Consider the following 72,089-nt stretch of genomic DNA (forward strand, 5'->3'; position numbering starts at 1 on the left):
GCATGAATTAAGTTTGACCTGACTGTGGAATGTGGTTGGATCCGAAACTCTATGCCTGGAGTATGTAGGAATTTGGTTTGACAGCCAGGACAGGTGTATTGGTGAGACATTGGATTGTAGGTAGATTGTGCCAACCTGACTATTAGTATTACACCAGTTGGCCCTGTGATGGTGGGATAGTGTCTGCACCAGGTAGGTAGGGGTTGGGGGTAGTGCTTGCTGTCAATAGGGGGGTCAGGGCAGGTGTATAGGATGAGAGATAGATTGTGCCACCCTGACTATTACACCAGTTGGCCCTGTGATGGTGGGGATAGTGTCTGCACCAGGTAGGTAGGGGTTGGGGGTAGTGCTTGCTGTCAATAGGGGGGTCAGGGCAGGTGTAACGGGTGAGAGATAGATTGTGCCACCCTGACTATTACACCAGCTGGCCATGTGATGGTGGGGATAGCGTCTGCACCAGGTAGGTAGGGGTTGGGGGTAGTGCTTGCTGTCAAAAGGGGGGTCAGGGCAGGTGTATCGGGTGAGAGATAGACTGTGCCACCCTGAGTTTACCTGATAGTGGGACTGAAGGGTAAGGGCGTGGGGTGTGTACTGGCTGCCAAATCTAGACATTGGACCTGGCAGCATATATTGTTGAAGCAAGGTAGAATATCTTTAACACTATCGGCGTTGTCTCTATCCAAATTGATCTATTGATCTAGATGTTCTAGGTTTAGCAGATATTTGCCGAAATGCTTTTTTTTGTGTTTGTGGTTAAATTACTCTCTGAACATAAGAATTAATAGTTCATAAGCTGGTATGAGTCAGATGTTTTATAATGTTTGTCTTTGACTTAAATGGAATTGAATGCCATTGCCATGTTTCTTTTTCCCAAGGGCACCATCTTTGCAATCATGGTTTAGGTTACCGTTACAGCGTGGGACTGACCACTTGATATTCTTGGGAGGGGGGCAGGGAGTTTTGTATAGAGACTTGATATGTTTCCAGCTTCAGCTAACTATGATTATTTTTAAAAGAACACATCTTGCAACAATGTATTTTTGTGGCTGACAATTTTTTTTGTTTAATCAACAGTCTAAAGTATTTATTTTTTCAAGCATTCCTGGGACATTTGTTTTTTTCACTAAAAAAGTAAAAATCACCCCAGCCCACCCCACCCCTTGATCAACCAAATGAAGCACATAACCATGATAAGAATACACATATGTAATAAAACCCATAATTTTTTGTTAATTTTATTTATTGCCTGATCCATACCTTTAGCAAATAAATAATCATGATAATGTTACTTTGAAATGTTAATTGTGTACATTTGACTGAATGACATACAATATGGTATAACCATGAACACATTCTATATTCCATTCATGTCAAGATTTGTTTGTAACAGTATAGTAGAGCATTGTGGTGATACTTGATGATTTTGGAATCTTAACAGCCCTTCTAAGAAATACAAGGTTCACTCTAGGACTTTTCTGAAATGGGCCCTTTATATGAAAATTTCAAATATTCCAGAGGTACGCCCATACAGCACAATGTTTAACTGGCCCATTGTATTTGATGAATATGTTGGCCTTATTTCAAGCTTAGGGGCTAAAAGGACAAGGCCCCACCCTAGAAATATCCCTGGAAATAGATATAACCAACTATGACAAGTTCATATTACCACTGATTACTTGTATTACCTTTAAAACATTGTCCAGTAGATCATGTGGATAATCTATTCAGCTTATTATTCCAACAGTATACTCATCTCTACCTACTGTTATTCAGCTTTGATGGTATTGTAAGGTGTATATATTCCTTGTTTTACAATGGGTCCACAACAATAGCCTGTATCATATTCCAGTGTTATCTTGTATTGACTGCAGGTGCCCCCTACTGCAGTGCTTGAGATGTGTGGACACAGTCAAGCGTTGGAGGCAGCCTTACTTCAACACCTCCCCGTCTGTTGATTAGTCATGCCTGGTTGCCTGATGGTATCAAATATTCACAGGATGAGAGATTAGTGAACCAGAAGTTGTGACCCCTGGCAGGTGGCTGGCAGTGATATCAGTGGCTGGTGGTGATATCGGTGCTGGCGAGTGTATTGGTGGCTAGACATCTATTGATTCCAAGAAGCAGGAATCGAAGCTAGTCAATGATTTATGTGATTCTGTGAAGGAGCACCTTGTTGAGGGTGTTCATCATGGAGTGTGGGACTTGTGTACTGTGTACTGTGTACTGTGATACGGGAAGACTTTCTTTGAGTAATTTGCTATACATTCATTTGACTGAATAGATGAAATGTCTTGAAACTTGGCGCTATAATGCAGTACACATATGAAAAGGAAAAGTTGTGGAAGTCTGTCCCGGCCAAGAAGAAATTGGGAAGCAGGCGAGCCAATGCTGCGTTCAGGGAGGTGGAAGATGTGAAACGAAGGTTGGATTTTCATAATGACGATGAAGCATTGAGGTCTGAATTCGTCTCGAAGATCACTGACCTGAGAGGTCTGATTAGTCCCAGAAAATCAGCACGCTTTAATTCAAAGCCTAATTCTGGCCAGAGTAACAGAGCAAGAGCTGCTGAGGTTGTTTGCTGGTCTGCCTCAGTGAACGAGTTTGATGACTTACGGCATAATGACTACTATTCTGGGAGTAATGAGGACCTTGAGTCTAGAAAGGATTCTGGGCAAACACGAAGAGAGCGGAACTACTGTGTTGTGAACTACAGTAGTGATCCGGCCGATTTCGGTGTCGTCAGGATTGATGATGGTGATGATGATGATGATGAAGATGGGAAGGGAATGGTGGAAGAAATGTTCCAGAGACACTCACAATCAAGACACAGAAATAAGGACAGTGAGGCAGAATCTATGCATGTCCGCCATCAGGAAAATCTGAATCTCAACAATGAATTCCAGAATGACTATCTTTTCAAAAGACCTAAATCAATTTTGGTGTCTCAGAAAATCTCAGAAAGAGACTTTGTTGATGAGGCTGATAAAAAGGTTTTGTTACACAGGCTCGAGACCCGAGTCCGAGAGAAGCGTTTAAAGAAGCAGATTGCTGACATCAAGAACACATTGCAAGACCGAGTTTTGGACGACAGCTCAGTGTCCGCTGATTCCTATTCGTCACACGTGTCTGTTGATCAGGCTGTTAGAACTCTTGAAATACTTTCCGATGCCTTGAGGAAGTCGGACAGTTCACTGGGTCGGAAGTCAACAAGTCGTTATGGTAACAGAACAGGCAGTTTAGGAGTTGGTGGTGGAGTGCGCAAGGAGTACAGACAAGAATTTAAGTCTGACCTCAGCCTTGAAGATACTGAAGAACTTCAGGAACAGAGAAGTGCTGGGAAGTCTTCAGGGAGTAAGAAACTGTCCAGTTCATTGCTGAGCAGCTCCTCCTCAGGTCGGCCAGTGCAGACAAATGTGGAGTTGCAGGAGGATGTGTCAGGAAGTGATGGACTCATCAGTGGGGGTGTTAAGTCAGTGTCTAATGGTCACAACATACAGGACAGAGTCAGCGATTTTCTTCAGGACAGACGGTCACTTAGGAGTTCTAAGTATTCTGACAGAGTAGTGGTGAGGAAAGATGTAGATGGGATCAGTTCTCGTTCCTCTGTCAAACAATCTAGAAAGACGTTTGATTCTACAGGCAGTATTAATGACTTGCATCACCATGATGTGGAAGACTACTTCTCCAAGTCTGAAAGTCAGAGGTGTAGAAATGGCAATCAATTTAAACGTGACAGACGAACATCACTTGATAATGGTAAACAGCAGACATCAAAGGAATACAATGATAACGCTGGTTCAGAGTTTTGTGAAAACTCACAGAAAGATGGAGTGAGAGATTCATATGATGATTCTGGTCCTGAAATTGGACCTCTTCATCTGGAAATGTCTCCTGACTCTGATGAAGGCCCTTTGACTCTGACTGAACTGGACTCTGATGCCAACTCTGATTGGATTCTGGAGAGCGGGACAGATTCCGGTCACAGATCTCGCCCACGTTCGTCTCATGGCCAGCGTATTTCAGGAAGAGTAACGTCTACAATTGAAGGAGCAAGGAGGCATCAACCAGTGCCAAATCATCATTCTGAAAGACACCTTTCTCGGGAACGTAGTCAGACAGGCACTATAGCCAGGGAACAGAAAGGAGGGTCTTTTAAGGTACATTCAGATAAACATAGGGAACATCATGCAAGAAACGGACATGAGGAACACACAAATTCCAGGTCAGGTAATGGAATGGTTTCGCTTTCAAAGAGGGATAAAACATATTTTAATCCGAGGAAAGGTGACAGAAAGATGATGAAAGACCCTTGTGTGGGTGATGCGGAGACTCTGACGTTAGCTGATGTGCAGCAGTTTCACAGAGAGGTGGAGAAGAGACTCCAGGGATGTGAAGATAATTTAGGTGTTGATGGTGGTGGTGGTGGAGGGAAAGACCGAAAGGGAAGTAAGTCTTCACAAGGAAAGGGAGCTCAAAGGATTGTGCTTGGGGAGAAGAAAACACTCATTCAGAATAAAAATTACAAGATGTTACCACCAAAACTATCCAGGACGTCCTCAAGACCGAATTCACCATCCAAGCAGAAGGGGGTGTTGATTCCTGGGAAAATCAGCAGCCATGCTTCATCTCGAGTCCAGCCTCGGGACCGAACAGGCAACGGACAGACCAACATGAAGGGTTCTTCTCATGGGCAAGGTGTGTCAGACCAAGCAAGTAGAAATGGAGTTACTTCATCAGTGCCCAACGCAATCCAAGTGTCAGCTGATATCACAATCCCTGACCTCCTCGGTGTGCGTATCACCAAAACCATCACTCGACAGAAGGAAGGTCATCGGAAACTGGATGAGAGGGATTTTCCAGAGAAACGTAGACTAAACTTGTCCTTTGAAGATTCACTTGATGCAGGACACAATGTCCAGTGTGAAATTCAAGGTTATGAGCTTGACTTGAGAAAGGCGATCAAAGGTCAAGGGTCACCAAGGACAGATAACTCCAGAGACAGGTCAAATAATAGATATAATCAAAATTCAGAACATGTTGGGAATGGGATTGTTGGGAATGAGTCTGCCAATGAAGGAAAGGGATTCATGGAACCAAATGTGGATGACAGGCCTTCCTCACCAGGTCTTGGTTATTCTGGACAGATCAAGAGGAGCGGCATTCATGGCAAGGGGGAAGGTAATACAAGAAAAGGTTTTGCAATGCTAAACAACGAGTCAGTGAAAGAATCTTTTTTGTCCAACTGTGTGAACAAACTCGGAAGGATGAATGGAAACAGGATTGACGATTTTGAGCTGTCCGGGAAGAAGAAGGATCTGAGAGATGACCGCGGACCTGCATCAGTGTTTGAGCCTCCAGAGAGAGATACATCAACACCCATAAAAGTGAGTTGGTCTGTAGTCAGATTAGACATCTCAAGTCATTAAGGGAATTTGTTGTCAGACCTTATTTACCCAGAACTGCTAATTCAGTCTGCAAACATTAGCCACAAATCTGAATCCTGAGCCGGTCTGTTAATAACTAGCTTCTCATGGATTGTTGCCCATGCTTTCAGTCACTGGTTTGCCTCGTCCAGACTTGATTGTATACAGGTCACACATAGCTGGAATAGAGCTGTCTGAACGTTTGACAATATTAACTGTAACCACACTCACTCAAATTCAACATGATTTCAGTAGATGTTTCAGTAGATGTTTCAGTAGATGTTTCAGTCGATGTTTCAGTAGATATCACTGAACATATATGTATGACATAAGCTAGCATGAATAATCTGAGCTGGTTTTGAGACCAACCATTTTGTATTTTGTAAGGGGTGCCAGTGATTTTATACGAATAATAATTTGTTCCACAAAATCCTTGAACAATTAATTTAGTTTGCACACCCAAAAATCAATGTTCAAGGGATGTCCTCAGAAATAATATGTTTTGGGTAAAATCAATAATTGTTTGGCTCTTTTCAAGGAAAAATTGTCTTGAAAATGTTGAAGCCTGTTCTGTTGTCTATAAACACAATCCTGCTTTAGACATGTTAAAGATTACATCATTGGGTTACCTCACACCTCTGTACATACTGTGTGGGACCCGTGGAGATCCGGAGTAGAATAGGTCTTCAGCAACCCATGCTTGCCGTAAAAGGCGACTGCTTATCATAAGAGGGGACTAACCGGATCGGGTGGTCAAGCTTGCTGACTTGGTTGATGCATGTCATCGTATCCCAATTGCGTGGATTGATGCTCATGATGTCAAACACTGCATTGTCTGGTCCAGACTAGATTATTTACAGACCGCCGTCATATAGCTGGAATATTGCTGAGTGCTGCATCAAACAACAAACAAACAAAACTTACTGTTTTGAGCTGATGTGTGGTTAGTGTCTAGACCTTGACTTTTCTTTCTTCAAGAAACGAGAGCCGTACCAGGGAAACCCACTTCTCCCCAACAGTCAGACCAACTGCCTACAGTAAGTCCTTGTCTTCATCTTAGTCCTGTAGGGAGTCCAGGCTGCCAAACAGCACAGCAGGCATGCCTTGCAACATTAACATTGGGGGGAAATATGTACAATATCATCAACCAAAATATGAAAATAACATATGTTGCATATTTTGTCAAAAAGAAATATTGAACAACATTGTCTTAGGTAGGTTTACTGATAGGTATTTAAATATTGATAGAAAAGTTAGGTGTTGTGAATTTTGTAACGCAAACGGGATATCAGTAATTGAAGATGAGTATCATTTTGTGTGTATTTGTCCACAACGTGTAAGGTGACTAACGGGATCGGGTGGTCCCCAGACTCCCAGACTTGGTTGGTGCATGTCATCGATCCCAATTGCGTGGATCGATGTTCATGATATTAATCACTGGATTGTCTGGGCCAGACTCTATTATTTACAGACTGCCGTCATATAGCTGGAATATTGCTTAGAGTTAAATATTTTTTATTGATTGTATTGGAAATGTTCGTTTGATTACAAATTTGTCCAGCTGTTACAGTCTAAATTAAAGATAACTTTAATTTATTTGTTGAGATATAATAATGTTCATCGCAATAACGTGTTACCTGTTACAGTCCAGCCTCTTTGCTCTGGAGGGGTTTAATGAGTCCAAGTCTTTTCCTTGAATGAACTTCTGTTCTGTAATAGTCATTAATCCCGCAACACACATGTTCTCATGTATGACCAATTATGATCAGTTAATTATACTAAATAATCCCTTTAGGACGCTCCACGTGTCCCTATGAAAAGTTTAGCAGTATAGGTGAACATTCCTGTGGTTGTGCAGGTCTTGTGGAAGTGCTGCCGACACCATCATGGCGCACATCCACAACCCCGACACACTGCGTCTGCTGACCAACCTGTACCAGGCAGACGACACCAGCAGGAAGCAGCTCATCATTCTGGTAAGTCTCAGTTGAAGTGATTGGACAGAATTTGTGTTTAGAATGTTGTTTTGTAGAGAAATTATCCATGTTTGTGATGTGTATATCATGTACCTCCACGACTGCAGATGTAAAGTGGCTGAATCAGCTGTATAATGGGTACCTGGTAGGAGAAAGTAAGTTACAATATTATGTTGCACCAGCAAAATATTCTTCCAATTGATGAGCAAATCTGAATAACAAAACCCTGTCAACATGCACGGTTTATATGGAAAATGAAAAATTACCCAGATGAGACATTAAAGAAAGGTTTATGTTCTTTAGTGTCCTTCATAGTCCTTGATTGCATGACTTGCCTGTTCATTTGTGCCATTACACAGTGTTGAGTTAGTAGAATGATTACCACTGGGTCCGAATTGGTCCCCAGCCACCCCTACTTGTCAAACGACCTATAAGTTACCTACTACAGCTATTGTATGCAATGAAGAATATTGACTATTTCTTTTTGTAGATACCACAGGGTATTCGGGTTGGAATTTGGGCGGTCGGGTAGCCTAGTGGTTAAAGTGTTCGCTCGTCATGCCGAAGATCCGGGTTCGATTCCCGACATGGGTACAATGTGTGAAGCCCTTTTCATGATGTTCCCCGCCGTGATATTGCTGGAATATTGCTAAAAGCGGCGTAAAACCATACTCACTCACTCGGGTTGGAATTGGTCCGACGCAATCTATGATGGTTGTAAGAGTTGACTTAATCATGTTTTTCGATCAGGTTGTCAGCCTCTGTGACTTTGTTGATTGCGTGACTGTCGTCGTACCACGACAGTGTGGATCGTTGCTCAATCAATGGATTGTTTAGTCCAGACTTGATTATTCACAGGCTGCCATCATATAGCTGGAATATAGCCGAGTGTGGCAGTAAAGGCCAACGAAATAAAATAATGGAATGATTATCATTTTCAATTATCCTAGACCCAGCACTTCAAAACTTGGCAAATGAATGCCCTGCGACAGAAGCAGCACCGCCAGAACCGAGACATCTTTATGAACAGGTAAAAAGTGGAGGTCCAAGGCTGGTGTAAATACATCTTTTAAACTTTAATGATGAATCATGATGAATAGAGTTATGTCCCTTTGTCATGTCAGGTTCTCATGGTCGCTCTTATTCCAGACTTGCCCTGATTTTGGGCCTTGTTAAGATCTGCATTATGCCTGGAAAGAGGAAAGTTGGTGGTTCAGTCTCATGTATACCAAGACACATTAAAAGATGGGTCTATTTGTTGCCATGCCTTAAGAGGGGGGGCACAGGTGCCCCAGTCGTCTAAGGCACCGCGATTCGCTGTGCAGAGTTGCGTCCCTTGGGCACGCCAGAAACCGATGATTGTGGGTTCGAATCCAAGTTCGCCCCGATTATGTTTCTAGGTTTGTCAGCACCATACCCGTGCTCGTGGGTTTCACCGAAGTGGTAAATGTCTGAGACCTGCATGACTTCGGGCTTTCCTCCCACATTAAGCTGACATGCCATGATATAACTGGAATACTGTTAAAAGCGTCATTAAACCCAACTCACTCACTCACCATGCCTTTACGGGTCGTTTTAATCACACTCTCTGCGGTCGTACTTGAATGGGCGTGTCACAGGGATTGATTTATTTAGTGTCCAGCGCTTTACTGAATCCCGTGGATGGTAGCCATTACGTCATTATTAAAGATATAAAACTAGCCAACTTGAATACAGTATACTATGTCTGATTAAGGTATCCATTTTAAACTGCGGCTTGGTAGTTCAGTTGGCTTGCCCAAGAAATCTGGCATTAGTTTGGACTAGTACAAGCTGAGCCACCTGACCTGTGTATAATCCTTCTGTGTCTAGGGCCCAGAAGTTCCTGGTGAACCACCTCCTGGTGCGATACTTCTACACCTGGCATGCCCTGGCTCAGGACCATCGACAGAACAGGGTGGCCACTGATCTCTTCAGACACCACATGCTGAAGAAGGGTCTGGATGCCTTCCGCTGGGCCATCAGTCGATCTATGCACAGACAGGACATGCTGATTCACAGAGTCAACACCATCCAGGTGGCAGCAGCATTCAACAAGGTGAGTCAACACCATCCAGGTGGCAGCAGCATTCAACAAGGTGAGTCAACACCATCCAGGTGGCAGCAGCATTCAACAAGGTGAGTCAACACCATCCAGGTGGCAGCAGCATTCAACAAGATGAGTCAACACCATCCAGGTGGCAGCAGCATTCAACAAGGTGAGTCAACACCATCCAGGTGGCAGCAGCATTCAACAAGATGAGTCAACACCATTCAGGTGGCAGCAGCATTCAACAAGATGAGTCAACACCATTCAGGTGGCAGCAGCATTCAACAAGATGAGTCAACACCATCCAGGTGGCAGCAGCATTCAACAAGGTGAGTCAACACCATCCAGGTGGCAGCAGCATTCAACAAGATGAGTCAACACCATTCAGGTGGCAGCAGCATTCAACAAGATGAGTCAACACCATCCAGGTGGCAGCAGCATTCAACAAGGTGAGTCAACACCATCCAGGTGGCAGCAGCATTCAACAAGGTGAGTCAACACCATTCAGGTGGCAGCAGCATTCAACAAGATGAGTCAACACCATCCAGGTGGCAGCAGCATTCAACAAGGTGAGTCAACACCATTCATTTGGCAGCAGCATTCAACAAGGTCAGTCAACACCATCCAGGTGGCAGCAGCATTCAACAAGGTCAGTCAACACCATCCAAGTGGCAGCAGCATTCAACAAGGTGAGTCAACACCATCCAGGTAGCAGCAACATTCAACAAGGTGAGTCAACACCATCCAGGTGGCAGCAGCATTCAACAAGGTGAGTCAACACCATCCAGGTGGCAGCAGCATTCAACAAGGTGAGTCAACACCATCCAGGTGGCAGTAGCATTCAACAAGGTGAGCCAACACCATCCAGGTGGCAGCAGCATTCAACAAGGTGAGTCAACACCATCCAGGTAGCCGTAGCATTCAACATTTTCCTGTAACCTTGGTAACTCAGATGGTTGTGGGGCAGTTGATTCAACATAAACATGTGGGGTATTTTACCTAAAACATGCAAATAGTATTCTTATTGGATTTATTTATATGTCCCATGAAGACTAACCTTGTGTATGTTTCCATCAGTGGCGTGACAGGGCGGACACCAGGCGACAGACCAGACTGGAGATGTCATTTCAGACCTGGCGAGACTTCTCCCTGGAGGCACAGAGGTAGTCACTTTATATAGTTGTAGAAAAGACAGTTGGCCTGTACCTTTACCCCAGTGTAAGGCTTTAAAGATAACAAGAGTTTGCCACTAACATGGCTATATCCCCCACCACTGTTGCAGAATTTATGACTTAATTAAATCTAAACAAACCCAAACCTTTTTTGACCGAGGTGGACCTTGTCATGGCAATTTGGAACCTAAGTCCATCTTGTTGCGATGGAAACGTAAAAAATAAAAATTTCTAAATAGCAAAAGGCACCAGTTCAGCATGTACCTGACAGACCTGCAAAGGTTGATGAAAAAATATTGAACGGTTTATGAGTTATGCTCGGGAAACGAACCCTACCCTCACAGAACCTAAGTCCATCTTGTTGCCATGGAAACATAAAAAATAAAAATTTCTAAAATTTCTAAATAGCAAAAGGCACCCATTCAGCATGTATCTGACAGACCTGCAAAGTTTGATGAAAAAATATTGAACGGTTTCTGAGGTATGCTCCGGAAACGAAACGGGACAGACGGACGGAGCCGTTTCTATATCCACGCCAACTTTGTTGGGCGGGGGATAATAAGAATAAGAAGAACCTCCACGCAACAAAGCATGCTCAAAGTGCTGACAAAATATGTAAACAAGAGTGAAATGGCTGAGTTATCAAACAATAATGTTTTATGATCTTGACTTGAAAATATGAAGTGATGTGGCTGTTCTGAGGGCAACTGGATGTAGGGGGTCCCTAGATTCAAATACTATTGCAGCAGCAGGACCCAGGACCCCCCTTCCTTGCGAACACTGTCCTGTATATAGTGAAGAGGGTACTAGTGTACCCCAGGTACCCTAACCAAAATACACAGATGTACCTCAGCTTGGCAATGTGTGCTTTGCATGAGAGGATAGTCTAGGGCTGTAACGATTCACCGAAACCTACAATATCATTGATACTTAGGTATACACGATACTTGAGTCGTCAGTTTGTGAGATTGTGATATGCTATAAATAGGACAGGAACTAATAGAGTTACCTCCCAAAATGGCAGAAGTAGGACGGCGCCACCTGTAAGCATGGAAGAACACAAGGACGTGGTAGCTGAAGACGTTCTGACTAACTGATACATTTAATAACCATCCCTTCATTTAAACTCATTCACCCCATGAAACGACTCAAAAACTGTCGTCAGCTTAAAATCAGTTCACTCAGTGAGATTATTACTGCCAATTGACTAAAGGCCCTGTGTAGATGAACATCCATTCTGTCAGCACCATTGGTGTTAGCTGTGTCCAATCTCACCTGGTTGAAGCATACATTTGTCATGCTGAAGGGCCAGGTTCAATTCCCAACATTGGGACAATGTGTGAAGCCAATTTCTCCTGCCACCATATTAAGGAATGCAATGGTAAATCATCATGTCTAGTGATGTTTTATATCAAATTTCAAACTTTTATTGACCAAGTTTGTTATAGACCTGCTTATTCACCTGAAGGGATACGATGTGTTTGGTTTTTTTAGCGCATATGATACTCGATAAATCTTTTTTTACACTATGAATCATAAATAACTTCTATTCTAATCTTTCCTGAAACTCTGAAATGTGCAACGTAGATCGTGTTAGGTAGGCAGAGCATGTACTGTTTTGTTGGTCTTCTACCACCTACAACTCAACCTTCGTTAAACCGCTGATCATCTATAACGCTCATCAATTATTTGGACCTCAAAGGTAGCGTTGTAGCGAGGGATCACTGTATTTCCAACTGCTATGTTAAATCATACTCACTCACTCATTCACTCACACACTCACTGACAGAGCTCGGATGCTGCGGAGGAGCCTGGACCAGAAGCTGATGTCGGCGATGTTGAAGAAGTGGGTGGAGAGGCACGCGCTGAGGGTGAAGCAGCACAAGGCCGACTACTACCGCAGGTGAGGGGTGCATGCTGGGATACCGACTCTCTAACAAGCATCAAACTAACCAATACATACCAACACAAATAGGAGTAATGTGAGGATTATTATTATTAAAGTGAAAAGTGTTTTGAACATGTAAAGCGCTGTTTTGCATTCCCTACAGATTTGTGATATTACATGATAGTGCTTGACAGCACAGATATTTCTGTCAGTGATCATGTGAATAATATTTCATGTTGAATGGGTATAATATTTATATGGGTAGAGTGAATTTTGTTGAATTTAGTATTATATTTATTCTTTTTTAGTTAATTGAACAATTTAAAAGTCAACTCCCATGTTCTCTCCCTCTCCCCTCCCTGTTCTCTCCCTCCCATCTCCTCTCCCCTCCCTCTCCCCGTCATATTCAACATGCTCAAACTCCCACTGGTTTTCTGCCACTCAAATGTCAGCGTGTATGTCAATCTGGCAGTTGCCCTCTCCCTCCCTCTCCCTCTCCCTCTCCCCTCCCATCTCCCTGTCCCCTCCCTCTCTTCTCCCTCTACCCTCTCCCTCCCCTCTTTCTCGCTCCCTCCCTCCCATCTACCCACCTCTATCCCCTCCCTCTCTCCTTTCTCCTCTCCCTCCCCTCTTTCTACGCCCTCTCCCTCCCATCTACCCACCTCTCTCCCTCTGCCCTCCCTCTTCTCCACCCACCCACCTCTATCCCCTCCCTCTCTCCTCTCCCTCCCCTCTTTCTAAGCCCTCTCCCTATCATCTACCCACCTCTCTCCCTCTCCCCTCCCTCTTCTCCCTCTTCTCCACCCTACCACCTCTATCCCCTCCCTCTCTCCTCTACTTCCCCTCTTTCTACACCTCTCCCTCCCATCTACCCACCTCTCTCCCTCTGCCCTCCCTCTTCTCCCTCTTCTCCACCCACCCACCTCTAACCCCACCCTCTCTCCTCCTCTCCTCTCCCTCCCCTCTTTCTACGCCCTCTCCCTCCCATCTACCCACCTCTCTCCCTCTCCCCTCCCTCTTCTCCACCCACCCACCTCTATCCCTTCCCGCTCTCCTCTCTCCTCTCCCTCCCCTCTTTCTATGCCCTCTCACTTCCATCTACCCACATCTATCCCTCTGCCCTCCCTCTTCTCCACCCACCCACCTCTAACCCCACCCTCTCTCCTCCTCTCCTCTCCCTCCCCTCTTTCTACGCCCTCTCCCTCCCATCTACCCACCTCTCTCCCTCTCCCCTCCCTCTTCTCCACCCACCCACCTCTATCCCTTCCCGCTCTCCTCTCTCCTCTCCCTCCCCTCTTTCTACACCCTCTCCCTCCCATCTACCCACCTCTCTCCCTCTGCCCTCCCTCTTCTCCACCCTTCCCCTTCTTATTCCCCCATCCCTCCTCCTCCGCCCCCTCTCTCCTCCTACTCCCCCCCCCCCCCGTCCCCAAATCATATTCAAATGCCCAAACACCACTGGTTGTCTGCCACTCAAATGTTATCATGGATGTCAATCAGGCAGGTACAGATTCCCTATATACACACAGACATTGTCTCACTTTCACCCAACTGTAGTCTCCCTTAAAGCATCAATCATAAATCTACATGTTCGGCCTTGTGGTTAGTGGTTTAGATTAAAGTAATTTGCAATCTCACGAAGTTTAAAAAATATTCCCATGGTAAACTTTGTCCATCGTTCTAATGTTTGGTTTATTAAAACTCGCCAGTCACTGATGGAAAGGAAGTTTGATTTAAATCCTCTGAAGCATGTGGTATTACCATCTGTTATCTTCCCTACGTCATCCTACAGCAGTGTGACTAGGACCCAGGTAGGACATATGTGTTGTATCACATGCATGGAACTATGTGTTCTATATCAGGGACAAAAGGTTCAATACTGTTGGCAAAACTGTTTTCATGTTCGTTCAATGTATTACTCTGTATTATTATTGACACAAATTTCTACATCTAACTCACTCACTCACTCTCTCACTGTGTGGCCACCACTGTGTGACTAACCTTGCTGTTTTTCTCTGATCAGTGTGTGTTTGTATCAATCAGGGTCTTCACCTCAACACAAACATGTCACCTTTGTTGTGCCCATTGTATGTTTTCCCCGGGGTCTTTACAAAAGTTATATTTAAGAAATAAAAGTTGTTTATCGAACAATAAAACACTTCAGGGAGAATAAACCACTTGAGGGCACGGGTGGCCCAGTCGTCTAAGGCGCTGCGATTCGCTGTGCAGAGTTGCGTCCCTTTGGCACGCCAGAAACCTATGATTGTGGGTTCGAATCCAGGTTCGCCCCGATTATGTTTCTAGGTTTGCCAGCACCATACCCGTGCTCGTGGGTTTCACCGAGGTGGGAAACGTCTGAGACCTGCATCACTTCGGGCTTTTCTCCCACATTAAGCTGACACGCCACGATATAACTGGAATATTGTTAAAAGCAGCGTTAAACCCAACTCACTCACTCATTTAATTCTTATATGAGATATCAATATTATGTACAGCCTCTTTAAGGGTGTCAATAAAATGTACAAGCTTTAAATTTTTTTACCCGTATTTCAATAATGATGACTCCGTGAATAGAATCCGACCTCAGCAATGTCGGACAAGGGGGATTAATTTGGTCTTTCCTCATATTCTCACGATTACCTGTACCTTTTCTCCAAATACCGATTGTTATATCTGTCCTACTTTTGGATGTGATCGTTCGGCCACAGCGGTCGTCTACGATGTCCAGCTAAATCTACGGGGACCAACTCACTAGACACTTCCCTGTTAAAAATAACGTCATACAGTTTAAGTCATTGAGTTGTGAGCGCATGTTCGAATCTCCAGAAATGACGTCACGATAGAGCAATTTTATATCATGAAATAAACCATGCTTCGCTCTTCATTGTTCTTTGCGATTTATCGCTTAGCTATCTATATAGCTATGAGTCTTGTATATGTCATCATACAAACTATATTTGAACAGTCTGATAAGCTTGAGTGTATACTGAGGCCTCTACAGCACTGGTCACCTGTGTGTCGTTGTACAAAGTGATCTTAGCGCTAAGGTGATTGTTAGTCCCATACCATAACATAGACTTATGACAGTCGTAGCGCTAAGTTTTTTTTGTACAATGACACCCTCGTCCTTTGAGGCACATCATGTTACTGTGCATAGTTATATCCATTATGCATGCCAGGCTCCGCTGGGCATAGGTTTAAGTTCCAGATTCACATCGATTTGTCTGTCAACACTAAACCCATGGTGCATTTTTCACTTAAAGATTGATCACGCTGTTATTTAAGAATTTATATGTACAGTCAAACCAGCTATCTCGAACCTGGGGGGACGTCGGTGTAACTTTGAGATATCCGGACATTCTAGATAACAAGGCATGGCCGACATCCATACAGAGATGTTAAGTTGTTAGATGTGTGAGGAGAGATACTAGATATTCTTTATCTAGGAGAATTCGAGATAAAGGTGCAAGATTCTATAGAAAAGTCCAAGCTGGGACTGAGTCCCAGTTTCAAGATAGCGTTTTTGTCTTTTTATTTCAAATTCTAGATAAGCGGGCAAAGTTTTGTTTAGGTATGCATATAGTGCGGTGATCGGCGCCAGAGAATAGTTGTGAGATGTCGGTACATTTGAGATAACAGATTTCGAGGTAACGGGCAAAGTTATATGTATTTATACAGTGAAGCGGTTGGCACAAGAGAATAGGTGTGCAATGTCGGGACCTTTGAGATAACGGATTTCAACATAACAGGGTTTAAGTGCAATCGAAATGTACAGTTCTCTTTCTGGGTTCTCAGCCTTCAAAATGCATGCTTGTCCACTAGCCAGTGACTACTGAAGTGTGTGAGGACAGAGTATAAATACACTGATGGTAGGCCTCATTGACCAGTAGCATTTGAGCATTATTATCATGATTATTCTGAACCAGTTCTCAACACTTCGGGTTTGCTACAAATTGGAACTACTGTATTTCCTCTATTAGACAGGGGGCGGTCGGGTAGCCTAGTGGTTAAAGCGTTTGCTCATCACGGAAGACCCGGGTTTGATTCCCGACATGGGTACAATGTGTGAAGCCCATTTCTGGTGTCCCCCGCCGTGATATTGCTGGAATATTGCTAAAAGCGGCTTTAAACCATACTCACTCACTCACTATTAGACGCTGGGCCTCTAATAGAAGCCGGGTCAATTGTTCAGTGCAAAAAATAGAAGCCGGGCCTCAAATAGAAGCTGGGTCGATCAATATCTTACGGATATCTACGAACACGAAATATTTCCATTTCGTGAAGATTCGGGACATTTGTGGTCATAGTGAAATGGGGGTATTAATAGAAGCCGGGCCTCTAATTGACGCCAGGTCAAAGGCTTGTCCGAAATAAATAGAAGCCCGGGCGACTAATACAGGAAATACGGTAAATGTAACTGTGAGAAATTCTAAAAACATAGCTCACATTTGTGTGTTCTTCAATCAGGACTAGCTACACAATCCGAGGAATAGTCTTATTATAACATATTTTCTGCCTGGGTTCTCCCTCTTGGCATGTTTAACCTAACTTGAATAAAGCTCTTGTGGCTAGATTAATGTATTTGAGAGCTTGTCTTACTGATTCTGGGATGTAGGTAGTGAGTGTTACTACTAACCCTGTTGACGGTGAGTGTTTGTGTACATCATGTCACTTCCTGTTCAGTCTGTGCGTCCTGTGTGGTGTGTGTCACTCGTGTCGTGGGATGTTTCAGGTGCACAATGTTGTCGCACATGTGGTTGTCGTGGCAACACTTCACAGCACTGTCCATACAGAAGAGGTCCCGGAGGCAGCAGGCAATGTGAGTCAGTAACCATGGTAACACCATGCCAAGGTGGAAAATATGGCAATGAATGGAGGGAACATGTTTTTCCGTAGCCAATAAGATTGATTGTTAAGTCAGCAAGGATTGGACCATCTGCCATTATGTCCTTGACCTTTTTGTCAGTCAGATCATGTCAGTGTTATGTGGTAGTGTTAATCAATTATGTTGTGTTTTTTGTGCTTTATAACCGTTTTTTGAATGTTCGACATTTCAGATAGATAGTATGTATATCTGACATGGTGACCCGTGTTCGACAGTAGGCAAGGAGGTGAAAAGGTCCTTGTCATAACCATATTGTTAAAATTTGGACGTTTTCTAGACTCAAATACTACAGGTGCAAAACTTCAATACTTCAGATCTTTCACTCTGATACGATCCCTCTCTGCATGAAATCTGACAAGCACTTCATAGGAGGTCTTAAAAAAAAGTCTTAATTCTTGGTATAAGCCAGTGAAGCATTCAGAGCAGCATATTTAATTTCTGTATCTTGAAATCCAACTTAAAGGGCAGTTCCATATGGAAATAATAAAGATTACTCGTTTGTGCTCTGTTTCATACACCCTATCGTTACTGAGTGCCATTTACACCCTAAGGAATGTTTGTATTTTGTTTGGGTTTTCTTTTGTGATAGTTGAAAGTTCAGAATCATTTTAGAAAGCTGACATATGATTGGCTTAGGAACCCAGGCAACCTTCATTTTGATTGGGCGATAACAGTTCACTCAGGGTTCACCTGACAGCAACTCCTGTGGACATGATGGAGGGTTGTCAGGTGTTCATGCGAGAGAAGTAAAGTAGCAATCTCATTAAAATCAGATCTGAGTTCTCGCTGCCGCTTAAAAAAAGATCTAAGGACATCCCATTACGGGTCACGTCAGTACGACCTTTCATCCAACCAATCAAAGCGTCGCTTACCAGATCGTAAAAGTGACAGTCAGAATGTGTTGTCTCTTCATGCAACTTCGAAAACGTTAACACGGGGCATTCCGAACGACAGTTAAGGCTCGTACAACTGATTCCGTCAAAATTATCATCTATCTCTCGCTTCTGTGGGATAAACATTTGAACGGGGGAGGCGTTGCACAGTACGTGGGAAGCACTGCCATACAATCTCAACCATATATCAGACATTCCGGAATGTTCGTTTGTTCAGTTTTCAAAACTTTAGTCGATAACTGTGTCAACATACTTTTCAAGCGTAGTCTAAAATGAAAGTCGCCAGGTTGAAAAGAGTGCCATAAAGCTCAAGAGAGCTGCTTTCTAATTGGCTGATGTCGACTTCTTGTTAGTCATTTCAATGGTCGGTCAAAGTTCACGAAAGGTGGTTCTGTGGTGACCCGTAAAGGGATGTCCTCAGATCTTTGTTTAGCGATAGCAAGAACTATGATCTGATCTGAGATTGAGTAAAGTATCTGATTGTTGTGAGATGGAAACATCCACTGTGGAGGCTCATATAGCATGTATATCTTGTTTGTACCCACAAAGGAGGTTCATATGGGCTTGTTGACTTGGTTGCATGTCATATCCCAATTGCATGGATTGATGCTCATGATGGCAATCACTGGATTGTCTGGTCCAGACTCGATTATTTACAAACTGCCGTCATACAGCTGGAATATTGCTTAGTGCGGCGTTAAACAAACAAACAAAAACAACATGTATATCTCGTATGTACCCACTATTGACTGTATAAGCTTAAGATTCTGACTGGTCAGCAATTTGTGTAAGATGTCAATCCAGAAAATGATGAGTAAAATTAGATATAATGTTTTCACTCTTTTGAGAGTTTGTCACTAATTCATTCTGTGCCAAAATGTTCTGACTACTGGACCAAACATGTCTCTTGACAGCATTTCAAGTATATTTAGTAGTAATATATCCGGAAATGATTTTTCATTCTCACCAGAAAAGCAGGGAATATGCTGCGACACTTTGTGTTACTGAGATACAAGAAACATAGGGACACACGACACAGAGATATGAATCCTGAAACGGTGTTGTGACCTCTGACCTTGTGTGTTTCAGTGCGGTGTACCGGGAACATCTCCAGCGACGGATGTTGGAGGAGATGCAGCAGACGCACCTGAAACACCAGCGTGCCCGCAGACACTACAGGTAGACACAGACATCACAGGCTGCACTGGACGACCTGCACAAATAGAACATATCTATTAGGGATGTCACGATTCACCAATACGTCAGTTCTTCAATAATATTCTCAGACAATACAATACATGATACACACTTACCTGTATTGAAACATATTTTAATCCTCTATCGTTTCACACATGGAATGTCTTTGTTGGCAAAATGGGTCCTACCTACATTTTAATGAACAATATATTTATTCTTATTAATTTAAACTGCCTCTGTGGTCAAGTGGTAGAGTGTCCGCCCGGAGAGCGGAAGGTCAGGGGTTCGATCCCCGGCCGCGTCATACCAAAAGACATTAAAAGATGGTACTTGTTGTTACCCTGTCTGGAACTAGGCATTAAGGGGTTAAAACAAGGACTGGTCGGCTCGGAGTCAGTATACTGTGTGTGAGTGGGGTATTCATGTCAAACTGCAGCATGGTATCTCAGTAAGCTAGCGCTATAAATTGGCATCAGTCCGAACTAGTACAAGCAGCCACACAAACACACACACGTACATGCACGTTGCTATATAAGTGCAATAATCTTGGATGCGATGTTAAACCCCATTTCACCTCACCATTATTAATCTATGCTATATCTACATTGTACAATGTGCATAATTTTAAGACTTCAATTCTGTTCTGGTCTTTTTCTGACTGGTGTTGTCAAATTTGAATGCAATTGATTGAGATGAAACATATTTATTTTTAAATATCAGTCCAGATATTCAGGAAGTTTATAGCCCTTCTAATAGTGTTTATACCCTATGAAAAATATAAATCAGCTGAAAATTGCCGCAAATTAAGTAAAACATATGGTATCGTGAACAAAGTATTGTGGTACGTATCGTATCATGACATCTCTAATATTTATATGTAGCAACAATTTGGTGTCGGACTTTCCTACGTTCCAGAATCAAAATATGCCTAGATTACCACAAGTACTTAATCTGCTGAACAGTATATACAAAGATATATAACAAGCTGATAAATAAGAAAAGTGTTGTGTTACTTGATAAGTTGAACTGCCATATCATTGATATTTTCATATTTATAATTTTTATCTAGTATTTTTCAACCCTCAACTTTTCGTTTTGTCCTGATTTCTCTGATTTCTGAGCAGGTCAGGTTAGACAACAGTAGACTGGATGATTGTCTGCCACTGGTCCTGTCAGAGTGTTTATGTGTGTTTCAGACTGAGGACTCTAGCTCAGATATTCCTGGGTTGGCGCCAGTCGTCCCAGGTCTGTAAAGTGGAACGCCAGCGTGACCTGAGCCGAAGTCGGGATCACTGGCACTCCACCAACCTCCGCCACTTCTTCCTCCACTGGCGCGAGACACTCTGGAATCTCCGTGCCAAACGAATGGCTGAGAGGAATATTGGACTGTAAGTTGGATTGTCATTACCATCATAAAATCAATCTGATTAGCTAACCACCATCTTGTAAAAATGTGTCAATAGCAGGGTGAGAGGGGCTTGTACAGAGAGGGAGCAGCTTGAGGGGTATACATTTAACATTTAACATTCAGCGTAACAGTCCTGTACCTACACGTGTAGTGCCTTAAAAATGTAATATTGTGACCCACCAGGGGAAAAGTAGTAGCCTTATGGGTGCTAGGATGCAATTTTGATGTGAAGGCATAGAGAAAGACGTTTGACGTCAACTTACTTCCATAATAATGTGTGTGGACAAGTATCTTATTTTTATCTCGGTAGTTCGTAATATTTTAAAACTTTCTGTCCCCATGTCTACTTTTAATTAATCTGACATATCTAAAAACTGCAAATCATTACATAAACAGTTGTAAGTCAGAAAATGGGACTTTGCAGAAAGTAAGTCGAAATGTATGATGCTATGTAAATAAATAAGAATTGAGGCTTATAAAATTGTATTTTTTGTGGTCCTAAGATGCTGTAGTTTTAAAATATGATAAAAAGTCAAAATGTGATCTTTCACCCATAAGGCCCCTTGTCTCATGGTGAGTCACGTATAGGGTTGACATGAAATACTCCACACCAGACCATATGCATTTTTAGATGATGTAATACAATAAAATAATAATACATCTATTGAATACCTCAGAGCATAATTTATTGTTTCTAACAATACTATGTGTACTGATTTCAAAACTCACATTGCAGCCATATGTTCTCCCTTTGGAAGGAGAAATGGCTTACAAATTTGGCGCGGCGACGCTACATCGAGAAACAGATTGAGATGAACAAGTTGCGACAGTCGCTGCAGGTGTGGCGTGACAACGTGGTGCAACAGCGTCGTCGCCGTGCCGCTGCCGTGTACAGTCTGGAGAATGCCCTCATGAGACAGATGCTTGGAGACTGGCACCGATACACCGGACTACGGGGGGACATGAGGTGAGATATCATCTGTTGTTGTGGAGTTAAAGGCAGATTATTAACCCGTGAAGATCCGGGTTAGAATAGGTCTTCTGCAACCCATGCTTGCTGAAATGACTGATATGCTTGAGGCGACTAACTTGATCGGGTTGTCAGGCTCACTGATTTGGTTGATGCATGTCATCTTATCCCAATTGTGTAAGTCCCGTGAAGATTCCGGGGTAGAATAGGTCTTCAGCAACCCATACTTGCCGTAAAAGGCGACTATGCTTGTTGTAAAAGGCGATTAATGGGATCGGGTGGTCAGACTCGCTGACTTAGTTGATGCATTACATTGATCCCAATTGCATGGATCGAGGTTCATGATGTCAATCACTGGATTGTCTTGTCCAGACTTGATTATTTACCGACCGCTGTCATATAGCTGAAATATTGCTGAGTGCGGCGTAAAACAACAAACCAACTAACCAACCCAATTACCCAATTGCGTAAATCGATGCTCATGATGTGAATCACTGGATTGTCTGGTGGGTTATTTACAGACCGTCATCATATAGCTGGAATATTGCTAAGTGCGGCGTTAAACAACAAACAAACAATATTAGCCAAGTTTGTTAGTGTCATGGGAATAATAATTGCATCATGCAGGCATTTTTGTTTCTCATACGGAAACACACAAGGGTTATTATCTCTTTTTCATTAAGGGGCTGTCGGGTAGCCTAGTGGTTAAAGCGTTCGCTCGTCACGCCGAAGACCCGGATTAGATTCCCGACATGGGTACAATGTGTGAAGCCCATTTCTGGTGTCCCCCGACGTGATATTGCTGGAATATTGCTAAAAGCGGCGTAAAACCATACTCACTCACTCACTCTCTTTCATTAGATGTCATTCTAAAAATAATTGATGTGGGACATATTTTGCAGCCATATTGTCTACAGAATCATCCACACCTCGGTACCCCTATCTAAGCATGGATATGTTGGTCAGTAATTTATCCATTAAGCAGACATTGTATCGATGTATGGCCTACGGGGCTTAAAGGCAGTTCCTGCTCAGCGACCCCATGTGCATATTTATCGTATTGTGATAGGAGTACAAGTATATGATAAGGAAACATCAACAGCTTAGCTTACTATTTATGGCTTTGGGTTTTAGGCAGAGGATGAAGACGCACATCTGCTACCAGAATGCAGCCAAAATGGCGGAGTGTTTCCAGGCATGGAGGAGGGAGTTTGAGAAGCGAGTGGATGAACAGACAGCCAAGAGATTCTGGTCCAACCGTTGTGCCAGGTGAGCTTACATGTTAATAATATGCCAGATAGGTGTTTAAACTGCATGTTCAGAGAGGAATTGTTAACTTGCATTCTTGTCTGAGACAGTGAATGAGTTGTGAAGTGAGGTATTTGGTGTTGCTAGGAAGGCGAGCGTCACGTGGCAGCTGGTGTGTCGGAAGCGACGTCTCCGGAACACGCTGGAGGAGACGGAGCCCTTGAGGCAGCTGACCCTCATGCAGGGTGAGATACGCAGACCTTTGTGGTGTTGGGGGAACATGACTGTGGTATTGGGGGAACATGACTGTGGTGTTAGGGGAACATGACTGTGGTGTTGGGGGAACATGACTGTGGTATTGGGGGAACATGACTGTGTGGTATTGGGGGAACATGACTGTGTGGTATTGGGGGAACATGACTGTGTGGTATTGGGGGAACATGACTGTGTGGTATTGGGGGAACATGACTGTGTGGTATTGGGGGAACATGACTGTGTGGTGTTGGGGGAACATGACTGTGTGGTGTTGGGGGAACATGACTGTGTGGTGTTGGGGGAACATGACTGTGTGGTGTTGGGGAAACATGACTGTGGTGTTGGGGGAACATGACTGTGTAGTGTTCGGGGAACTTGACTTTGTAGTGTTCAGGGAACATGACCGTGTGGTCTTCGGGGAACATGACTGTTATTAGGAGATTTGTTTTAGAAACCTGTGGAGATTACAGGTTGGAATAGGTCCCCAACAACCTATTCTAAGTGGTTACCAAATGAATCGGGCGGTCAGGCTAGGTAACTTTGTTCATGGTAGGCCACCAAACCACAACGGCGTGGATTGTTCATAATATCAGTCACTTGATTGTCTTGTCAAACAAACAAACTTGTTTAAGAGGAGATGGCCAAAAACTCTTTGGAAGAATCTCCATCAGTTATCCAGTGCATTATATCACCTTTGTATTATGATAAACACAGCGGACCCTTTACCCACACTGCAGCGACGTTCCCATTTAAAGAGATCTGTGTTACGATGGTTGCATATGTGTTGTTGCAGTGATGTTCTTGCGCTGGGTGGAGGCGAAGAAGAAGGTGGACCGGGAGAAGCAGGAGGCAGCGGAGATGCGTACCATGTTGCAGAGGTGCCAACTGCGTAGACGCTTCAACACATGGAAAGCCACCACGCAGCTGGCCCTCACCATCAAACCCATGGTGCAGAGTCGACACCACAAGCTGGTCACACAGTAAGTAGGTGGTGTTCAGGGCCATGTTTCACACTAAGTAGATGGTGTTCAGAGCCATGTTTCACACTTAGTGTATTGTGTTCAGGGCCATTTTTCACACTAAGTATATGGTGTTCAGGGCCATGTTTCACACTAAGTATATTGTGTTCAGGGCACCTTTTCACACTTAGTGTCTTGTGTTCAGGGCCATTTTTCTCACCAAGTATATGTGTTCAGGGCCATGTTTCACACTAAGTATATGGTGTTCAGGGCCATGTTTCACACTAAGTATATTGTGTTCAGGGCACCTTTTTACACTTAGTGTCTTGTGTTCAGGGCAATTTTTCACACTAAGTATATTGTGTTCAGGGCACCTTTTCAGGGTAAGTGTAATGTGTTCAGGGCCATGTTTCACACTAAGTATATTGTGTTCAGGGCACGTTTTCACACTTAGTGTATTGTGTTCAGGGCCATGTTTCACACTAAGTACATTGTGTTCAGGGCACCTTTCCACACTTCGTGTCTTGTGTTTAGGGCCGCATTTCACACTAAGTACATTGTGTTCAGGACACCTTTCCACACTTAATATATTGTGTTCAGGGCACCTTTTCACACTCAATGTATTGTGTTTAGGGCAATGTTTCACACTAAGTACATTGTGTTCAGGGCCGCATTTCACGCTAAGTAGATTGTGTTCAGGGCACCTTTCCACACTTAATGTATTGTGTTCAGGGCACCTTTTCACACTTAAATGTAATGTGTTCAGGGCCATGTTTCACACTAAGTTCATTGTGTTCAGGGCACCTTTTCACACTTAGTGTATTGTGTTCAGGGCCATGTTTCACACTAAGTGTAATGTGTTTAGTGCCATGTTTCACACTAAGTACATTGTGTTCAGGGCCGTTTTTCACACTAAGTGTATTGTGTTCAGGGCACCTTTCCACACTTAGTGTTTTATGTTCGGGGCCGCATTTCACACTAAATAATTTGTGTCCAGGGACCTGTTTCACACTAGATATTTTGTGTTCTAAAACTGTTTTAGCGGAACAGGCTCTTAACACAAGCAACCCTGTTCCTGCAGGGCAGGGTAGTTGTCGGTGTGAAATATGGATGTCATACATGAAGCACATGCTTGACATTTCTGCCACTTCGAGTGTGATATTCCTCCCTGTCACTGAGAATGGTTTCACACCTAGTACGTGGAGTCAGGTCCTGGTTTTCAACATGAGTAAATGTGACGCCACTGCCACCACTGCTGTGCTGTCATAGTGAGTTGCCTGTATACATCTGACTGAACTTTACTTTTTCATTGAATTTGTTCTGACTGATGTTTGCTGTTACATGTGTTCTCACGATCATTTCTCATGCAGGTGCTTCCAGGCTTGGCAGCAGTTGGCAGTTCACAAGCGGCAGTGTCGACACAGTCAAGATGACTTCCTCAAAACCTGCTTGCAGAAGGCCCTCAACAGATGGAGGTAGTGAGGACTTTGTGCAAGTCTAGATTTTGCTGTAACTTTCTTGTTATCCCTTGCCACGAAGTGGATGGGTGCTGTCCGTCTGTCCATCCTTCGGACCATGAGAGATATCTTAACCAAACTTGGCACATAGATAGGCGTAGTGGTAAACTGGTGCCTTTTGATAGATTGGGATTTTTGAAAGATTTATTTTTCAAGTTTTCATGGCAACAACTTTGACTTGGCGGTAGTACACAACTGGGCATATCATATTGGTGGGAGATATGAGTATTTCATGCTTGTTGAAATTGTCCTTCTTGATACTATCACTGAAATAGCTTACAATGAATGGTGTAACCTTTAAGAACAGATCAGTTTCAAGTGGCATGTCTAATATTCTAACTGTCCACGCCCCTGACAGACGTCAGTACAAGGTACACGAGATCGAGCGGCAGATCAAACACAGGATGAAGACTGGCGTGGCCCTGGTGTGTCTGGAGGAGTGGAACTTTGTCATCCGACGCAAACATGCAGCACAGCAGTTCCACAATGCTTACCTACAGCGAGACATGTTTGCACACTGGAGAGATCGCACGAATAGAAAACTACAGCAAGAGGCCGAGGCTCGAGAAGAGAAGGTGAGTTGTCTCCCGCTATGTACAGCACAATTGTTTTCTACATCACTAACTATAAAAACCTGAAGCCAATATTTTTTTATCAATTATGTTAAGGTAAGCCTGAAAGAAAAACCCTAGTACACCATACTATAATTAGGGCTGCAACGATACAGGAAGGCCACGATACGATACGTATCTCGATATTCTGGTCACGATCTGATACGTATCTCAATATGCAACTTTATGGGAAAAAACATGAACAGAAAGCATTACTCAAGCTTTTATTTGGTTCAAACAATGGACTTTAAACACCAGATATGATAAACGTTCAATCACAGCCTGAATGGTTCAGGTTGGTTTTTTGGAGAAATATCAAAATGTCAACATTGTCAGGGGACAGTGCTCCAGATAACGTTCCAACATGTCATAGCTTGAATTCCATCTTGTGGAAACATCTTGTATGAGTGTGTGACAGAGAAGTTCAAGAAGCAACTGTTTGGTTCTGAGGACAGATGCAGCATGAGAGCTTCTGTGAAAGAAGGACACGACTCTTCTAACTGTCCCCAAAATCATGGCCATCTGACTGACTTGCATTGCCCTTTGACTTGCTAAGTTTATAGTGTGTGCAAAACACCTAATGTGTGGGTTGAGATTTGGTGACTGCCTGACAGCACTAACAATGTTGCTTGCATTGTCAGTTGATATAGCAATATTTCCAAACCTGTCAAACTTCCATTCTGATAAAGCAGATGTCAGAACGTTTGCTAGGTTAGTTCCAGTGCGGCTCTCGTGAAGGGGCCGTGTTTTCAACACAGGATTTTCCATTTGCCATTCTTTGCTAACAAAATGTGCAGTTATGGTAACATAGCTCTCGGTCGCACGTGACGTCCATCCATCAGTTGTGATAGCAACAGACGAAGCACTTTCAATTCGTTTCAAAACCTCACGTTTCGTGTTCTCGTACAGTTTAGGCATAACAGTATTTGTAAAATGTGTACGGGACGGAATCTGATACCTTGGCTCGATTGTGTTGACAAGACGCCTAAATCCCACATTCTTCACAACGGAATACGGTCGCATATCCAAAGCAATGAAAACACCAATGCTATTTGTGATCGCCCCAGCGCGGGACGATGCAGCCGGTAATTTTGATTTAATAACATCATGGAGATTAGGTTGACTGCCTGGCAAGGGTTTGGTGAAATCAACAACACGTGACTGCGTAACTTGAATAGAAGACGGAACCTTGCTACCGCCAAAATCTAGTGATGGCGACGAAGATGAGTGGACATGTTTGTGGTACTACTCGTGTATTTCACACGAGTGAAGCAATGGCGACAGGCCGTTTCTTCTTTATTGACAGTTCGCACTCCATCCCGATATAATACGGGAAATCCAAAATGGTCCCACACAGCTGACTTTAATGAACTGGGGGGCTTTTCCAACTCGCATTTCTCGCTAATAAACTCGGCTGCTGCCATATTTTTAAATCGTTTGAAGCACGTGCCGGTCATCGTGACACGCGCTTAAGCCTTCTGGTTGTCTGTTCCGTGAATGTCAACCAATGAAACAATAGGATAGGTTCTAATACGACCTGTTTGATTGGTTAATACATTCAGCGAGCACACGGAGCAGTCAATCGCAAGGTAACGTAAACCCGGAAGAGACAACACAACATGTTCTGCCTACCTTACACGATCTACGTTTCAGAGTTTGAAAAAATATTAGAATATTAGTTGTTTATGTTTCATAGTGTAGGGGGAGTGGAGGGAAACATCGTATCGGACTTTATTAAAAATGTAATTGCGTTTTGGGAGCAATGCGTTACGAGGGAAGCAAGGGAACTCTACTTAAGATTTGCGTTCCGTATCATGGCGTATCGATATACATCCTATCGTGTATCGTATCGTGGGTCAAGTATCGCGATGCATCGGAATATCGTTTCACCCTTAACTATAATATATGCAATTGGGAATGTATTTGTTATCAAAGGATAAGCTAAGGACAAGCAAACGATGCTATCCGGTTCTTCAAACTGGGAGCTTTTTTTCTTAATGTCTGTACAGTAAGATGACTAACAGTGATGTGATTATACATGATGTCGCCACTTCTGGTCACGTGGTAGCTATGGGAGGGTACATGCCACACAACTGGTTGGTTGGTACAACAATTTCTGCAGCCAGGACCTCTCACAGCTCCAATTTCCTTGTCAAGAACAGCAGTATAAGCATTAAGATAGTAATGCAGGATAAGTATCCAAATGTAAAAAAATGATTTAGATTTTACTAGTATTAATTGTTCAATGGCTTCTGGAAAGACACTCCTTGAGTTTACCTCACTCAGATAAGATGAAGTTGAAAGATTTGTACAAAGAGTAGGATGTCAAATGGTGGCCGTGTTGAACGAGGGAACAGACATGTTTTGTAATGAGTATCTCAAGCTTGTATACACAGCTTGTTTCCGTTGTCAGGAGCGACGCGAGAACCTGAAGAGCTACTACTTCCACCTGTGGTGGTCAAACGTCCAGGAGCAGACAGTGGACACGGAGGACGCCATCATGATGCTGCATCAACGGCAGGCCCACAACCGCATCCGCCGCACTTTCCACTGGTGGAGGAGGCACCAGCAACACACGCGCAGTAGCAGGTACGTCCTTGGCACCTGTGTCCAGTGTTCGCAGGCTTAGACTCAACTGCTTGTGACTTGTGAAACTCTTGACATCTAGTTAGGTTATGATATGATGGAGATTATTAGCCGAATGTTTCAATATCGTAAATATCATATATTAGAAATGAATATTGTATCCTGCGAGCCCTTGGTGATAATAGTAATCTCTCTATTATATAATGTCATTCTTAAAATAATCAGTGTGTTAGACGTTGGGTAGGCTTCTGGTGTTTCTGCACAGATCTTGTTTTAGCAGCAACAAGCTCCCACAAGTCAGGATAATATTCAACTTACCAAGAGTATCAATATACTTCGCTGTTTGCTGATTCCAGTTGTTTGATGGCGTGTGATGTGTGTAATGGTGTGTGTGTGTTGGGATGGTGTGTGTGCAAAGGTGTGCGTGTGTGTGTGTGTTGGGATGGTGTGTGTGTGTGTGTAATTGTGTGTGTGTGTTGGGGTGGTGTGTGTGTGTAATGGTGTATATGTGTGTGCGTTGAGGTGGTGTTTGTGTGATGCTGTGTAATGATGTGTGTGTTTGTGTTGTGTGTGTAATGACATGTGTGTGTGTTGCTGTGTAATGGTGCGATGTGTGTAATGGTGTGTGTTTGTGTCATATGTAATGGTGTGTGTGTGTGCATGTGTGAGATGATGTGTAATGGTGTGTTTGTGCTGTGCGTGTAATGGTGTGTGTGCATGTATGCGGGGATGTGTAATGGTGTGTTTGTGTTATGTGTGTAATGGTGTGTGTGTGTGTTGCAGGGCCTACTTCCAAATGCTGTGTAGTGGTGTGTGTGTGATGCTGTCTAATGGTGTGTGTGTGTGTGCGCATGCGCACAGTGATATGTAATGGTGTGTGTTTGTGTTATGTGTGTAATGGTGTGTGTGTGTTGCAGGGCCTACTTCCAGATGCTGTGTAGTGGTGTGTGTGTGATGCTGTGTAATGGTGTGTGTGTGCATGTGTGCGATGATGTGTAATGGTGTGTTTGTTATGCGTGTAATGGTGTGTGTGTGTGTGTTGCAGGGCCTACTTCCAGATGCTGCGTAGTGGTGTGTGTGATGCTATGTAATGGTGTGTGTGTGTGTTATGTGTGTAATTATGGTTGTGTTATGTGTGTAATGGTGTGTGTGTTAGTGATGCTGGGTAATGGTGTTTGTGTTATGTGTGTAATGGTGTGTGTGTGTGTTGGTGTCATGTATGTTATGGTGTGTGTGTGTGTGGTGCAGGGCCTACTTCCAGATGCTGTGTAGTGGTGTGTGTGTGTGTATGTGTGCGATGATGTGTAATGGTGTGTCTGTGTTTGTGTTATGTGTTGTGCTACTTCCAGATGCTGTGTAGTGGTGTGTGTGTGATGCTGTGTAATGGTGTGTGTGTGTTGCGTATGTAATGATGTGTGTGTGTGTGTTGGTGTGATGCTATGTTATGGTGTGTGTGTGTTTGTGTTATGCGTGTAATGGTGTGTGTGTGTGTGGTGCAGGGCCTACTTCCAGATGCTGTGTAGTCGTGTGTGTGTGATGCTGTGTAATGGTGTGTGTGTGTTTGCAGGGCCTACTTCCAGATGCTGTGTAGTGGTGTGCGTGTGTTTTTGTGTGTGTTTTTGTGTGTGTGTGTGTGTGTGTGTGTGTGTGTGTGTGTGTGTGTGTGTGTGTGTGTGTGTGTGTGTGTGTGTGTGTGTGTGTGTGTGTGTGTGTGTGTGTGTGTGATGCTTTGTAATGGTGTGTGATGTTTGTAGTGGTGTGTGTGATGCTGTATAGTGGTGTGTGTTGCAGGGCCTACTTCCAGATGCTGTGTGAGAGGACATTGAGAACGGTGCTTCTGGAGTGGCATCTTAGCACAGACAGCTCCCTCACCGATGCTGTGCACCAGTTCCGCGAGGACATCGGACTCCCACCTCTAGATCCAGATCTATTCCAGGACAACGAGACAGTACTTGGGAACTTGTCCGAGGGGTCCGTCGCCAGCAGTAGCGGATTCCATAGCAACAAAGGTAAAAGTCTATCAATAGGTCCTGACAAATGCACTGCGAGAGTTGGATAGAGGATTAACTATAGTCATAGAAAAATTTAGGTGTACTTTAACTTCTTTTTTTGAGTAGAATTTATACCACGCGAAGAGAACTGTTCAGGGATGGAAAATAGCAATTGTCTCCTTGTCTAGGGCTTGGAAATTTCAGGAAGGACTAGAGTCATTTTCTTGTGGTCTACCACTTTTACCATCAGGCCATCAACTCTATAGCAGATCGTATTTGTGGACTAGTGAAAACACAAATAAATTCATGGTCCTGCTGTTCGAGTTCTGTGTTGTCATGTCTTATGTCTCTCGTTGCAGAGCTGTCGTTATGGCCGGACTTTGATAACAATATTGACAGGGGATCAGAGAGCCCAAGGTCTACATCATCTGTTGGGCTTTCCTTCCGGAGGTAGTTACACTTGAAGCTAGCAAAAAGTTTGATTCAGTAATAAGTCTGTGGGGATTCCAGGTTAGAATTGTCCCCAGTAACCTATTCCCTATGGCATGAATCATTGCTCATAATATCAGTCACTGGTTTACCCATGAAGACCTGGTTTAGAATTGTCCTTCATCAGCATCAATGCTTGTCGTAAGAGGCGATTAACGGCATGGGGTGGTCAGGCTCACTGACAGGGTTGATGCATATCACCGTATACCAATTGCATAGATTGATACTCATGACTTCAATCACTGGATTGTTTGGTCCAGACTTTTTACAGGTCGATACCATATAGGTGGAATATTGGCATGGCGTTAAACAATAAACAAACAAATAACATCAGTAACTGATGTGAATGTTAGCTTGTTTCCTGCTTGATGACAGTGTCCTTCTGTTCTCACCAGGTTGATGTCCAGAGCTGGCAGCCAGGACAGAGTCTGGGGAGAGGATGACCGGTCCCTCTACGGGAGCAGCCAGGACAGGGCGTGGCGGTCGGGAGAGGACAACCGGTCTCTCTATAGTGGCAGCCTCACGGTGTCCGAGGAGAGATCTCTCAAGCGGGAGAGGCTCAAGGTAGAGCAGTAAACTGAGGTTGTCTGACACATGGCATTTCATGATTTGCGTTTTGGGATCTGGAAATTTGTTCGTACAACCAATATACTGTGCTGTTAAGATATCCTAACTTTGTCCACTTGCTCTTTCTCAGGTCCTGGTAACAACGGCAGTAACTCGACTGCGAATGTGGCCGGTCAGTTCGGTGTTTGACCAGTGGCTGGAGTTCACAGCCAGACAGAGGGAGCTTATGTCGCTGTCGTCACGGTTACAGCAGCTGCATGATCACACCACGCTGGCCGTCTTCCTCCATGACTGGAGGACCCAGCTTTCTGCCATGGTCAAAGCTAATACACATTTTGTAAGGCTTTCTCCACTACTCGTTTAACCTAAATCTTAAAATAAAATATTTACAGAAATTATGATAGTACAGTGGTCAATAACCAAGTTGAGTTGATGAGCGAGTGAGATGCATGACAGATGACATTAGGTCTGCAGCCCTGCATCTGTATCATGTAATGGAATCATCTGGAGGGACACATTGCACGAGTTCATAAATACGTATACATGTTGATGAAAAGAACAGGAAACAGCTATTGACTCCAGTTGAACTTTCTGGGCCCCAAACGGGTCACTCAGACATGTTGGTCCCCCATTGACCATTCCTGTGGTCAAGGTTGGTTGGTTGGTTGGTTTGTTGTTTAACGCCGCACTCAGCAATATTCCAGCTATATGACGGCGGTCTGTAAATAATCGAGTCTGGACCAGACAATCCAGTGATTGATATTATGAGCATCGATCCACGCGATTGGGATTGATGACATGCATCAACCAAGTCAGCGAGCCTGACCACCCGATCCCGTTAGTGCCCTTTTACGATAAGCATAGTCGCCTCTTATGGCAAGCAGGGGTTGCTGAAGACCTATTCTACCCCCTGTGGTCAAGGATGCATAAGTTAATTATCAGAGGCAGCACTAGTTGTGGAACACTGAATATCTTTAAAGTCAAGTGATAGGGACGTGAGGACATTTTCTGTCAATACACCGAACCCTGTTTTTTTTCATCACTTAAAAAAAGCATGAGGTACTGTGGTACTGTTTGAGATAATGTAGTAACAATTGAATCATGTTTATATAGAACAAAATCCTGATGAGGAAGTCTGTGAGAGCCCTGGCGGAGTACAGGCAGCGACGTGCTGACAAGAAGACGTTGTCCAACCTTGCCGGACGCTACAACCAACTCATTGTCTACAAGCAGTACTTCCCTCTGTGGCTAGCCAAGGTAAGTACTAAAATAGAACATTCACATACAAAGTTACACAGCTTTTGTTATCGACAAATAAGAGTGTCTGTTTTTGGTAAGCTTGACTGATGGATGTCAAATGTACCCTACGCCATGTATGAATCATGTGCAAGTCCTGCATTAATGCAATCTCATTAAAATCAGACCTTAGTTCTCGCTACTGCTAAACAAAGATCTGAAGACATCCTATTAGGAGTCACGTCAGAACGACCTTTCATCGGACCAATCAGTGCGTTGCTTACCAGATTATGAAAGTGAAAGTCGGAATGTGATTTCTAATCATGCAATCTCAAAAACTTTAACATGTGGTATTCCGAACGATAATTACGAGTTTAACAACTGAATCTATACAATCTGGACCATCTATTAGCCATTCCAGAATGTTTTTTTTGTTCAGGTTTCAAATTTGTAATCGAGAATTTGTTAAAAAATGTTTCGGAGCGTAGTCGCCAATTTGAAATTTGTGCCGTAAAGCACGAGAAAGCTGCCTTCTGATTGGTAAAGGGTGGAAACTGGACTTTTAAAGTCAGTTAACTCTCTTGTCCTGGGATGATGATTTTGACCAGATTGTACTCTAGAATGTTCAAGGGAATACGATAAGCTCCACTTATACTAGCTATGCACCAGATTTGTTTGTCTGTGGTTATATGATACTGCGTGGTGACAAGCTGGGCAGTAGATAGGGAACTCTGGAATGTCTGTTGATGCAAGGCAGTTTTGTCACTTATAACACCCAGAAAATATACAAATACTACAAATACTGTCCAGGCCAAACACATTTGAGTGCACTCAACCAAACTTGTCTCGTAATACCTGGTCTCTGGTAATACCGTATTTGACATAATAAGCGCCCAGGGCGCTCTCAAAATTAGAAATAGGGGGCTCTTATTAGAATATTATTTTGGTGAAAAACAACAGAGTTGAAAGATAGTAAATTTCGTGTTTTTTGCTGACAGCCTGAAATGTTTATATACGACAGATATATTTTTCCAGAATTTAATTTACCATGATTAAGGATGCATATAACACGCATATTATACGCGAATACATAAGTCTTGTGTACATTGATCAATTGGAAGGGTTGCTAATTGGGATTGTTCACTAGCCAATATATTAGCAAATATTGGCATGGGCGCTTATTAGAGCGGGGCGCTTATTACGTCGAATACGGTACATCAGTTTTTATTAGGTGAGTTTACTGTACAAGGTTTGATGAGACTGGCTACTTATCCCACAGACTCAGGATCGACAGCACCAGCACAACATCCTCCATCTGTGGGCCAACACCACGCCTGAAGAGCAGCAGTTGCTCCCCTTGGAACGGAGTCTGACACAACAGTTCTCCCGACGGACACTGCGACTCTGCTATGCCATCTGGTCACTCAAGTTCCAGTTCGCATCCAAAATAAAACACGCCTACCATTCAGGACTGCTGAGAAGGTGGGTGCAGTGGGATCGGGGGATGCACTGAAATGGGAGCTAGGTGTACAAGAGTCTAAGGGGTACATGTAGCATACACTGAGTTACTAAGCAGGCTCTGTATGGCTTCATCCCAGTGGGGATTCCGTCTGGGAACTGGCCTCATGGATCCTATGCTTGTCTTAGAACTGACTGGATCAGGTGGCCCAGCTCGGTGACTGCATTGATTGTGTGATGTTGTACAATGTTGGCGTGGGAGGTTGCTCCTGATTCAACCCCTTATTTCAGGGTTAGAAGCTTACAGTTTTTATCATCCAAAACTGGCTCCCAGAGGAGATATCGCTTGGATTAGATCAAGCGATATCTACACTGTAGATATCGCTGCAATGAAATTACATCTCAATGCTTTGCAGACCATTGTGACATCACTGCTTACCATGACGTCACAATCAAATGACATCACTAATGGCTCTTCTACTGAAGCTGTTAGCAGTACTTTTTACACTGAAGACACTGCTAATTACTGTCTACAATTTGAAAAAGTTGGAAGAATGATGTTGGATGATAAATAAAATCTCACCCTCGTGTCTTTTGATATCAAATATATCAACACAAGTTGATAAAAGTGGCAAAAATCCTTGGCAAGCCTTGGAATTTTTCCACTTTTATCAACTCGTGTTGATATATTTGATATCAAAAGACACTTAGGTGAGATTCCTATTTGTCCCCTAGTCCTTACAATAACATATAGGAAAACCCTTAAAATGGGCCAATTTCTACTAGTACTTAGGATACCTTTACTATTGGGCATTTTGGTAAGGACGACAGGACTAGTTCCAATTTCTAACGCTGTATTTACAGGCAGGCATTAAACATGAAACATTGCAGGAGAAATAAAGCTTCTGAGGTGCACCTTGAAGGGCACAGAGTGTCATGAGGGATAGTGATGTAAAGAAGAAGAAATAGTTTTCATGGTCGCATGTAGGAGGTGCATTTAGTTGGAATCTCTTGGGCTATTTTTTGCCACCCACTGATTAAGGTGTTGAGGTGTTGATATTCTGTTTGTGTGTTCAGAGTACTGGCTGGCTGGCATGAGTGGAGCAAGCAGCGCCAGGAGAGGAGGGACAAGTGTGAGACGTTCAGACAGACTCGGGTCACAGCACTGGTCAGTTGAACACAATATGAACAATATACATGTCAAATCAGAGTTACATTCAGATGTTTGGCTTTTCTTGTTCATCTCACTGAATCACCTGACAAAGTGTTTATCATATGTGATCCCTGACCCGTGAAGATTCCGGGGTAGAATAGGTCTTCAGCAACCCATACTTGCCGTAAAAGGCGACTAACAGGATTGGGTGTTCAGGCTCGCTGACTTGGTTGATACATGTCATCGATCCCAATTGCGTGGATCAATGCTCATGATATTAATCACTGCATTATCTGGTCCAGACTCAATTTCTACAGACCGCCGTCATATAGCTGGAATATTGCTGAGTGTGGCGTTAAACAACCAACCAACGTATGTGATCTGTGCACTCGTTTGTGTTGTGGAGACAGGTGGAGTGCCTTCTACTGCTAATTATGATGGTGTTTGGTATATGTTATATTTTCTGTGTTGGAACAGGTATTCAAAATGTGGCAAAAACGTCTAGAGCAGAAGAGAGAGAGTAACCGCCGTTACACCGAGTCCTGGCAGAGGTATCTCCAGTTGGTCCTTGTCACATGGAAACAGTGGGCATCAGGTGGGGAAACCAGTCTTCATTAGCTCAGCGATTGAATATGGGGACACTGTTCATTTCAAAGTTGTAAACGTATGGGTGGGTGTGACTGGAGGGGAGTGGAGTGACTGTGTGTGGCGTTGTGTAACTGTGTGGGCTTGTTTGACTGTATGTGGGTGTGTATGACTGTGTGGTTTTGACTGTGTGTGGGTGTGGGAGACTTTGTGTGACTGTGTGGGTTTGTGTGACTGTGAGTGAGTTTGTTTGGATCTGTATGACTGTGGGTTTGTGTGACTGAGTGAATGTGTGGGTTTGTGTGATTGTGTGGGTTTGTGTGATTGGGTTTGTGTGAATGTGTGTCACTTTGTTTGACCTGTGAGTTTGTTTAGGTCTGTGTGTCTGTGTGAGCAGGAAACAATCCTTGCAGCGTTACTGAAACAAGTCACTGTACACTTATGTTTACCCTGCTTGTGTTAGGATGACCTGAGACATTATTATGCTACTGTTGCAGTGACCCACCAGCGCCGTGACACCGCCATGAGTTTGATGAAATGGACCAACCAACGCCTACTCAGACAGAAGCTGGTGTATTGGCGGAGTCTCACTGTGAGGGCAGAGGTCACCAGACACAGCAGGAACACACATCTCACAGCACGGTGAGTCGACAACACACACATTCCCACACGATACAGTGAAGCCTTAAAGCAAATAACAGACCATGTGTATCTACAAGTATATATACTACTCAAACAAAGTTAAACAATTCTTTCATATGGCATGTCAGATTTACTATAGTAATATGAAAGAATTGGGTGTTCCTTAACTTCTTTTGAGTAGTATATATCCCTGATGTGGGTCATTCATGATCATCATATGGTGCTGTGTAGTGTAACAGAATATGCATGTACAGTATTCTATGTCGGGAATGTCAGTGTCACAGAGTCAGTGTGATCAGTCATTGTTTGACCGTGTTCCTTCTTGCAGGGTGTTCTGTGCGTGGCAGGAGTTCATCGTACACAGGAAGAGGACTCGCCAACTCATCCTCCAGTTCCAAGTGCACTGCTACACCAGCCTGGTAAGATCAACCTCTTCGTCTCTTAGAATGAACCTGTAGCCTGCTATGGCATACCATCTACTATTTCCTCCTGGGAGATAACCCTAGGTATTCCAGGTTCCAAACCCACAGTCACACAAACCCACACACAGTCACACAAACCCACAGACAGTCACACAAACCCGCACACAGTCACACAAACCCACACACAGTCACACAAACCCACACACAATCACACAAACCCACACTGTCACACAAACCCACACACAGTCACACAAACCCACACACAGTCACACAAACCCACACACAGTCACACAAACCCACACACAGTCACACAAACCCACACACTGTCACACAAACCCACACACAGTCACACAAACCCACACTGTCACACAAACCCACACACAGTCACACAAACCCACACACAGTCACACAAACCCACACACTGTCACACAAACCCACACACAGTCACACAAACCCACACACAGTCACACAAACCCACACACAGTCACATAAACCCACACACAGTCACACAAACCCACACAGTCACACAAACTGGCATAGTCACACAAACCAGCACACAGTCACACAAACCCACGCACGCACACACAGTCACACAACCACACATGCATACACACGCACACCATTACACAGCATCTCTCTCACACACACACACACACCATTACACAGCATATCACAATACACACAACGTGTGATGTGCTTTAGTGTGTTGGGTACCCAGTGAATCATTATGCCATCAAACACATGTTTTCTTATCCCAGACTCACTTACATGTAGGTCGGTGTCATATGAGAAACAAAAACTGGAATAATGCTGAGTGGTAACAAACAGGATTCATTCACTCACAACTCTGTCGGAACCAAGGAAGAACTACACACAAGGTTGTTCTGTTGTCAGGTGAAGCGACTGTTTGGGCGGTGGCAGCGCCAGTACATGAGTCGACTGCGGGAGAAGGCGGAGCACCAGGAGCTGGTGCAGCTGAAGGCCCTTCACCTGGGGCGTGTGTGGAGGAAGAAGGCACGGGCTGGGCGGGGCCGGAGGCTGTACGCTCAGCTCCAGGACAACAAGGTCAATACTCAGCCTCTCTTTAATGTCTTGCACAGTCCCTAACCTTACTGGTCAAAATAGGACACTTAGAAAACTATTTTCTTGAAGGAATTTGTTGATTGATTGAGCATGGTAAATTACAGACACGATAAAAAATTGGATTTGTTTTTTTACAGGATGAGTCATTGGGACGCTTCACTTCCTGTATTGACCTATTAAGAAGCGAAATCATTTTAATTATAATTTTAATCGTGTTCCACGTTTTGGGTTGGTTGATCCCAAAGCCAAGGGACTAAAGACAATCTCATCTGGTCCTAGTGGCGTGTGAAAATGATGGGCTAGGATTGATGGATACCTCTGAATGAAAGTCAAGGCTTCCTTTTAACACTGATGTTACAGATTCAGGGATTCAGATTCAGGGAGTTGCTAGATTCAAATAGCATAGGAGAAATCTCAAGGACTCCAGATACCCACCATGATTTAAGACGCTGAGTACTATGTTGTGAAGTGTATAGTGTATGAGCCCACCAACACTTGCATGTAGTTCATCATAGGCCTGCTGTGGCACAATCATATCAGCCCACCATGCACCAAACACGTGAAGGTCCGGGTTAGAATAGGTCTCAGCAACCCATGCTTGCCGTAAAAGTCAACTATGCTATCGTAAGAGGCAACTAACAGGATCGGGTGGTCAGGCTCACTGACTTGGTTGATGCATGTCATCGTATCCCAATTGCGTAGATCTATGCTCATGATATCAATCACTGGATTGTCTGGTCCAGACCCTTTTAATTTTGGATCGTCATCATATAGCTGGAATATTGCTGAGTGGCGTTAAACAACAAACAAACAAACAAACTATATGTAACACGTGTCATAAAATAGAAAGGCATTGTTTATGCTATCAATCTCACATGAAGACAAGATCTCCTTATTTACAATTGTTGACCATCGCCCCAAAGATTCTCATCATGGTGTTGGTTTATGGTGTCCCTGACCTAGGGTGTTTTTACGCTGTTCTATATCAGCACTATCCCACTTGCTCATTTCTATTCCAGGTAAAGCAGTATTTTTCTGCTTGGAAGATTGCCTATCAGATGTGTCTAGGACGGGAGGAGGTGTTAGAGCGCTATCTAGTGGCCAGAGCACAGCAGCGACAGCGTGAGGTGTTTGACACATGGCGGACGCAGAGACTAGCTGACCAGGCCGGCCGGGTATACAACATGAAGCTGAAGGTGGCCGTGGTGCAGGAATGGCGAACCTGGACTAGAGGTGAGATCCAGTAGCTGCATGCCCATCCTTGACTGTCTCCCCATTAGAATAACAGACACCCTCTGTACCATGTGCCCATCCTTGACTGTCTCCCCATTGGAATAACAGACACCCTATGTACCATGTGCCCATCCTTGACTGTCTCCCCACTGGAGTAACAGACACCCTATGTACCACATGCCCATCCTTGACTGTCTCCCCATTGGAATAACAGACACCCTATGTACCATGTGCCCATTCTTGACTGTCTCCCCATTGGAATAACAGACACCCTATGTACCATGTGCCCATCCTTGACTGTCTCCCCACTGGAGTAACAGACACCCTATGTACCACGTGCCCATCCTTGACTGTCTCCCCATTGGAATAACAGACACCCTATGTACCACGTGCCCATCCTTGACTGTCTCCCCATTGGAATAACAGACACCCTATGTACCACGTGCCCATCCTTGACTGTCTCCCCATTGGAATAACAGACACCCTATGTACCATGTGCCCATTCTTGACTGTCTCCCCATTGGAATAACAGACACCCTATGTACCACGTGCCCATCCTTGACTGTCTACCTATTGGGATAACAGACACCCTATGTACCACGTGCCGATCCTTGACTGTCTCCCCATTGGAATAACAGACACACTATGTACCACGTGCCAATCCTGCTTGGTGATTTGGTTGATGGCATGGCAATGTATTTAATGGCATAGCTTGTTGCTCATGACATCAATCACTGGATTGTTTGGTCCAGACTTGATTTTCTACAGGCCGCTGTCATGTGAAACAACATACATGTACCAATCCTTAATTGTCTCCGGTTGTAATCACAGGAAACACAACGTTCCCATCTTTGATTGTGTCCGGTTCTAATCACAGGGAATACAATGTTCCCGTCTTTGATTGTCTCCAGTTTTTGGTTGGTTGGTTGGTTTATTGTTTAACACCGCACTCAGCAATATTCCAGCTATATGACGGCGGTCTGTAAATAATCGAGTCTGGACCAGACAATCCAGTAATTAATATCATGAGCATCGATCCACGTAATTGGGATCGATGACATGCATCAACCAAGTCAGCGAGCCTGACCACCCGGTCCCATTAGTCGCCTCTTACGACAAGCAAAGTCGCCTTTAACGGCAAGCATGGGTTGCTGAAGACCTATTCCACCCCAGATCTTCACGGGTCTCTCCAGTTGTACTCACAGAGAACACAATGTTCCCGTCTTTGATTGTCTCCGGTTGTAATCACAGGGAACACAATCTTCCCATACTCATCCTTCACTGTTTCCCCTTGTCCAATAGACGGAGCCATGCCACTGTCAGATGCTGTTTTAATTATATCACGACATGATATCCATGTCCATCTAGGTGCTCGAGAACGCCGGATACGTGGTCTGGCACTTCAGAAGGCATTGCAGGAGCGTGTGCTGACGGTGTACTTCAAGTACTGGACGGAGCTGACCCGTGTCCGGCAGATGGTGCAGAGTCACAGCCACCTCAAACTACAGCTCAGGTGAGTGTCTGTGCGTGGATGTGTCTGTCTGTGTCTGTGTGCTGACAGTGTACTACAGGACAGGGATTACATGTGTCCGGCAGATGTACAATGTCACAGCCACCTCAAACTACAGCTCAGGTGAGTGTCTGTGCATGGGTGCGTCTGTGTTTGTCTGTGTCTGTGTCTGTGTTTGTCTGTGTCTGTGTGCTGACAGTATACTACAGGACAGGGATTACATGTGTCCGGCAGATGTGCAAAGTCAAAGCCATCTCAAACTACATGTCAGGTGTGTTCATGCGTGTGTGTGCCTCTGTGTGTGTCATATAGATAGATGTTGGATCATATGAGTAAGTTATTATTCCACACAATCACCAGCTCTTATGGGTAATATGGTAATATTTACTCTCTTACTTAGATCAAGTAGGGACATGGGTTGCCGCTAGTGGTCCAAGGTACCCTACAATGCTCTGCTGAGTTATGCCCCTTAGCCATGAAGGATAACTGGTCTTGGGTTTGAATCCCAGAATCACCCTGATTATTTGGTTTGATAGCTCCATGTCCTTGCTCATTGGTTATTCATCTTTATGGGATTGATAATAATCTATAAGTGACGATACTCTCTGACAACTTCAAGCACTCCAACTAGTAGGGAACTACCACTGATTCTATTCAGGTTCTGACAATATCTTTGTTCTCCAGAATTGTCCAGGCATGGCACTTGTACACCCAGCGACAGCGCACCCTGGTCCACCTGCACAGCTTCCTCGCCAACAAAGTGAACCATCGTATCGCCCAGTCGGCCTTCCTTACGCTGCGCTGTCGCCTGGACTACTGCCAGGGCCTGACGGACATGGCAGCCAGCCTCCAGGACGACCGGGACCAGAGACTGATGCGCGACGCTCTCCGGACCTGGCAGACCAGACTGAACAACAAGATGGCCGCCAGGTGTTACGGCAAGTTGCTTGTTGTCCGCACGGTGCGGAAGTGGCGGAGCTTCGTACAACAGCGGAAGGAGGAGCGGAGGATGGAGAGGGAGAAGATGGAGAAGGCTGCAAGGCACTACAACAAGAAGCTGTGGTGAGGGAAAAACAACATGTCTGGCATTCTCCCGCCGCAAACATTTCCAGGAACAGATACTGTAAATCTGGAAATGATGCATCACCTGGTTAATGCTAAGTCTCCCCTAGCCTCAAATGCATCATGAAATTAAAGCAAGTTGCACTAACTGGGATATATATAAAACTGATCAAACTACAACATGACTGTTGACTTTCATGATACAGATGGGCGGTGGAGTAGCCTTGTGGTTTAAGCGTTCGTTCGGGTTCGATTCCCCACATGGGTAAAGCCCATTTCTGATGTCCCCCACCATGATAATGCTGGAATATTGCTAAAAGCAGTAAAAACCGTGCTCCTTCAATCACCTTCTACAACATTGGCAATTGTCATTAACTTGTCCAAGCAAACTGAACATACTTGAAATGTTACTTGGTATGAAACACTAAATCTAATGCTACTAAGGATGACAATATGTTGTTGTGATTGCAGCCGACTGGCTCTGAGAGGGCTGCAGAACGAGCTGCATGTAAAGCACCAGCAACATCGGCGACAGGAGAGATTGGCCGCCAAGTATGCCAGGCAGTGGAAGAGACAGACCGACCTCGCATACACCGCCAGATGTGTGGTGAGTGGTTGCCATGGTTATATTGACAGACGGACTTCACGTACACCGCCAAATGTTTGGTGAGTGATTGCCATGGTTATATAGACAGACGGACCTCACGTACAGCGCCAGATGTGTTGTGAGTTAGACAGACGGACCTCGAGGACACCGCCAAACATTCCTGGCTAGATTGTTCTTTGCTTGGTTAAGGCAGTCTACCAAAGCGGAAGATTTTGTTATTGTTGATGTTACCATGGTTACACTGGAATAAGGATATCCTCATCAGTCCTCATTACTGTGTGTAATCTATGAATGAATCCCTGGTAAAGAACAGTGCATCATTGTTTGTTTGTTGTTTAACGCCACACTCGGCAATATTCCAGCCATATAATGGCGGTCTATATGTAAATAATCGAGGCTGAACAAGACAATCCAGTGATTGACATCATGAGCATCGATCCACGTATTTGAGATCAATGACGTGCATCAACCAAGTCAGCGAGTCTGACCACCCAATCCCATTAGTTGCTTCTGACAATAAGCATAGTCGCCTTTTTTTAAACGCAAGCCTGGGTTGCAGTTGACCAATTCTACCCCAGATCTTTACGGGTCTTGTGCTTGATTGTACAGTGATGTGCCCACTAAAGTACTTCCTGTACATCATGGGTTTTGTGCTGATTTCACCACAAATGTTTGTGTGTTCTAGGAGAGGGAGCGTTTATACAGTCAGATGTGGAGCGTTTGGCGTGTAGCCTTCAGTCGCAGGAGGGCGGCTAACCACATCGGAACATACGACAGGCGCCACCTCATGTCTCGGGTAAAATAACCTTTGAATTTCTCTTGTTCGCTTGTTTGTTTGTTTGTTGTTTAATGTCGCACTCTGCAATATTCCAGCTTTATGACGGCGGCCTGTAAATAATCAAGTCTGGACCAGACAATCCAGTGCTTGACATCATGAGCATCAATCCACCCAGTTGGGATACAATGACATGCCTCAACCAAGCCTGACCACCCCATCCCATTAGTCGCCTCTTACGACAAGCCTATGAAGACTGATAATTTCTAGTAAATTAGTAAAATATTTGATCATCAGATGTTTAATGTCTTGGCATTAAGAATGCTAGATGCTAACATGCAATAATATTTGTAACGCTTTCTACATGTTATTAGATTAACTACATGTTTCTGCAAGTCAGCGCTGGTAACACATTTGTACCCAAATGATGATTGAAGTCTTGGTATATATTGAGTTTCCATGCTAATCTGTCCAGGTTGTGATAATACAAGTCCAGAGCTCCAGATAAGCTGCGTATCTGCGTAACATACGCATCAGAAATGCAGAAATATGCAGTAAAATCAAATCCAAGCGAATCAAATACGCAACGAACATTACAGATACACTTCAAACATAAAGCTTGTGCGCATCATCAAAATATTGTGAAGTAACCCTGCGCATTCGATTAGCAAATCAGCAACTTATTTTGAAATTATAAACGGGCATTCTGCCAACCTTGTCAAACTCCACGATGACAGTTACATCATGATCATTTGCCATCACACTGTGGAATTATCGTGGTATTTTTTAGTCCTATAAAGCTCTCGAACCCACACGAAACCAGTTTGCAGGGACTAGATGAATAGTGTTTTTAAATATTTAACTTAAATACCCACATGTGTAAAAACTAGTGGGTAACAGAAATGTGAATACCCAGATAGAATTACTGATACCCAATGATTTTTAAATGCATGGTTAAAATACCCACAACACCAAAAACTTATCTGGAGCTCTGCAAGTCACATTGTAGCGCAGAACTTCATTAAGCACAGAGCCTAACAGTTGACATGAATGACTTACTCTGAAACTGACACACAGGTTTTCTCGGCATGGAGAGGACTCACGGTGAAGAAGCCATCTACACAAAGGTCGTCATCGATTCCGGTGGCAACATCTACTCTGCTCCACATGGCGCCAGACAATACTGGTCACGTGACACGGTCTTCTCTGATCCCAAGTCTTCAGACCAGACAGATCTACACAAACAGGAAGTGAGAGGCCTCAGACCTCGAGGTCATCCCAAGTCGATTTCAGCCTCACCAGGTTGTATTGTCTGTGGCCAGTGACAGGAGGGATATCTTCCAAATCAATGATATCACCCTCAACAACTGTGTTAAAGACTTGGCATCCCCTCCAGGATAATACAGGATAGGAGCAGGTGATTGTGATGTCATAGAGGACCAGTAGTAACATAGCGAGTCAGTGTGGTACTGATATCTTGTCATACTGTTATGACCAAATAAGTCCAGCCCTTGAGAAGCTGGCAGTCATTTGAGCTGGCTGGCTATGTTCCAACACTGGTACAACATCATTCAAGTAAATCATTGCTTCAAATAGTCTGTTTGCATCTTCCCGAGGCAAGGGAGTTAACTGACTGTGAAAGTCAAGTTTCCACCCTTGCTGAACTAGGCCAGAATTTCTGAGTATGATCGTATCACCACCAGTGGCTATTATGAGCAATAATTAAAATCTATGTTGTAATAAAACAGGTCTTACTTCGCAAGGTGCATCAAATCACATGAAACCTTTATTGAAAACATGAAAAAATTTGGAAAATATCTGTTGACACTAAGTGAACACAGTACACATGCTTTGCAAATCCTGTATTCGATTGAAATCTGCAGGGATGTCGAACCGGAGGTCGATTTCGTTACAAGATTTTGATTGGACTATGCTATTGCATAGAGTTGTTAGTTCAGCTAAAATAGGACTCCATAAGTACAGACTAGTTCGGCAAGGGTGGAAGATGGTCTGTTCGTGGAGTGATGGGAAATTTATAGCCAAGCTAAATACAGCTCACTATGGTGCCAATGTAAACTGTCTAAGATGTTGAAGCATTTCTGTGATAAGGGTGCTATGATATGTCAGATTTATTTATTATGTTTTGTACTGTGTTTACATCAAGTACCTGTAGTAGAATGTGTTCTCTGTGTTATCTATTCTGTTCTTCTATTTTATTTCACATCAGCTTATGATTCTAGGGTAAGATGATTGTATGGGAATGTAAAGATGGTGATATTTTTAGTATATTGTTATCAAAATGAAATTTGTCACAAGGAATTATCAAACAAATATACCACTGTAATGTACATTGTAATTTATTATTCCCGCCACGACGTGGAAGGAGGATATATGAATGGGTGTTGTCCATCTGTCCATCCGCCACGTTTCATTTCCAGAGCAGAACTCAAAAACCATGAGAGATATCTTAACCAAATTTGGCACATAGATAGGTCTGGTGGTGAACTGGTTTCTTTTTCGAGGTTTCATGGCAACAACTTTGACTTTAACCTGAAAATAGCGGTTGTGCTCCTTTCCAGATGAGATCTTGAAAAATGTACAATATCTCTTCACCAAATTTGACACATGGACTGGTCTAGTGATAAACTTGTGCCCTTTAATAGTTTGGGATTTTAAAAAAAATATATTTTTTGAGTTTCCATGGCAACCGGACATGTCATATTAGCAGGGATATTTTAACATTGTATTTGGAGATTGTATTCAATACAATTATATAAAACTAAACATTAAAACCTGATCCTGTTTATTGGTTCTGTTATCTGTGAAATACACAAAGCCATATATTTGTTTATGAAATTAGTTATATATATTAAAATGAATTGGGATTTTTTAAATTCTGATTTGGTAGTAATGTTTAAGGATGTTAGCTGCAGAAATGGGGCCTAAAGGTCTAGGTAAATCCCTGGCGAGAACTGGATATTTATAAATCAAAACCACCATGTGTGATATGTTTGTTTCTGTAGATATTTATGAGATTATAGCAAGTCATGACAGGTTTGTTAATAGCTGTTGTATATTGTACAATTGAACTGTGATTTGGAAGCAAACAACAGGCAAGAAGGTGACAGGTGGCATTGGTTCTAGGTATCACAACAGTATCTTCAGTGGAGTAGTTATGAGATCCAACATAGGGAGGCACCTGTATGCTTACTCTAGCATGTATGACATGCAGAGTTGTTCAACCATGTCCATACATCAGGGGGGTGGTCGGGTAGCCTAGTGGATAGAGCGTTCGATCATCACGCCGAAGACCCGGGTTCGATTCCCGACATGGGTACAATGTGTGGAGCCCAATTCTGGTGTCCCCCGCCATGATATTGCTGGAATATTGCTAAAAACGGCGTAAAACCATACTCACTCACTCCCTCCATACATCAGGCAGGTCTCTGTATGTTTGGGAAGAGGATGGCACCGATGTCACCAATCAGTGTTGAAGTGTGATGGGAATGTACTGTACACAGTCATCTTGTATATCCCGTCTTCACTTAGGAGATAAACCTACTGTGTTTTGAAATTTGATGTAGTCCCACTGTAGAATTGATACCTCTTTATTTTAATTTGGAACCGACCAGGCTGGTATTTGAGACCCAGCGTGTACTAGAGGAAATATAGATACGTTTTACAGTTCATATGGGGTGATCGATCGGCAGCCATTTTCTATGAATCGATATGTAGGCTATATATGTATTAATACGCACGTTTTTTGTGTGAAAAGACTTAATATATTTGAAAGGGGTTTCCGTAACAAAAAGGAAACCTCTTTTTAACCAATGAAAATCAAGCATTCATCAATGTCATGGTAGAATACAATATAGCAGGAAGTATATGCCATTTGTTCACCTCAGTCATCCCTGAAGTCACATTATGTACAGCCTCTTTAAGGATGTTGATAAAATGTACAAGCTTTAAAAATAGTTACTTACTTTTAATAATGATGACTCCCTGAATAGAATTTGGTATTTCATGCATATTCTCACAATCCTCACATCGATTATCTGTATATGTTCTGCTGATACCGATTATCATATCTCTCCCACTTTTCGAAGTGATTCTTCGGCTATTGCGTTTATCTGTGTAACCCAGCTAAATCTGTGGGGAACAACTCACTACACACTTCCCTATCTAAAATAACGTCGTCCGATATATGACGTCATCAAGTTGCAAGCACATATTTCATTCTTCAATGCTCTTTGTGACTTATCGTGTAGCTATCTTGTATTTGGGAATAATAGTGATATCATAATTCAGGTCATCTAAGTATCAGATTGTAAAACTGTTCAGTACACTTACAACAGTGATAGTGTAGGTGTGTTCTCTGCTCCATTCAGATATAGCAACACCTGTGGCCACTTTCTGAACCCCACTTGCACAAAGTGCACTGCAATGTTAAAGTTCACTGTTAGACAATGGGAGTTACAGCACTAAGATCACTTGGTGCATCGCTGTAAAGATTTTCACATAAACAGTTCAAGCAACTTAATGTTTATAAGACTCAAACTTCATCAACATGTGCAGTATATTTATGGTGGCTATCTTCTTCCGAGTAATTCCTATGTTTTATCTCACTATTGCAGCCATTTATGTTCCATGTCTGAAATATGGCATCTCTTTGTTCAACAGTGTTTGTTGTGTACATGGTATGTGTATTTTCAACAAGATCCTGGGCCCCGTTCCACAAAGCAATCTTAGTGCTAAGATGACCGTAACTCCCATACTTTAACACAGGCTTACGACAGTCACTAAGATCGCTTTGAGGAACGATGCCCAGGTCCTCAAACAACATGAAATAAGTGTTACCAATTTTAATCATGATCATTTTCTGTCCTTTTTGACATTCATGAGTTAGATAAGTAAGATTTGTATTAACTAATATTTAGTTTTATTTACTGATAGTTTCTATGGAAGATACTCTCCCGACATGTGCAGCAATACTGTGTTTCTGCTTCACTGCATACTCTAAGTCAATGTTGTTCTTTCCCTCTGTGATAGCGTCCTTTGTGCCAAACATTAGCTGTCTCCCACTTGTTTTTTACTGACATGCGTGTTTAATAAATAAGATACTCATCAGGCGTGTTCTGTCTTCATGTCATCCTGGAAATAGTATTTCCTTTTCAACTGGAAAAGTTTTATGATTTCTAAACTCTTGGATGTGGTGCTAATTTCAAATCTAGATTCCATTGTAGTCAGTGCCTTGTGTTATTCGTTACAAGGATGCTCTTATGTAATCACTGATTGTTGGCTGTGAATGCATTGCGTCATTTTTGTGATCTGAAGAAGGGAATGCTTGAGTGATCTATTCTCACAAACCATTGGCAAGCCAATAGCCTTGTTTACGGTTTGATATCCTTTATGCATAATAAGGAGGCTGTCCGGTAGCCTAGTGGTTAAAGCGTTCGCTCGTCATGCCGAAGACCAGGGTTCGATTCCCGACATGGGTACAGTGTGTGAAGCCCATTTCTGGTGTCCCCCGCCGTGATATTGCTGGAATATTGCTAAAAGTGGCACAAAACCAAACTCACTCACTATGTGTAACAAGCAGGTGTGAAAAAACTGTCCCAAATAAACACACTGGTCCAGCGGTAGAAACTAACAGTTTCAGTCCACTAGTCCTTATAATGATTAAATATAGCAAAACACCCCAAAATGGCAAATTTCTACTAGTCCTTATGACACCTTTACAATTGGGCAGTTTGGCAAGGACTACAGGACTTGTGCCAATTTCTTAATCTGTGGTCAACAGGGGCCATCTGAACAGTTATTAATCGGTATAAGAATACTGCAATTGTTGCTATTTCTACTATCCATGAGCCAGAGGTCTCGCAATTAGCCAACTTGATGTCTTGAGAACATTGAAAGGATAATAGTAAATATAAACAGAATTTAATAAAGGTCACTGACAACAAACACTTCAAACTTACAGAAATGAACATGAATATATCTCAACACAACCTGGCTGTTTAATAAATAAGATACTCATCAGGCGTGTTCTGTCTTCATGTCATCCTGGAAATAGTATTTCCTTTTCAACTGGAAAAGTTTTATGATTTCTAAACTCTTGGATGTGGTGCTAATTTCAAATCTAGATTCCGTTGTAATCAATGCCTTGTGTTATTCGTTACAAGGATGCTCTTATGTATTCACTGATTGTTGGCTGTGAATGCATTGCGTCATTTTTGTGATCTGAAGAAGGGAATGCTTGAGTGATCTATTCTCACAAACCATTGGCAAGCCAATAGCCTTGTTTAGGGTTTGATATCCTTTATGCATAATAAGGAGGCTGTCCGGTAGCCTAGTGGTTAAAGCGTTCGCTCGTCATGCCGAAGACCAGGGTTCGATTCCCGACATGGGTACAATGTGTGAAGCCCATTTCTGGTGTCCCCCGCCGTGATATTGCTGGAATATTGCTAAAAGTGGCACAAAACCAAACTCGCTCACTATGTGTAACAAGCAGGTGTGAAAAAACTGTCCCAAATAAACACACTGGTCCAGCGGTAGAAACTAACAGTTTCAGTCCACTAGTCCTTATAATGATTAAATATAGCAAAACACCCCAAAATGGCAAATTTCTACTAGTTCTTATGACACCTTTACAATTGGGCAGTTTGGCAAGGACTACAGGACTTGTGCCAATTTCTTAATCTGTGGTCAACAGGGGCCGTCTGAACAGTTATTAATCGGTATAAGAATACTTCAATTGTTGCTATTTCTACTATCCATGAGCCAGAGGTCTCGCAATTAGCCAACTTGATGTCTTGAGAACATTGAAAGGATAATAGTAAATATAAACAGAATTTAATAAAGGTCACTGACAACAAACACTTCAAACTTACAGAAATGAACATGAATATATCTCAAGACAACCTGGCTGTTCTGAAATGCAAACATGCCAGTGAATTTGGATGTAGTACCTACATCAGTGAAACATCAAAAACAGCTGGTTTAATGTATTCAGGGAGGAACAAACTAATAGCAATTGAGATAACTGATTGTTTCACCTCTATTCATGCCATACACTGTTCATGCCATACATTGATACACAAGCCGATGCTACAAACCAAACATGCAACAAGTTTTCAAGAACAAAACATTTCAACTTCTCATTACATGAGATATTTCAAATAGGTTTTGAAAGATTTAGGCATTGAAATCAAATGAATTTTCTTAGCATTCACATGAATGATAACATATACCGTATTCGACGTAATAAGCGCCCACGGCGATATTTGCTGATATATTGGCTAGTGAACAAGCCCAAATTGCATCCCTTCCGGTTGATCTATGTACACAAGACTTATTTATTCGGTATAATACGCACACGTGTGTTATATGCACCCTTATTTATGGTCAATTAAAATCTGGTGAAAAATATCTGTCGTACATAAACATGTCAGGCTGTCAGCATAAACAACGAAATTTATCTCTCAACTATGATTTTTTTCACCAAAATAATATTCTAATAAGAGCCCCTTATTTCTAATTTTGAGAGCGCCCCGGGCGCTTATTATGTCGAATACGATAATCAATAAACTGTGAAATGAATAATTTTCCCAAAGCCTGAAGGATACTTTCAACTGGGGTCAGATCCTTTAGATGAGCGGTGAATGCAGAATGGCCTTTGTGAAACAGCAGATACACAACTCAGTTGATCCTCCGCTGCTGGAAGTAGAAGAAAGTCTCCTTGATAATATCATTCCTGTGTCTGCCTGGCAACATTTCTTCCTGGTGGGAGAAGAAGGTGGAGGGTTGTCTCCCTTCAGCAAAATCAACGGCATTAATATTGATGTTGGGGAAGTTGCTATGCATCCAGTTGAGGAACCTAGGTGTTGGGAAATTGATCTTCTTCAGCAGGGCTTCCATGAAGTACATGTCCTTACTCTGGAATATGTTGACAGGGATGGTGTAGGACTTTGATATCTGTGTTATGTTCTCATTCTCTTGTATCAGATGATCAATGTACCAGGAGATCATATGACGAGGTTTAAGAGTGTGGACATTTGTGGAGATCTGGTACTTTTCTGCAGCTTTGTTGCAAGAACCTGGTGCCAGTTTGGCAGATTTGTCAGCATGTTGATAAGGATTATTGATGATATCCTCAGAACTTGTGCTCTGCTTTCTCTTGGCAGCTCTGGTGGTTTCCCTCATACATTCAGAATTAGACGACATTCTTCTCTGGGAAATATTGCCCTTGACACCTGGCTGGTTAATTTTGGGTGACATATCCAGAGGTGCAGATTGCTGAGGAGGAACATACATGTGTGTCTGCGGAACTTGGGCCCTCTGGGAATCTGCTGGTATCATACTTTCTCCTTCCGGAGTTGCATTCCAGTTCCTGTCTAGAACCTGATCCTGATTGTACATCAGTCCAGGTGGAGGCACAGAAGGCACATTGTTTGCCATCCACTGTATATGTTCAGGTGCGAGATGTCTTGATCTCTCCTGCCCATAGAAAGAAGGTGGTTCTTGAAGGTTCTGGTAAGCCGGTACACCAACCTGGAAGAAGTTTCTCTGACCACGATTTGGCATGGAGACTTGCCTTCCTCCAACATCAGGAGTAGAGCTAGCCAAAGGACATCCAAAAGACGTGTCTGTACCTGGCTGGCCCCAGGTTGTATGAGCAGATTTACCCAGGGATTCTGACATCTGGAGCCGAGCCTGATCAAGGGTATGGTGTTGCATTGCTGACATTTGCTGAGACATAACAGGCTGTCCAAATGCATCAATGCCAGGAACTGATTCATATGCACAGTTGTTATCTACAGGTACAAACAACGTGTCCGGGACAGATTGCTGTGAACACCTGTTCTGAAGCTGGGGAAACATGTCATGACTTTGAGCATTGTGATATAGAGTTGGCTGACTGAGAGACTCCATTTCAGGGACCATCTTTTGATTCCTTGTGTTCAATGCATGATTCACATTGTTCTCAAATGCAATATGAGTGGAATCAAAGGAGAGTGATGTGATGAATTCACTGTCACCTGATGTTGACTTTGCTCCAGGTTGTGAAGGTTTTGAAGTTGTGATTGAATGATCAAGGGCACCAGTTTGGAGGGAGCTGTTCTGTGTTACAGAGCTTTCTTTGTAGCTTGAATTGCAGGTCTCAGGGTTGGATGCCTCAAATGAGGATCCAGTGGTTGAAGGATCCAATGTTTTATCGCTATTCTGGGTACTGATTTCGTCAATACTGTCATCAGTTCCATTAGTAAAATATATCATATTTCCATTTTGTTCTGCATTTCCATCTGACATTACAGGATGCTTCGTTGCACAAGGATTCATCATGATAACTCCTGTGTGGCTGCCTTCGACTGACAGCCTGTTATTGTTACAGTTCCCTTCAGCAGGTCTCTCTTTGGCTTGTTCATTTTCACAACCAGTGCTGACATGTTGATGTCCATTACTCTTTGATGATTCCAGCTTGGGGATGTTCATGGCAGCACTGTTGCTGTTGCTATCCTCAACTTCTATCTTGATTTTGACACTGCCAGTCCCTTCAGTTGGTTGTTGACACTTGTCTCTCATGGCTTCACTCTCTGCCCCAGATGTGTTGCACAGTAACAGGAGGTTGCCACAGTTTTCCATTCCAAGCTGTTGACTCTGAAACATACAGACCATGATTACATCAATTAACCAAACATACAGAAATCGAATCAAAATATTGGACACGATTATATCCATTCTAATGGCTCTGAGACCGCCTCTGTGGTTTAATGGTAGAGCGTCTGCCCGGAGAGCGGAAGGTCCGGGGTTCGATCCCCAGCCACGTCATACCTAAAGACGTTAAAGGATGGTACTTGTTGTTACCCTGTCTGGCGCTCGGCATTAAGGGGCTAAAACAAGGACTGGTAGGCTCGGAGTCAGTATACTGTGTGTGAGTGGGGTATTCATGTTAAACTGCGGCATGGTATCTCAGTGTGCTAGCACTATAAATCGGCATCAGTCCGGACTAGTACAAGCAGCCACACACACGCACACATACACATGCATGCAGTCGCTATATAAGTGCAATAATCTTGGACGCGATGTTAAACCCCAATTCACATTGAACATTAAAGCTTCAACAGGGGGTTTATGGGTTACAACTAGTCCCCAGCTACCAATGCTGGTCGTAAGAAGGGACCAAATAGGTGGGGTGGTCAGGCTTGGTGACTTGGTTGACAAGGTGTCATTATACAACACAGGAACGTTGTTCACAAAATTAATCTGAGATTGTCTAATCCAGACATGATTATTTACAGGACATTGCTGGAATACGGCTGAGTTCTTAAAAGTAACTTTTTCTGTCACCTATATTTTTCACTGGCAATAGCAGGTTTGAATGAATCGACAAAACCCTGTTAATAACCGTATGGCCCAATCACTAGATTCATGCATATTTTTCATTTAGTGACTTTAGACGGCTGGTGACTGCTATCGGATACGGCGCTGGCTGTAAGGAAGGCAGCTTCACTTGCCTGTAGAGACAGATTTTCATCTCGTAAAACGATAGTACTCATAATATGTGACGTAGATGTAATGAAATTAATAGGAAACAATTGTTTACAAATGTGGTAAACATCTGCGGAACGAGAACAATTTGGTTCACTTATAGCCTGGGTTCAATTCCATATAACCTGCTGTGTTGTACCCTGGGTACGTTTCGGTGGTAGTTTGTTTAACGCCACACTCAGAAATATTCTAGCTAGACTATATGACGGCGGTTTGTAAATAATCGGGTCTGGACCAGACAATCCAGTGATTGACATTATGAACATCGATCCACGTAATTGGGATACGATGACATGCACCAACCAAGTCAGCGAGCCTGACCACCTGATCCCGTAAGTCGCCTCTTACGACAAGCACATGGGTTGCCGAAGACCAGTTCTACCCCGGATCTTCACGGGTCAGTTTCGATGGTAAACCGATCGCGAGTGTCCCTGTCAGTTACATTATTTTCAAACGATCTCTCGAATGTTAAAACTAAACAAAGCTGTGAATTGGAGTTTGAAATGGTCTCGCACTGCATAGTTTTGAAAAACGAAATTGTGTGAAGGATGGCGTTCTGTTCACAACGTCTATGCCTATTTTGATTCTATTCCCTCACTTTTCGCCCACGAATATGATTGACGTTACGGTCAATGTTACGTAAATTCAATTATGCGTATTCAAACAACACTAATATAAAACAGAAACCGCGATACTTTAGGCAAGATCGATAATGCATCTGTAATATTTGGTAACCATGCCTCCTTCGCACAGCAAACATTGATGAAACGTTAGACCTGGCGTTTGTGTGAAAGTAGGGGGCCTATCCTTGCTGTCTCGTTTCACTATTTAAAGTTGATCCTCTCGTTAATTTGTATGAAAAAGAATACAGTGCGGTCTCACAGACATCCTCCAAAATATATTTAGTCTGTAAATAGATTCAGATCATGAAGCATTATCTTGTAATAGTTCGTACCGTCACAGACGTTTCAACGCTGATTTTACCGTCTGCAATCAAGAATTATGGGAAATATTTGACCGGATGCAGACCGCTAAAATAGTTATTTGGGTTTTATTACCCAGTTGTTCGTATACTGATCATTTCAGACTCATATGCGGACATTCAAACTGCTTGACATCTTGTATTTTATGAGTATAGTTTAGGACACCATATTATATTTATTATAACCATTCGTTACTTCTCCTAACAATACTTTATCGTCTTACAATCATAAAACGACTTATTTTTAAACCATACTACTCTAAAGAAGTTAAAGAACACCCAATTTTTGTATATGACTATAGTTAATCTGTCATGGTTGGTTGGTCTTGCAACACACAGCCTTCCAATTGTGGGTGTTCCTTAACTTGTTTTGAGTAGTATATATTATGGCTACGTACGGGTCTGTGTCTTACTCCAGGTCGTATTACGTATCACCCTGTTCTTGTCTTATATTTTAATAACTGGGAACTCTATCGTTATTTGGACAAAGATTTACATTGATTTCTGTAAAATACCCTCTGTAAAGAGAGTTCAACAAATAGCCTTTACATGATTAAGGATGAAACGGCTGGCTCTAGTATTGATAAAAGTGCATTATTTTAAGCGCCATGCGTCGGTTCTTTTCACTATTTGGCACTACACATTACACAGTGCCTCAGTGTTTGCCTCCATGACTAAAGCACGAGTTCCACAACAGGAATTGTCCAAGACATTCTTGTCACTCAGGTCAAATATAAGTGTCTCAAATGAACCTTCAACAATGTCAAAACCTTAAAAAAATGTTACTTTAACATGCATAATAGTTCCGAGGTATTGAAAGCACTGCTCACATGAAAAATAATTGTTTGTAACTCACATACAAAAAAAACCATGGTCTGAATCGTTATCTTGGTTGTTTAATTGTTTAAAAAATGCGAGATATATATGTTGTAATTCATTTTCTCATAATGTACAGAGACTGCTTCAGTCAGTGTTGTATATACACTTGAATCGACCCCAGCCGCCTCCTCGTATCAAAATCGTGTTCAGCCCCCCGGGGATTTTGGTCATCAACCCTTGTAGTCCGTAAGAGGGGACACACAGTGACTGTGGGTCAGGCTCGGTGTTTGCATCAACCCCGACAACGTAGATCGTTGCTCAGGCATCAATCACTGGTTTATCTGGTTCAGACTCGTTTTTTTTTTAAAAATCTGTCGTGATGTAGCTTGAATAATGATTATTTCGTCGTTAGGTTGTATAGAAAGCATCTGCTTGTAAGGTCATCCTCGATTGTTCGATCCGAAAAAGGCGACGATTCAAATTACACCCATGAGCGAGAACAACTTTGTGCAGTCATTTACATGAAAGATGGAGATGCATGGTAAACGAATTTAGGGACTATGGGGAAATAATTTATTATAGTGTGTGTGTGTGTGTGTGTGTGTGTGTGTGTGTGAAATTAAAGGGTTTGGGGTGACAAAAAAACGGTTCATAGAAATACAGTAAACTACGTTTATTACGAACACGCTTATAACGAACTGACGGATATAACGAACTTATTTTTTAGTCCCGGTCATTTCTTGTATATATGCTGTATGTACGCTTATAACGAACTACGGTTATTACGAACTAAAATTAATGGTCCCTTTGAGTTCGTTATAACCGTAGTTTACTGTAGAAACAAAATATAATTGAACATAATTTAGGGACAGGTAATTTATTATAGGGAGGGGATGTCATGAAAGAAATGTGTGGGTGTGTCGGCAAAATATCACACTACTAAGGCCAATCTCATCGCCCACCCCATAATAATAAATAGCCAGTGCCTTGTCATAATAGAATAGGTATATAGTCTAGGTACTCTTGTGTTAGTTCCAGTGACAAGTTCGCGAACACAATGAGTCACATGTACACGAACCCTTAGAAGCCTTAATCGGCATCATTAATGTGTATATGTTTTAACACAGGATGTAGCTATAGATGTGCCCCCCGTTGTAATTGTGTGGGCATGAGTTAATGGGTACCCGGTAGTCCTTTATTGACACGACCCGTGAAGCTTCCGGGGTAGAATAGGTCTTCAGCAACCCATGCTTGCCGTAAAAGGTGACTATGCTTGTCGTAAAAGGCGACTAACGGGATCGGGTGGTCAGGCTCGCTGACTTGGTGGATGCATGTCATCGATCCCAATTGCGTGGATCGATGCTCATGATGTCAGTCACTGGATTGTCTGGTCCAGACACGATTATTTACAGACCGCCGTCATATAGCTGGAATATTGCTGAGTGCGGCGTTAACCAACAAACCAACCATCCAACCTTTATTGACACACAGCTGTCCTAGGCTATGGTCGTGGTTTCATTTTCAAGATTCGTTCGGGTTTGTCTGCACCATGGTCGCGGTAATCCTGCACAACCTGCATCACTTCGGATTTCCTCTCAGGGGAATCTAACGAGATCGTGGGGCGAGGTGCACATCATCGTATCCCAGTTGCCTGGATCGATGCCCATGATGTCAACAGTTTGTCAACAGTTGAATTTACTCTTCTATTTTTCAAATAACTGGTCGGTATGAGTATGACAATTCATCACAATGCCCTCAGTTCGTCAGAACCATACCCCAGCTGGGTGGTTTCCACTGTACAAAACACTTCAAGATATAAAATATTTGGCCCTATTTTTCACTGCTAAATTGCTATGGACAAAAGCAACGTCAACACTTGCACAACAAGAGGAAAAATATGTCATTATATCTATAAAATAAACTATCTATGTGGAGGATTACCAATCACTACTGCAATCAAGATGTTGCATCCATGGTTTTACCAATATTAACATATGGCTCTGAAGTTTGGGGTTTCCAATACTACGAAACTATAGAGATGGTACAGACTAAATATTACAAAAGGATTCTTAACCTACCAAATAATGCAAGCAATGACGCTGTTCTTGGTGAAACTGGAAGACAACGATTATATGCGTATTATATTAGTAAATGTATTAAATACTGGACAAAATTAATCTCTATGAACACTGATCGTCTACCGAAGCAAACGTATTTAATGATGTACAAATTAGATGAATCTGGCCGTATATCCTGGGCAACATATATAAAAAACATTCTTTTCAAGTATGGATTTGGCTACGCCTGGATAATTCAAGATGTTGGAGATCCGCAAATATTCATTTCACAATTCAAACAACGTATCGTGGACTGTGGTCAACAACGTTGGATTGAAAACCTATCTCAAAAATCAAAACTTAAAACATATGTAACTTTCAAATCGGTATTAACAATAGAAATGTACCTCCAGGAAGTAAACAAGAAGATCTATAAAGAAACCTTAACAAGATTCCGATGCAGCTGCCATAAACTTATGATCGAAACTGGATGTCATACCAATATAGAAGAAAACAAAAGATTTTGCCCACAATGTCAAAAATTGGACTTCAACTACATTGAAAATGAATATCATTTCCATCTTATTTGTACTTCATATTCAACAATACGTTTACATTTTATTGATAAATATTTTCACACTAATCCATCATATGAAAAATTTGTAAATCTTATGTCTTCTAAATGTAAATACACTATTACACAACTTGCTAAATATATCTACCACGCATTTAGATTACGCGAGTCACTCACAATTCACTGATATATTATTTATGTATTATATTCTTTTAATGTATTTATGCATACACTTTATTGATATCATATATGTTCTATGGGCCTATGGCCTGAAACTTGGAGGAAATAAACTCTACTTGAAACCTCTCACAGAGGAGTCTTCTGGCAGGTTGAGGCAGATCATGTCATCACACAACACAATCTTCACAATCACTTTATTAAAGGCAACGGAGAACATAAACTTGAAGGCATTTTGTTCAATCGCAATCCTGATCAAAATAACGTGTAAACACTATTTACATAAGTTCAGAACATGCACGTTTAGTTATTTATTATCAGCTCTGGTGATACCTTGCCATGTTGGTAACACTGACTTTAATGCCCACCTTGTGGCAGGGTCTTTTCTTTGATTTTAGAATCTGCAGTGACACCGCAGTATGGCGGAAACTTACATTCCGGTTCGTGATTTACAAACAGTAAACCAATTTTAATTTCACGTCATTGACATCACTCGGCTTAGCTTCAGCTCCCGAAAGTACAACCCAAAATCAAAGCGAACAAATCATGAAATATTACAAAAACACAACTATATTTAAATTTATTGTGTAAAATAGAAATTACTGACACTCATTTATCAATTGATATTGAACAAATGGGAGAAACCTTTACAACTCAATTTGACGTTATTGTAAAAAATGAAATTATAGATATTTATGAATTATTACACAAATGGGAAAAATCTTGACAACAAAAGCATCACAAAAATTGTCATGAACTGTACAGACGAAATGATGCGTCATCCTCGATTAACCAGTGGATCCAGTGTATAATCGAGGTTAATGATGACTGGCTATTACTAGTACTCAGACCATTAATCATTACAACAGTCGATCAGTAGCGCAGCCTCCTCATCCGAGGACATCCCCGTGGGGGTGGTGCTGGGGAAACTAACAGACACGGGGTTGGTCTCGGGGGGTGGGTCGGCCTCACCTTGCTCAGCGCCCCCACAATACTTGGCCAGGCTTTTCCGGAACTCCCGGGAGGGCACATCAGCTGGGGGGGTGGGGCCGTCAGGGAGCCCCATGGAGCCCATCAGCTGGTAGCTGTAGGGGCTGGAGGTTGGCGGGGGTGGGGTCAGGAAGGGCGGGGCCTGCTGGTAGGGGGACTCGGCAGCGTGGTAGCTCTTGTAGGCAGCCGCTACGGATGGGGTGGATCTGGTGTAGGGGGGGTAGGGTGCCGTACAGGGGGGTGTAGGCGGACGACTGGGGGTAGTAGCCGCTTGGGTAGAACTCGCTGGGGAAGAATGGCTCGGCTTTAAACGATCTATGAGATCCCTGACGAAGACCCAGAGCTTCTGCGGTTGTAGTCATCGTTGTGGTTGTGGATGTGGATGTTGTCGGGCCTGCACAGGAGATAATCAATCTCATTAAAATCAGACCTTAGTTCTCGCTACCGCTTAACACAGATCTGAAGACATCCCATTAGGGGTCACGTCTGAACGACCTTTCATCCGACCAATCAGTGCGTCGCTTACCAGATTATGCAAGTGGCAGTCGGAATGTGATTCCTAATCATGCAATCTCGAAAACTTTAACATGGGGTATTCCGAACGATAGTTACGGGTTTAACGAGTGAATCCTTACAATCTAGACCATCTATTAGCCATTCCAGAATGTTTTTTGTTCAGGTTTCAAATTTGTAATCGAGAATTTGTCAAAATATGTTTCGAAGCGTAGTCGCCAATTTTAAATTTGTGCCGTAAAGCACGAGAAAGCTGCCTTCTGATTGGTCATTCCATTGGTCGGTCAAAGTTCGCGCAAGGTCGGTCTGACGTGACCCGTAATGGGATGTCCTCAGATCTTTGTTTAGCGTTTGAGAGAACTACGATCTGATTTTAATGAGATTGAGGAGATAATGGACTGTTGTTTGTAAATACGTTTCGACTTGCATTGTTTATTTTTACATTTTACAGTGGGATTCCTTCATATGAAGTGTATGTAACAGGTTTATGCGTTTCGCTGAGTTGATCAACATTTGGAATTTACTCTTCAGTTTTTAAATAACTGGTCGGTATGGGTATGACAATTCATCACAATGCCCTCACTTCGTCAGAACCATACCCCAGCTGGGTGGTTTCCATTGTACAAAACACGTCAAGATATAACTGAAATACTGTTCAAAGCAGGGTTAAACCCACCCACGCACTCCCTCACATTTCATATCAGACCCGTGAAGATCCGGGTTAGTATAGGTCTTCAGCAACCCATGCTTGCCATAAAAGGCGACTAAGAGGCGTCTAACGGGAACGGGGGACCACCCTCGCTGACTTGGTTGATGATGCATGTCATCGTATCCTAATTGAGTGGATCGATGCTCATGGTGTGAATCAATGGAACGTGGGGTCCAGACTCGATTATATACAGACCGCCGTCCTATAGCTGGAATATTGCTGATGCGGCGTTAAACAACAAAAAAACCAACAAACAAACTTTTTGAAACTTGAAGACATGTAGTTTGTTATCAGGACATGTGGTGTGTGGCTTACCTGAAGTGGCCGCCCAATCTGTGCCCTCTCCTCTTGTCTCGTCTGAAAACATCACACCTTGTTAAACATTTAAAGAGTAAATATTGCTGGGTAACTCCTTATCTATAAAAGAAGATGCTAGACAAGTAATAACTGGATAGCCTTTCCTCTGCAGGGTTAGAAACTAACAGTTTTTGTCCACTAGTCCTTATAATGATAAAATATAGCAAAACACTTAAAATGGGCCAATTTCTACTCGTCCTTAGGATACCTTTACTATTGGCCAGTTTGGTAAGGACTACAGGACTAGTGCCAATTTCAAACGCTGCTCAGGGAAGACGATTTTCGGCTGACATTTAGTGACTTATTTGGGGCAATGGTGGGAATTCAACAAAATCGAACACAGAAAGGGCAGGAAACTCTCAGCGCATTGAAAACTGACTTGCACAGGAACACATACAGATGTACATAAAATTCAATTTAAAGTATCAATTTGCACGTCATGTTTAGAGTGTCTTGAATAGTTGTATTTGTGTGAAGCTGTGGACTTTCGTGTGATATGATAAGTGAACCTCATCTTTCATCTCTGAACAGCAGGGGCGGCTGGGTGGTCTAGTGGTTAAAGTGTTCGTTCTTCCGGTTCGATAACCCACAAAACGTGAATCCCTTTTTTGTGTCTCCTACCGTAATATTGAGGGAATAATGTTTTGTTTGTTTGTCGTTTAACGACAAGCATAGTCGCCTTTTACGGCAAGCATGGGTTGCTGAAGACCTATTCTACCCCGAAATCTTCAAGGATCTTGAGGGAATAAACGCGGCAAGAAATGGTACTCGCTCAGCCACTCTGAACCAAAGAAGATAACAGACGCGGCTTCGCACCTATTTCGAATAATAAACAAGAAAATAGGAAGTAACCCACCCTAATCATTCTGATAGATACTGCCCATAGCGGGACGCACTTATTCCAGTTGTAGTTATCTCCCTTGACTGATCAATGCACTTGAACATGATGGCGGATTGTTTTACCTTTCTGAAGACGGATAATGGTCTGGCGTAGGCTGCCTGTTTCCGTGAGGACGGCGTTGAGTCGGCCGACGCTGATGTTGGGGAACTGTTGTCTCAGTGACTGAAGGTTCGCCCCTGCCAGCGAGCCGTGGCCTCGACCTGGAAACCGATACCGTATTTCCTCGATTTAACGCCCTGGGTTACGAATAAACGCGGGTGGTTTATGTTATGTAGTTAATGAAATTACTGGGCATTATCTAAAAAATAATGAGTTCGAAATTTGTGTCGTAAATTTGGTGAGTTGTGGCCCTCGCTCCGTGTTTTTTAACTTAATGCATAGTGTGCAATGGGGACAAGTTTTCTCAGAAACTACTGAAGTTACATGAATGAAAGTTTGCATGCTTACCTAAAAGATACTTGTCAAGACAGTTCGAAAATTGGCCCCGTATTTTTTTACAGAGTTAAGGCCCTCGATCCATGTTATTTTACTTGGACACCGCCTCCGTGGTCTAGTGGTAGAGCGTCCGCCCGGAGAGCGGAAGGTCCGGGGTTCGGTCCCCGGCCGCGTCATACCAAAAGACGTTTAAAGATGGTACTTGTTGTTACCCTGTCTGGCGCTCGGCATTAAGGGGTTAAAGCAAGGACTGGTCGGCTCGGAGTCAGTACACTGTGTCTGAGTGGGGTATTTATGTTAAACTGCGGCATGGTATCTCAGTGAGCTAGCACTATAAATCGGCATCAATCCGATCTAGTACAAGCAGCCACACAAACACACACGTACATGCACGGCGCTATATAAGTGCAATAATCTTGGACGCGACGTTAAACCCAATTTCACCTCACCTATTTTACTTGGTGCATATATATCTGCAATGGGGACAAGGTTTCTCAGAAACTACTGAAGTTACTTGAATGAAAGTTTGCATTCTTACCTAAAACATACTTGTCAAGACAGTTCGAAAAATGGTTCCGTATTTTTTTTTTCAGAGTTAAGGCCCTTGATCCATGCTATTTTACTTGATGGATAAGTATCTGCAATGGGGACAAGGTTTCTCAGAAACTACTCAAGTTAGTTTATCGAAGTGATACTTATCAAGACTAAGTTTCTTTTTCCAGAGAAGGGGCCTTTTGTGTGTATTAAATTCACATTTAATTTTTTTTCTGATGACATAGAGTGGGCAAGTGCCTATCTCTTGTTAAGACTTTATATAGCACTCTCTTTTACAGCTTAAACTCGCTACTATATGAACAAACAAAATTCCAATGTGTTCAATGGCGGGGGGATAGTGATAACACTGTTTTCTTGTCATCTTTCCGATGAATCGCCGGGGGTAAAGAGTTTCTGAAAGAAATATACGCCCGTGCGTTTAATCAAAGAAATACCTAAACATTATTCAGGGTGGAAGTTTTTTGTCAAAAAAGCCGTGTCTTTTAACCCACTGTTCAGGTTTGTGGAGAAATGGGGAAATGAAACAATTGTTCCCTTTATGTCGTAGATCAAGGGCAAAGTGGAAACGTATTTGTATGAGATCGATTTCGCTTGTGACAAAACGTAGACATAACCTTGGATGGCGTGTAATACGTCATCCAAGGTCATGTCTACGTTTTTTCATGATTCGGAATGATTCTTAGAAACACGGGTCAGCATACTATACCTGCCAACCGAGCGTCTACGGGAACCTACCCGTCAGCACCTCCTCGGGTACAGGTATCGAGCGTCCCGCCTCCTCATCCTGCACCTGACGGCGGCGGAGGGCGATCTGTTCCCGGGACACCTTCTGTCTCTGTGCACTCAGACAGCAGCTGCTGCAGCCACAGTTGGCGAACAGGCAGAAGCGCTTGTGGCCCTTCAATGGGCTGATGACGGCATGGTTACGACATCGCGCGCAGGAGCGTAGCTGGGTGTCTTTCTTCTTTGCTTTGGTACTCGTATACTCCTCGGCCATCTTACACCTGTAATTATTAATTAACAGTTAACAACCCACTGCCTTGAAATAATTCACGGCACCTATACAGAAGACAGAACAATATATAAACCATGACACATTTTGCGGATGGGAAACTACTAACAGGTTGGTTGGTTGGTTGGTTTGTTGTTTAACGCCGCTCTCAGCAATATTCAAGCTATATGACGGCGGTCTGTAAATAATCGAGTCTGGACCAGACAATCCAGTGATTCACATCATGAGCTTCGATCCGTGCAATTCGGATACGATGACATGCATCATCAACCAAGTCAGTGAGCCTGACCACCCGATCCCGTTAGTCGCCTCTTACAACAAGCATAGTCACCTTTTACGGCAAGAATGGGTTGCTGAAGACCTATTCTAACCCGGATCTTCACGGGTCCTACTAACAGGTATTAAAATCAGAATTAGTTACTGTCAATAATAATAATAATAATAATAATAATAATAATAATCACCATCATCTGAAGATACGTGAGTGTGGTGGAAGACACATTTGTCTTGAAAATATCTTATTAATTTGCTTCAATACTCAGGATTTTTTTTTTTTCATATTCATTCTCGCCCGGAATATTCCTGAGGAAACACATTGCGACAGGTCAGGTGATTGAAAATCTAACGTCGAATCGGCATTATTTCAGGCATAAAGCCACTGACCGGCCAGGTAATCATATTTCATTATTTGATACATATATTTGTGTGTTGAATAAATGAATTCGGTTACCACGTAACAGGGCTCAGCATCCAGCTGATTCCAGCATACCACTACAAAAACTTGAAAATTGTCCCTCTAACTCCAAATATAGTGACATTAATATTTGTCTTTGAGAATGTCAATACATGTAGTGATTTGGGGAAAAATACCAACTAATCCTATTTCCATGATGATAACGTTTGTGTGTTTTTGGTGTGAGAAAGTTACACAGGGACCTTTTAATGAAACCTTTTCTTTATCTGCACATGTATAATACATGTACCTCTGAATCCTTGAAAGAAATAACAAATGTTGTGAAAACATATACTTACTATTGTTTTGTTTTCATGATATGTTTGTTTTCTATTTTTATACTGCATATATATGTATATGAAGTAAATGTGTTAAGTTTCTTATTGCTGATTCTGAAGAAACCACATGCAAATTACAATTTGTTTCATATTCTGGGTTCACATGTTGCTTTATGACTTGTATAAAAAAATGTAGGTATGCGACAAAAAAAAATTGCGCCGTATTGTTCCTCTGGATCAGAGTTATCTGGTTACATGATTGTTGAAATGAAAAAGTAATTCAAACTGTCAACAAACAAACAAAAATAGCTCGGGCCGTTATGAAGTCCGTTCAACTCCACGCATGGTTGTAGCAGTGGGAAGCCAGATTAGTGGCTGCGATATAGTACAGAGAGTTCCGCGAACAGGCTATCGCTGTAAGGAGTTTGGTCATTAATAACTGATGACGTCATTTGCACGTCACAATGACGTCATGTTGCTTCGGGCACTTTGGGAAGAAGTGAGCAAAATGTAGGACGCACTCAGGCCCGTGTGCATCGTTCAGAAGCTGCTTGACCACGGATGACGACTCCGTTCCCAAAGCGATCGTAGGATTTCAGTCCCCAGGAATCGGCAGTTTCGAGTGGGTCCTATTGTTACTGTTGTAGGTACGCACCAACCAGTTCGCAAAGCGATGGTAGGATCTCAGTCCCTAGGAATCGGCAGTTTCGAGTGGAGTTAGGTTGTATAGATTCTACGCACCAAATTTTATATCTTGGGTCTTGGCTTAAAAGTTGTTCATGGTATAGAAATCTAAAATATTCCAGGCACATTTATGAATACCAGGGGTCAACCTACAAGGGATTGAAGTTATCACTGAAAATGAAACCCCAGATTAAATTTTCCAGAATATTTTCTGCCTCAGCAATATGGCCGTCGCCTCTACGCCAGCCCCAGTTGTGATGTACCGATCAAGCCGGACCTGCACGTCACTAACTACCCCACACTAAGCTATATATCATATGATTCACTACACAACTATACTGTTTATTTGGACTTAAATCTTCATTCAAGACAAAACCCAATAATTCTCTATTTCGCAAATTTAAAAAAAACTGACATAAACTCATTCAACACCGATCAAGGTCCTGCGGTCACCACAAATTCATCGAAATTATGATCGAAATAGTAGATGTACATGTACTTATATTTACATGTCCCAAATGCATATGCAGTTAATTCCAAACTGTAAACTAACAACATGTCGATTTCACAGGCAATGTTACATGTCAAACGCCAACACGTGCTACACAATAAATGAAATGAACTACAAAGTTGTCAATATCACATCCTACCTCTCTTGCGACCAAAACCATAAAGGCGGGCACCTTGTAGTACAATGTTGATACCATTTCTCAGAAAGGGTGACTACGGTCGTCCGTCAACAAGAAATATGTTCATGCAATGAACAAGATGTGGCGTACATCGTAAATATAAATGAGGATCTTTCAAATGTCGGAAATAATAGTTTATATATATTGAAATAATATTGATACCGTTTTTTTAAATATTTTCGAGGGACGAAGACCTGACTACCCTACCCATGAACTTTACCAGAGTGGACTCTTCCAAGTGAACTCGTCACCACTCGCCAAGGAGGGTGCCAACCCCGTCCTCCTCTGAATCCCGAAAACCATATCTAACTTTTCACTCTTGTCTCGTTCGCTAACACACGTATCCCGAATACGACTAAAACAAATCTCAAAAGCACATTTGTCGGAATTCACTGGTCAAAAGCAGAATATCAATCACAGACGCAAATATTATATAACACGTTCCTAGGCTAGGGTACATATAATGTGAAGTGAAGTTAAAAACAGAATTAAGAAAAAACATATAAGGTACATTTTTCAGATGTTGAATTAATCAGAGTACCAAATACGATTTAATTTGTGTCCCGCGTACCACACAGCTGTGCCCCGAATACCCCCTAATTAATAAACAGAACCCCGAATCCCGAGTACCAACCGAAAAGGGGGTTGGCAGCCTCAGATAGTAGATGAAGTCAGCGAGCGAGTAAACTTTAAAGTCGAATCAACAATATTGAACCATGTACTTTCTGATATAACACGGTTGGAATAACGACTACATCTAGAATACGAGGTTTCTTATTATATAAACCTTTCCTACCACTAAAATTGTAATTTTCATAAATGAGGTTTCAATGACAATTAAAGTTTGTTTAACGCCGCATTCATGCTATAATTATGACGGCGGTCTGTAAATAGCCGAGTCAGGACCAGACAATCCAGTGATTGACATCACGTGGTACGGGCATCTACGGGACACGAAGACATGCATCAACAAATTTAGTCACGGAGCCTTAAAAATTACAAGAAGATCAGGGGAGCATATGTCACCGCTTCTGTGGTGTTGTAATTTCAGTATCTGCCGACAGCGTTCGTGCAAGAACAGCACAGCGTTCAGCATATATAACGTACCGTATTTCCTCTATTAGCCGCCGGGTATCTAATAGAAGCTTTTAAGCCGGGCCTCTAATAGAAGCCGGGTCAATTGTTCAGTACAAAAAAATAGAAGCCGGGCCTCTAATAGACGCCGGGTCGATCAATTGATACAATTAATGATCCTTTTTGGGGGAAATGGGGGTATTAATAGAAGCCGGGCCTCCAATAGACGCCGGGTCAAATTAAGGCTAGTTCGAAATAAATAATAGAGAAAATACGGTAACTCGAAGCGCACTGTTGCGTTGGCGCTATTTTTGTCAAACATTTCTGATAAAATGTCATTCTTTTAAATAGAATTAACTGTATTACGTCTGAATGAAGTTGAAAGAATAACGTTTCTTTGTAAGGTTCAGATTTTCAGAGTCACAAATTTAACACTGGCCAAGTACTGGTATATGGAATTATCTCCGTGTCGGTAACTTAAGATGTAGTACACTCAACCGCAAAAGAAACGAAAACTGTACAAAATTGCGAATGACGTTAAGACCATAACTGATCATGTTAAGAACTGATACCAGAGAAAATATTTGATAACAAATCGGCGTTGATTGTTTGATGGAAAAGAGCCGTGTTTATTGAAAATCATCCCGAAACAGGGTATAACCCACAAACATTAAAATGACAAGTGTCAGTCGTGTTCATCAGTATGTGTGGCCTCCGTTAGCTGCGATACAGGCCACACATCGCTGTCTCATTTTGTCGAAAAGTGTTTTGAAGAAGGCTTGATGAATACCGTTCCATTTCCGCACCAACAAGGCGTCTAGTTCATGTAGTGTGTGTGTGTGTGTGTGTGTGTGTGTGTGTGTGTCTGTCTTGCAGTCTGAAGACGTCTCCCAATCTCGTCCCAGACATACTCATTTGGGGCCATGTCCGTCGACTAAGACGGCCAGGGTATCACATTAATTAAGGAAGTCCATATAGACCCGTGCTGTATGGGGACGGGACGAGCGTTGTCCCTCTGAAGGTTGCATGGTTGGTTGGTTGGTTTGTTGTTTAACGCCGCACTCAGCAATATTCCAGCTATATGACGGCGGTCTTTAGATAATCGAGTCTGGACCAGACAATCCAGTGATTAATGTCATGAGCATCGATCAACGCAATTGGGATACGATGACATGCATCAACCAAGTCATGGCCCAGGTTGAGAAGTCTGACGTCATCCTTGTTTACAACAGCAGTCACACGCTGACAGAACACGTGTAGAGGGGTCCTGTGATGATAACTGTGTGAAGCCCATTTCTGGTGTCCAACGCCGTGATATTGCTGGAATATTGCTAAAAGCGGCGTAAAACCCCACTCGAGTCGAGTGTGAAATGCTTGGTGTTTTTAAATGGCGGATTATAAAAGATGGACAAGGGGAAAATGTGAAATTTCGCATGTGATTTGTGCTGCACGTGCAAAAAACGTCAAATAAGACAAAACGACTGCGTTTCTGTCACGTGCTGAAATTGAATGATGTGAACAGTGCTCCTTCAATGCGTTTGTTTACCTTTGTTTACATTTCTTTCACAAGGTGAGGTGAAATTGGGTTTAACGTCGCGACCAAGATTATTGCACTTATATAGCAAAGTGCATGCACGTGTGTGTGTGTGGCTGCTTGTACTAGTCCGGACTGATGCCGATTTATAGTACTAGCACACTGAGATACAATGCCGCAGTTTAACATGAATACCCCACTTAGACACAGTATATATACTGACTCCGACCAGTCCTTGTTTTAGCCCCATAATGCCGAGCGCCAGACTGGGTAACAACAAGTACCATCTGTTAACGTCTTTTGGTATGACTGAACCCCGGGCCTTCCGCTCTCCGGGCGGACGCTCTACCACTAGACCACGGAGGCGGTCTTCTTTTCAAAAATGATTAATAAGTATATAATAGTGCATTTCACACACACGTACATGTAATTGACTTACGTTCCTGTTGCGGTTAAGTATACTTATCAACACATGTCAATTGGACACCAGATGTTTAAAAGAGTGGAATCACTCCAACTGGGTAAGGGGGCACGGGTGGCCCAGTCGTCTAAGGCGCTGCGATTCGCACTGCAGAGTTGCGTCCCCTGGGCACGCCAGAAACCTATGATTTTGGGTTCGAATCCCGGTTCGCCCCGATTATGTTTCTAGGTTTCTCAGCACCATGCCTGTGCTCGTGGGTTTCACCGAAGTGGTAAACGTCTGAGACCTGCATCACTTCGGGCTTTCCTCCCACATTAAGCTGACACGCCGTGATATAACTGGAATACTGTTAAACCCATCTCACTCACTCACCCAACTGCGTAAGTGTTACATGTGTGCAAACGTAACATGACAGTTTCGGTTCTTTAATTGAGTCACCTGTCCAAAAGCTGTCTTTATCAGCAATGCTTGCGACAGTTACGTTACCCAGATTTGATTATCTGTAACTATCTTATTACCAACATTATCTATAGAGTAGAAGGGGGGCACGGGCTGCCCAGTCGTCTAAGGCGCCGCGATTCGCTGTGCAGAGTTGCGTCCCTTGGGGCCGCCAGAAACCTATGATTGTGGGTTCGAATCCCGGTTCGCCCCGATTATGTTTCAAGGTTTGTCAGCACCATGCCCGTGCTCGTGGGTTTCACCGAAGTGGTAAACGGCTGAGACCTGCATCACTTCGGGCTTTCCCCCCCACATTAAGCTGACATGCTGTGATATAACTGGAATACTGTTAAAAGCGGTGTAAAACCCAACTCACTCACTATAGAGTAGAAAAAAATGATTTCGTTCAGAAAATATAAATAAAGATGAAACTGACAAACAATCCAGCTACAGAGCCTGGATAATAAACTCTCTCAATCTTGCACATTGAACATGTAAAACGTGCCACCACTGTGACCTGTATTGGCACATGCCAGTAACAATTCTAAGGATGTGTATCGACCCTGCCTGGGAGTAGTCTTCTAGACCTTCCGCTACCCACTCTAATCTTCAACCCATCCGTTTGCCGACATCGTTTCATCAGTGGGGATTTCACACTTTTTACGATGCGGCACATTACCCTTACAAGTTGAAATTGGTAGATTTGCTAAACCTATCACACCTTTACAGGATAGAATTTGTAAATTATGTAATAATAAAGCTGTAGAAGATGAGATACATTTTCTCATTAACTGTCCATTTTATTCTCACTTAAGATATGATTTATGGTCGAGAATTATAAAGTCTGATCCCATATTTATTTCATTCTCTCCTGTGGACCAGTCAGTGTTCTTAATGAACTGTAACACGTATATAAAACCTCTTGCCGCACTTATTTAAAAAAATGTTTGCACGTAGGCAACTTTTCCTTACTTAAAACTGTAATTAATTTTACAGTTAATCCTATAACTTATAATTCTTTTATATAAATGTTTTTGATTGTCCATTGTGTCTCATCAGCCTTTCGTGGCCTGATGTTGTATGTATTTAAGTTTTTATGGCTAATGTGTACACATACAACGTGTGACACATAAACAGTATATATATATATATGTCTATGCCTATGTTTAATTTACCAAAGTGTGTCGCAACGGCATCCTGTGATTGGTCAGCTTCAATTATGCCTATGGCACGCATTATTTGCATTTTCTGCCATAACACTTTTCAAGACATTGTAATCCGATCAAGTAACTACGGGAGCCTTTTAGAGCCATTTGTTGTTTTTTTGTTTGTTTTTTCGATACTATCTTGAAATTTTAAGATACAAAATTGAAATTTCAAGATATAGAAGTTGAAATTTCAAGATACTAAGTTGAAATTTCAAGATACTAAGTTGACATTTCAAGGTATAGAAGTTGACATTTCAAGGTATAGAAGTTGAAATTTCAAGATACTAATTTAAGTTGAAATTTCAAGATAGTTTCTTGAAATTTCAACTTAGCATCTTGAAATTTCAAGATAGTTTCGAAAAAAATATAAAAATCAAATGGCCCTAAAAGGCTTCGGTAGGATCTTGATATTTCAAGATTATTCACTTATTCACGTATTTTTACATCTTAGGATGTTAACTTATTATCTTGAAATTTCAACTTAATATCTTGAAATTTCAAGATAGTATCTTGAAATTTCAACTTCTGTATC

General features: G+C 42.7%; 2 protein-coding genes and 1 pseudogene across 2 annotated transcripts; 1 reads left to right on the plus strand and 2 right to left on the minus strand.

The window, feature by feature from the left end:
• Positions 1-2,001: 2,001 nt before the first annotated feature.
• LOC139473268 (uncharacterized) lies at positions 2,002-45,402 on the plus strand. Its single transcript, XM_071255803.1, has 34 exons — positions 2,002-5,384; positions 6,402-6,460; positions 7,282-7,399; positions 8,350-8,429; positions 9,251-9,476; positions 10,545-10,630; positions 12,429-12,542; positions 17,260-17,346; positions 19,395-19,484; positions 20,699-20,890; positions 21,647-21,877; positions 23,015-23,149; positions 23,276-23,373; positions 24,177-24,363; positions 25,713-25,817; positions 26,218-26,434; positions 28,884-29,059; positions 30,848-31,065; positions 31,407-31,497; positions 31,932-32,100; positions 32,234-32,440; positions 33,217-33,360; positions 34,619-34,821; positions 35,875-35,965; positions 36,428-36,545; positions 37,033-37,177; positions 37,506-37,596; positions 38,494-38,664; positions 39,702-39,915; positions 41,284-41,428; positions 42,110-42,487; positions 42,959-43,094; positions 43,780-43,890; positions 44,947-45,402. Exons 1-34 carry the CDS (start codon positions 2,310-2,312, stop codon positions 45,121-45,123), a joined length of 8,085 nt encoding a protein of 2,694 aa, XP_071111904.1. The 5' UTR covers positions 2,002-2,309; the 3' UTR covers positions 45,124-45,402.
• Positions 45,403-51,567: 6,165 nt separating this feature from the next.
• Positions 51,568-59,367, minus strand: LOC139473132 (uncharacterized). The gene is made up of 4 exons (XM_071255650.1): positions 59,360-59,367; positions 59,153-59,277; positions 55,373-55,404; positions 51,568-53,526 (listed from the first exon to the last, which is right to left on the minus strand). Exons 1-4 carry the CDS (start codon positions 59,365-59,367, stop codon positions 51,568-51,570), a joined length of 2,124 nt encoding a protein of 707 aa, XP_071111751.1.
• Positions 59,368-59,879: 512 nt separating this feature from the next.
• Positions 59,880-64,483, minus strand: LOC139473272 (doublesex- and mab-3-related transcription factor 1-like; annotated as a pseudogene).
• Between the last annotated feature and the right edge of the window lie 7,606 nt (positions 64,484-72,089).

Source organism: Haliotis cracherodii, unplaced genomic scaffold, assembly GCF_022045235.1.
Source record: "Haliotis cracherodii isolate W230 unplaced genomic scaffold, xgHalCrac1.p SCAF_27, whole genome shotgun sequence".
NCBI lineage: Eukaryota > Metazoa > Mollusca > Gastropoda > Lepetellida > Haliotidae > Haliotis > Haliotis cracherodii.

Excerpts from the sequence above, each read along its gene's own strand:
- LOC139473132 (XM_071255650.1), bottom strand. Across the intron at positions 55,405-59,152 it reads AGAAGACTCCTCTGTGAGAG|ACGGTAAAATCAGCGTTGAA; the intron begins GTTTCAAGTAGA and ends TCTTGATTGCAG. Across the intron at positions 53,527-55,372 it reads GCGTTGAAACGTCTGTGACG|AGTCAACAGCTTGGAATGGA; the intron begins GTACGAACTATT and ends TGTATGTTTCAG.
- LOC139473268 (XM_071255803.1), top strand. The coding sequence starts at position 2,310 with ATGCAGTACACATATGAAAAGGAAAAGTTGTGGAAGTCTGTCCCGGCC. Across the intron at positions 31,066-31,406 it reads CGGATTCCATAGCAACAAAG|AGCTGTCGTTATGGCCGGAC; the intron begins GTAAAAGTCTAT and ends CTCTCGTTGCAG. Across the intron at positions 31,498-31,931 it reads GTTGGGCTTTCCTTCCGGAG|GTTGATGTCCAGAGCTGGCA; the intron begins GTAGTTACACTT and ends TGTTCTCACCAG.